Source organism: Achroia grisella, unplaced genomic scaffold, assembly GCF_030625045.1.
Source record: "Achroia grisella isolate CSIRO2021 unplaced genomic scaffold, CSIRO_AGI_Agris_v1 utg5396, whole genome shotgun sequence".
In the NCBI taxonomy this organism is placed as follows: domain Eukaryota; kingdom Metazoa; phylum Arthropoda; class Insecta; order Lepidoptera; family Pyralidae; genus Achroia; species Achroia grisella.
In genome coordinates this window covers 25303-97391 of record NW_026712924.1, presented here as the reverse complement: position 1 = coordinate 97391, position 72089 = coordinate 25303, and the positions used below count along the sequence as shown (strand labels likewise).

Genomic DNA, 72089 nt, shown 5'->3' with positions numbered 1-72089 from the left:
ATTTGATCTGATTGCTTTCAGATAGTCCAGACATAAAAATAGTTAAAATTAGAAATCAAATATTACGATGCCTAAGGATACTGAATATAAGGGAGATTCTAGTAGTATATTATTTTTACCTTTTATAAAAGATAATAGTATGAATGTATTGCAATTAGAAAAATCATATACAGATTCTAACTGGATGGAAAAAATACATACAGGAATATATTTAGATGAATACCAAATAAGGAATTTGAAGGTGATGTTACTAAAACATAATGAAGTATTCACAAAACGGTTAGGCAGAGCTAATTGTTATGAACACGATATTAAAATGATTAATCAGGTACCAGTTTTGAGGAGATCTTATCCAATTCCGTATGCATATAGAGAAAAGGTAGGAGAAAAATTGAGTGAAATGGAAGAGATGGGAATTATTTCTAGAGGAAATACGTCATACAGTAGTCCGCTTACTTTTACAATTAAACCTGATGGATCATTAAGAATATTGTTGGACGCCCGAGAAATAAATAAATTCATGGTTGCTGATTCTGAAGCCCCACCACAACCGTTAGATATACTAAATTCTTTTTATGGTGTAAAATTTATTAGTATTATTAATTTAAATAATGCGTATTTTCTTATATTAAAAATAGTAGAAAGTACACTGGTTTTACCTTTAATGGTAAGAGTTATGTGTACAATGTTCTTCCTCAAGGACTTAAAACCTCTGTAGGCAGTTTTAGTAGAGCTATGGATCTTATTTTAGGATCTGATGTCAGACAATTTTGTGTGAATTATTTGGATGATCTAGCTGTATTAACAAATGGTACATTAGAACTACATCTGAATCATATTAATATAGTATTAAATAAATTGAAAATTGCCGGTCTTACTTGTAATATTAATAAATGTAAATTCATATGTAAGGAAGTTAAAATGTTAGGACATATAATCACTACTAATGGAATTAAGACTGATCCTGAAAAGATACAGTCAATTCATAAATTCCCTGTTCCTAGAAAAATAAAACATCTTAGAGCGTTTTTAGGATTATGTAATTATTATAGACGATTTATATCAGATTATAGCAATGCTATTCAGCTTTTATGTAAGTTATTAAAAAAAAAAAAAATCAAAGATTTATATGAAATTCAGAAGCACAAACTACGTTTGAACAATTAAAAAATAAATTCATTGACACTTTTATACTGCACTATCCTGATGTGTCTAAACCTTATTATTTACAAACAGATAGTTCAGGAATAGGATTGGCAGGAGTATTATATCAAATAAATGAAAAGAATAACATGAAAGTATTAGCATTTTGCAGTAGAGCTTTAAAAGGAGCTGAATTACGATGGACAGTTACTGAACAAGAATTTTGGGCAGTTATATACTGTTTGAGAAAGTTTGAGACATATTTAAGAGGCGCTAAAGTAATCATTAAAACAGATCATAAAGCTTTATCATTTGTGCAAACTTGGAGATTATACAATAGTCGGATCATACGATGGATCTTGTATTTAGAACAATTTGATTATTCTGTTGAACATATTAAGGCAAAAGATAACGTAGTAGTAGACGTACTTTCTAGATTCCCGCCAGATGTAGAACTTATTCAGGAGGATAAAACCTTTTGTCCAGAAATTTATTATATGGGAGTAGGGAAAAATGAAGATTTACTAGATAAATTAAATAATATACAGAATATACAAGCTAAAGACACAGAAGTTGGAATAATTAGAAATAACTTATCGATAACAAGTCAGGGATGCAAACTCGGCAGAATAGCTCAGCGTTGTTTAATTCAAAATAATATTTTGTATGTAGATATAGGAACTGGACAAAGAGTAATATATTTGCCTGCAGAATTAAGAGAAATGGTAATTTTACAGATACATAAAGAAATGGGTCATCAAGGGTCTTATAAAATATTAAAATATTTAAAGACTAGATTTTATTGGTTAGGTATGAGTAAATTTGTTAAAGTTGTATTGCGAAAATGTCACACCTGTCAAATGGCTAAAAGTGACAATATTAAATACGTAGGAGAATGTAGGTCGATTATTACAGAAGAGGTAGGCGAATTGGTTATGACAGATTTATATGGACCATTACCAAGTAGTACATTCGGAGCTACATATATATTAGTTGTACAGGACTCATTCAGCAAGTACATTAAATTATACGATCTTTATCGTGCTACGTCTCGTGCGGTCATAACCAAATTTAGACAGTTTATAGGAAATTTTAAACCAAAAGCGGTTTTATCTGATAATGGAAGTCAATTTTGTAGTGGAGAATGGAATAAATTTCTAATAGATCATGGAATTAAATCAATACATACTACAGTTAGAAATCCTAGGCCTAATACCACTGAGAGGGTGAACAAGGAATTGGGGAGATTATTTAGAACATATTGTTGTAACAACCATAAGGGATGGAATAAGATCTTGAGGAAAATTGAGGATTTATACAACAATAGTTTTCATGAAAGTACTGGATTTACTCCGAATGAAATAGTTTATGGCATTAGTGCTACTGTGTCATTAGATAAGGTTCTACCTTACATTTCTAGAGAAACAGATATAAATATAATTAGAGAAGAGGCTATTTAAAAGAAAACAGTAAAAAACGACAAACGAAATTCAATAAGAACCATAAATTATTGATTCTACAAATAGGAGATTTAGTAAAGATTAGGAAATTGAATAAATCTGTTGCTCAAAGGAAGATTACAAAGAAATTTGAACTCTTGTATGAAGGCCCTTATGTTGTTGCAGCGATACCCTTTGCTAATGTGTATACATTAATGTATCCTGAAAGTAAAAGAATCAAGGGGAATTATAATACAATTCATTTAAGTAGATACTATAAATAATAAGCTAGTTGTTTAGTTTCTTTTTTTTTTTTTTTTATGATTTATTATTGTAATTCAATAATTTTATAATAAATATACGAATTAATGAAACATAAATGTTATGATGGGTTAAGGGAATGACTCAAACATAATTATTAAAATAAGCATTGAATGATACAACTATCATTCAGTTATTGATATCATTGATAATACACATTTGAATTTGGTTTTTAATTTTTTTTATAATGTTAATATAATAGTTATTAGGAAGAAAGTAATAATTATGGTTAGAGGGGAGTTGGGCGGTCATTCTCCATAAAAAAAAAAAATAATAGAAGTTATAGGCTGTATATGACATATTTTGGTAATAAAACAAATTGTCAATTTAGATAATAGTGGGTGAACCTGATATAATATTTCTGTAATTATCACTCTGGTGGAACTTCTTGATAATTAGGGGGTCGGCTGTGACGGTTCACCTATACCCATAAGTATATTATAAATATTTAGTTCAAAAATTGTATTAGATTTTAAAAACAATTCATTTTAGGACTTTAATTCACTAACTAAACATTGATTTAATTTCTATAAACTAGATTATTTAAAAAATAAAATAGAAAAATAAATAGAAACATCATATGGTTTAATAAATAAGATATATTAAATAATTTTACGTAAAAACAATACAAAAATAATATTAAATAAAAAATGTTTCAATCTTATTTCATAGAATTCATCAGCTCAAAACGATAGCTTTGATTTACGCACACTAATGTATATCATTATTAACACATACACATTGGTAAACAAAAATGTCTATAAATAGCCAATATGGGTGTTAGAAGGGATTAGTCGGGAGTGACCGTGAGGTGAGCAAGTGTTTAATTAATTATTTTATTAGTGGTTCCTGTCGAGCATCTCGGTAAGTGATTTAATTCTTTTACTTTAAATGAGGCAGTCTGAAATTTATTGAGAAGATAATATTTAGGATGTGTTGATCCAGATAAATTTATAATTGCAAATAATAGGATTATTAAACTCGGTTAGATGTATGTTAAGTCGACTTATGGCCATAATCTAAGCCTTGTTTAAATGTTAGATATTAAAGTTATAATAAGATTGAGAGCCTCTATGGTTTGGTGGCTTAATGTACGCTGTTTCCTGAAGTCGCGGGTTCGAGTTACATGCGTAGCGCATGTAAATTATTATGCAGACATACATGTGTATAATTTTGTTATTTTCTATTATTGAGTTATTGTGTGCATGTTAGTATTATAAAATCATTTTCTCTAGGTATTACATATGTTTATTTACTTTTTTATAATTTGTGTGATTTTATTATTTTTATATTATTGTTTTATTTTGTGCATGTTAGTATTATAAAATTATTTTCTTTAGGTTCTACATGTGTTTATTTCCTTTTCTATAAATTGTGTGTTTTACTATGTGCTTAAATCATATATAATTGTACATCATACAATGGGTAAAATATATATTAGAATAATTGAATCTTTACGTACGTTATAGTCTCTAGAAATTCGTGTATCGGTTTATATTTATTTATTTATTTCTTAGGCATATACGTTATACAGCGTTTGGTACTTTCTTGTTAGATGTTAAGGAATTTCCTCATGTTGAAATCTTCAACGTTTATAGGTAATTTAATATTTACAATAAGAATTCAGATAATAGCAAATTTACTTTAAATAAATAAAAGTAATCTAATGGAGTTATAATAGAACTTTGTTGCACTTGTGTAGCTATTAATAATTCAATTACTTGCCAACGGTAAATATTTCCCTTACTAAATTCATCTATTAATTATTTATTTCAAATATTTTATTACTCACACTGAATAACTAGCTTTGTAGTATTGTGTGTGTGTGATAGTAATGCAAGGTTGCTATTTCAAATAGAGGGATACTGCCTGGTTGGGATTTAGTACTTACCCATACTACAATTATATACATTCTACAAAAGGTGTCGCATGGGGGAGTTCGTGGTTACTGAAGGCTTCACTAGAAGGAGGAAAATATTTGTATCGATGATTGAACTATTGAAGTGACATTTTCCAAGAGTTTTTGATGATATATTATGATCCGTAAATCTCTATGGAGGCTTTAGTAAGGAAGTATAATTTCTGAATTAGTTGTGGAAGTTTTCATCAGGAGGAGAGAGAGGCTCAGATCGATGAATCTATGATGAAGTCACATGTTCCATCATTTGAGGAGAGATGGGTCAAAGCTCGCAATGAAGGTTTTAGACCACGATCCCTGTGGAGATTTCTACAACCAATAGGGACTTCAGTTTAGTTGATAACTATGTGGTTATCTAGGTCTCACACCCTGAACTTTACTATATGTGCGTTATATGTGTGGTGTATCAATATAGAGATATGTTGCTACCTTGGACATATGGTGTTATGTAGGTAAAGATTTAGGACACATATCACATTTATTATATAATACAAATTATTACACTGCACAAATATGTATATAATAGATGAATTAATCCGTAATCAATATTATCGATATTAATCAGCTGAAGCAATAGCAATGCTGTTCAATATGACTCCCTTATAGATATAGAGACGTATTATGCTTTCCGTAAATAGTGGAATTGCCTAATTATAATATATAGTTGTGAAAATTGTAGACATTGGGGGGATTTATTAGATGAGATCTGGGAGTTTACCAGAAGTAGTGAAGGTGAGTGTTAGTGCATTCTAAAAGGTACCTTAAAACCTACACCCGTGTCACAAGTCTCGGGCACCACTTGTGGTTCTCTCCCTGAACCATCAGTGGCCAGTATGAGGGCCTAAATCGTCATCATAATTAGTGGGTTTAATAAACGTATACATATAAAAGTATAATTACTAATTAAACCGGTATCTATTAATTCTTATTGGTTATTATTAGACTTCGGTTCTTTATTAATTAAGATATTTATTATTATTTTCTTTGTTCCAGTCAATTCAATAAAATAAGTTTATTTTAAGGTCCTTGGCCTTAATAACAAATACTAATTACTTTAGTGTATATGCTCAACTTAATCATATTAGGACTCTTAGTCCTTTAATTTATATATACATATTATATATATATGTTTATGTATACATAAATATAATCACTTCTATGGGCTTCGGTCCTCAATCTATATATATTTATGAGTATCCATTTATATGGCTAATCATTTCATCAATTATCTTAGGCTTTGGCCTTTACATCTAAGGACTCCGGTCCTGTATCACATCGACTGTCTACCTAGTGGATGTTCATACATCACAATAATCCATGTCATAGACTTTTGACATTATTATCTATATTATTCTGATTATTTCACTATGTGATTAATCAAATCTTACTGATATATATTTGGACGTGCAGTCCTTCTATAAACTAAACATTATCTTCTGGTTGGTTCATCATGTGGATCATTCAGATATCTCTATTTAGATTTGGGACTTATAGTCCTCGCTTATAATATCTCACTAATATAATGATTACTTTGCTATGTAAGTAATCTTATTTAAATATAAACAATCATAACAGAGTCTAGCTCTGATTAACGAATACACAATCCTTATTTCCTCGAGTATTCTTGGTATTAAGGAAATTTATAAATTATACATGCTATGATTGTAATATAGCAATTATCAACATTATATATTGGATTGACCAATATTGTGGTGTTGATGGCATCGGGCTATCATACCACTCTACTATTTATCGTACTGCAATTACGGGTGATCTCCAATGTCACATTATAGTGCTGAAAGGATACTGGGATCCATTAGTAAGTTCTGGCTTTTGAGTGACTTCCTAGTTTCTGTTACGACTCGTATCTTCAGTCTGATCTCCACTGTCACACTGGGGCGGGGTGTTCCCCATTAGGTGGGCTCTGTGACTGAGTGATGCTGGGATTTAGTTTTGAGGTCGGCAGTCTCTTTGACGGTCTCTCTATCGCCTCATGGAACTGAAGGGGTCAATATCCATAAGTAAGCTTCTGTGTCGTGAGTGATTCTGAATTCAGTTCGATTTGCCTTTGGCAACTATATCTTTATTTATTTACTTGAAGCATCACAAGCTTGGTGAAGCCACTTGTAATGTTGATTTAATAATATAAACTAAACTTGTTTTGGTGCTGAGAATACTCATCCCATCTCACCTTCAAATGGTGTATATCGCAATCCTATTTTGCATATCCCATATTCAAGGGGGAAGGAACAAGTTAGTTGGTGAGTCTTCCACTTGAGGCTTGGCGTGTGGATGGAGCCAGTCTCCTCTGCCCCTTTGGGGGCCCTCTTAATTATTAAAACCATAATGATTTCACTTTAAATTATTTACTGTATAATTATTATTCATAACATATACTTTGTATCATAATTTGTATTATCGAGATATGTATTTATCTCGTAGTTATTACTCCATCATATACCAATCAAAGAATCTATAGTTACTACACATACACAACAGGTCCTCCGATACTAGACGATCACATATTATTATTTATATGGCCAAATGATTGAGTGTTCTCGTTTCTGATCTATATATTTAAATAATTATTATATTATCCAATTAATTAGAAGAAGAGGTTAAAATATTATCCAAAAATTTTATTAGGGAAAGGGGCGATCGTTACAAACTCCAATGTTAGAAAAACTGAATAACTGTAAACTATTATTATTATTTGTTTCCTTATTCAATTATTAATTAGTATGAAATCCAATTGAGATCTATTAGGATCCTCAAGGTTTTTTTTTCGTGGGTAGGCTACAAAACATAACACATAGTGCTCCTAATAAATAAATAAATTATAATTAATAAGACAACATAATTAAACTTTTTTTTAATTATTTAACAGTTTAATATAAAATAATCATTGTGAACAATTAGAAATCCAGTGCACATGTGTTAAAACACTATTTTTTACTGCATTGTCCTGACAGTTAACACTGTATCACCAGAAATAAAATTATTTGAATACTGTTCGAAAACACACTAATATGGCAAACTATACTCAAATTTTGGAAACTCAACATGCACTTGAAGTCACATTAGAGAAGAAATTATGTGAGTTTGCAAAAAAAGTACATGCAGTCAAACACAACATCGGGAAGCTCCATATCAAGTCTTCCTGAAGAGTTCCAGGATTTTAAAACAGAAGTATCCACTGTCCTTAATCTTCTCCGGCAACAAATATCAGCCCTAGTTGGTGTCATGGACACAATTGAAATGCGACACCGAAGGAAGTATCTTCTTATTGGTGGTATCACAGAAGATATTAAGGCAGATGAATTGGTCACCTTCACATCAGAGCTTATACAGGATAAGTTACATTTGCCTGAAGTAACAGCTGATAAGATTGCAGTGTGCCATCGTTTGGGTAAACTGAATACAGAAAAACCACGTCCTATTTTAATTCGGTTCACTGACTTTTCAATTAAGGGGGTCTTCCTATGTGACGGCCTGTTTTTTAGGGATATTTTAGGATTTTTTTTCTACGACCAGTAAATATTTAGAGCTTCAAGTTTTTTATCATTTATTAACACATATTTGGACAGTATAAATATAAAATTTCAGCTAAAAATATTCAGTCAAACTAGAGTTACAGCGCTCTGAACACCCCCGCCTCGAAAAAAAGAGCTCCCACTTCCTCCACGATTCCGGCTGATCGGCTTATCTGAAAAAAAAAAAAAAAAAAAACGGCGTTTTAATTTGTAGGCTTAAAAGCACGGAATGACCTATAATCAAATGAATATAAAAAAAATTGGATTTTTGATAGACATTTGAAATAAAAGTTGCAAATTAGGCGTTTTTTTTTTTGTTTTTTGCTATAAAAAAAATCGAAGTTTTGAAAATTTTCGATTGATAATAGTTCATTCCATGCGTTTACATATATTGAGTGTGCCCTGTAAATTTCAAGTAATTCGGTCCAGCCGTTTCTGAGATACAATGGAGGAAAGTTTGAAAAACACAGTTTTGAGAAAAACGCGTTTAAAGTTTCAAGTCCGTTAAAAACTATTAAAATATCAACTTACTCTCAATCGGCGATGCCTGGTCCATAGAGTATTCCTTCCTCTTCCTCGTGAAACTCTTTTAAAGCAGATTGTTCAGCTCTTGAGTCAATCCTGGCTTGTTTAACGACATCACTTACGCGCCGCTCAGAGCGTAAGATTCGCTTTTCATCCCGTTTCTCAACATACGCTTGGGCTTCACGACCAACAGGGCATCCCATAATCGACATAACTTTTAAAATACCTTGAAAACCTTCATTAAAGATAATAACTGCTAAGTAGCTAGCAATTTCAACAACTTTGGGACCAGAATGAAGATGTTTAGGAGCGAAAGTCCAAATCAAAGAATTCAAAGATTCGTTATTGTTTTGTGTCTCTGCTCCTAAACAACGAATTAATAATTCGTCTTTCGATAAATCTTCGAAAACCGGTTTGATAGCTTCTTGGACTTGCGGAATTAGAGGTGGTTTATCGTGATGAAATTGGTCCAGTTCATTATTAGCTTCAGCCTTACGCCATTTACACCAACTGTCTTCGCCTTCTGGACAAAATTGATGCTGAGGGTTTTCATCAGAAGAACATTTGTGATAGTACGTTGCCCAAACTTCCTTTCTCATATCTTCAAGCGAATCTGGATGGCGTCGAATTGCTAATCCGTAGAATTTTGTAATTTCTTGGATAACTTTATCAGTAAGTTTACCTGCTCCTTTTCTGTTTAAGTCTGTAGAAACGTGTCTAAACTTGTATAAACAAATATATTAATAAAAGGGAGGCCAGGTATAAAGCCGACGGTACACAATAGGCCCGGTCTCTAACTGCCAACTCACCGCTCCGAACCGCTCTTTCTTTTACCTGCTGTATCTTTAAAACGACTTCGAATTTTCTAAAATCGCTTTACTACCGTATTCTAGACATGTTAAGGGAGCAATTTATGAAAAAAAAAAAAATCGATTTTTTCAACCCAGCACATAGGAAGACCCCCTTAATCTTCTCCGGCAACAAATATCAGCCCTAGTTGGTGTCATGGACACAATTGAAATGCGACACCGAAGGAAGTATCTTCTTATTGGTGGTATCACAGAAGATATTAAGGCAGATGAATTGGTCACCTTCACATCAGAGCTTATACAGGATAAGTTACATTTGCCTGAAGTAACAGCTGATAAGATTGCTGTGTGCCATCGTTTGGGTAAACTGAATACAGAAAAACCACGTCCTATTTTAATTCGGTTCACTGACTTTTCAATTAAGTCTAAGGTATGGAAACAGAAGACCAATTTCAAAGGAACGTCTCATACTGTGTCCGAATTCCTCACACGTCGAAAGCAGTCTCTATTTCTACAGGCACGCAAACACTTCGGGATGAGAAAGTGCTGGACCATGGATGGAAATATATTAGTACTGATGCCCGACGGTTCCAGACGGCGACTTCACAATGAGGAGGATCTGTCCAAGGCCATTGATTCCACAAAGATAGATCATCCGACTGAGATCGAGCCTTCTATTGTTGCCTCTCCAGAGACACGGAATAAGAAGTCCAGACGTGTCGCTAAAAAGAAGTGATTCATTTTGTATATTGTGTTTGTTAAACTCATATAGTTTATTTAGTCAGCCGGTAACCAATTCTCTGTATAACACTTTTAATGTGTGTATGGTGAGTTAATATCTAAATTTTATATATTGCCTTCAAATAATTTTAATATAACCCACACGAAAACATTTATTTCCGTAATGAACTGACTGACTGACTGACTGACATTCTATTACAAATTGTTGACAGTTTTGACATTATAAATAAAAGGTTTTATCTGTGTCACGTACACTGAGTACTAGTACTTTAGCCACTGCTCTTATTGTTATTTATAGTCTTAGTTTTATTTTATTTTGTCCATTTTACCATTGTAATAAGTCTTTTTTTTATTATTTCTGTTCACTCACTACTATCATGTAGTGTATTAATTTTAAATGTAACAGCTGGCAGGACATGCAGGAATACATAATTGTACTTTTTTTTTTTTTTAGATAATTCTATAGGTATATTTTTATATACATATATATTATATTTTTATATATTATATTGTTTCTATTTTATCTATTTACTCGTAATATGTCCAATGATGAATCGTTCTATTCTGCTCTTGACACCACTACATCTTCGGATTCGAATGAGTCTTACTATGAACCTCTAACTTTGTATAACACAATTCAGGACGAAATTGTAAGAACCTCGTCTTTTTTTAATGTATGTCATATAAATGCACAAAGCATCCCATCTCATCACACTGATCTTCTCGATGCTTTTCCTACCTCTTCCCCCTTCCATGCAATTTTGATATCGGAAACTTGGCTTAAACCTACACTCTCTTCTTATGCTTATTGTTTACCAGGCTTTGTTTTGATTCGAAATGACCGTCTTGGTAAGGGTGGAGGAGGCGTTGCAATTTATCTGCGTAGTGATTTCCCGTACTCAATTATATCCACATCGAACCCTAATTATAATGCAAATGCAGAGTATATTTTCTTAGAGGTTCTCGTCAAAGGCGTTAAAGTGGTTCTCGGAGTCGTTTACTGTCCCCCTACTGTCAACTATTTCTCTCAACTTGAATCTCTTTTAGAAACTGTGGCTTCGGATTACACACATCAGATAATTATGGGTGACTTCAATACTGACTTGTTAAAAAATACACCACTCACTCAAAAACTTTTACACATAATCGAGTCAGTAAATCTGCATATTCTACCTTCTGGAGCTACTCATCATAATCTGATTTCTTCCGACACATGGCTCGACTTAATGATATTATCTTCCGTGGAACATGTTATGAAACATGGTCAATTATCTGCCCCGGGCTTCTCAAAACATGATCTTATTTATCTTCAATACAAATTAAATCCACCAAAAAAGAAGCCCACTATAGTACATATGCGTAATTTCGCGGATATAGTTGTACAACAATTAGTAGATGATGCTTCCAAATTAAACTTTTCTCCTTTACTAGCTTCATCTTCAATTGATGATAAAGTCTCTTATCTTAATACTTCAATTTTAAAATTGTACAACCAGCATGCGCCCTTAAAAGCGGTTAAGGTAAAACGACCACCTGCACCATGGATTACACGTGGAGTACGTATGGCTATGACCAAGCGAGATCGATTGTTTCGTAAATATAAACGTGACCGGTGCGATAATAACTGGATTTTATACAAAACGGCGCGAAATAGGTGTAACCAGATTGTGCGGAGGGCGAAGGGTAAATACTTTATTAACAATCTATCTAACACTTCTTCGGCCAATATTTGGAAGTTTCTGCGTTCTCTTGGTTTTAGTAAATGTTCCAACCCTTCTAGTTTATCTTCCTTTTCTCCTAATGAATTAAATGAACATTTTTCATCAAATAACTTTTTTAACCCTTCCATAAAATTAAATACTATTTCTAAAATTGCTTCTTTGGCCCAACCTAACATAGATTCCTTCTCATTTACTCCAATTACTGAGGATGAGACCTATAAAATTATCATCAAATTTTACCTATTTTGACTCATATCATCAATTTCTCCTGTTCCTCTAGCACTTTTCCATGTACCTGGAGAAAAGCGTTTGTTCGTCCCTTACCTAAACTTCAAGTCCCAACCAAATTAACAGATTTCAGACCAATATCTATTTTACCATTCCTATCTAAAGTCATTGAGGCTGCCGCTCATAAACAAATCTCCTCTTTTATTTTAAATAACAACCTCCTCACATCCTTTCAGTCAGGTTTTCGTCCAGGACATAGTACCTCTACTGCTCTCCTTAAAGTTACTGAAGACATCCGCATGGGTATGGAGGATAAGAAGGTCACTATACTAGTGCTTATTGATTTTTCAAATGCATTCAATATGGTCGATCACGATATTCTTATTTCCATATTGCGATACCAAAAGTTGTCATCCTCAGTTTTGGATTGGTTTTCTACCTACCTTCGGGGCCGTCAACAGGCAGTCAAAGTTGATAGTGAGTTATCGGATTGGGCTGATTTGTTGGCCGGTGTACCCCAAGGCGGAATTTTGTCCCCTCTATTGTTTTCCATATTTATTGACCTTTTGTCCTTCAATCTTGGCTGTTCATTCCACTTTTATGCAGACGACCTGCAAATATATGAACAAATATGCGTTGACAGGTTAAATTTTGCTATCGCGAATATTAATAAAGATTTACAAAACATAAGTAATTGGTCTCATAACTTTGGAATCTCAGTTAATCCAACAAAATGTCAAGCAATTATTGTGGGGAGTTCAAATCAGATAGCCAAAATTGACTTAAGTACTGTTGCACCTGTCATATTCGAAAATTCAGTTATTCCATTTAGTCAAAGCGTTAAAGATCTCGGTCTTTACATAGATACTACACTTAGTTGGAGCTCACAGATTCTGCATATTAGTCGCACAGTTACATCATCTTTGCGTTTTCTAAACCGTTTTAGAAATTTTCTTCCTTTAAAAACTAAGATTACTCTTGTTCAGTCTCTCATTCTTCCTATAATTGATTATGCCGATGTGTGTTATCCTGATCTCAATGAAGATCTTCTCAATAAGTTAGACCGGCTCATGAATAAATCTATTCGCTTCATTTTCAACCTTCGTAAATATGATCACATCTCTTTGCACCGTTCTCAACTTAAATGGCTCCCTATACGTCAGCGTAGGCAAAAGCGGTTACTTTGCACTCTTTTCTCAATTCTTTTTGATCCTGCTTCCCCGGAATATTTGAAATGCAAATTTCAATATCTCCGGGACTCTCATGACCGCCAACTACGTTCTAAAGACTCTCTTTTACTTCAAACTCCTCTTCATAAAACTAATTTTGTATCTTATTCTTTTGGTCTACAATCTTCACGGCTCTGGAACTCACTCCCTGAACGCATACAAACTATCTCCTATAAGTATACTTTTAAAAAAAATATTCATGCTCATCTTCTAAGTTTATTGTCATAGAACAAGTAATGTATTCGTCATATTGAATGTATGTATATATATTACTTATTGTATGTATGTTGTGTATATATGTTATAATATTCGTGTGTATTCTATTCTTGTTTAGTTTTAGTTTAGTCTAATATTTGTATATATGTTATTTATATAATTAATGTTAAGCCACCATCAAGTATTTCTGCACTTCCTGAAGGTTGACTGGTAGAGAATGCCTATAGCATTAAGTCCGCCGTTTGTACCATAATTTACTGGTCAATAAAGTTTAAATAAATAAATAAATAATCATATGATATTGATTATTAATGTGTTGAAAAAGCACCTAGAGATTGATATCCAATTCCTCGAAGGTGTCATATTATACTGGAATTATATATTATATGTATGCTCGTATTGAATGTATTATATGTTTGAGCATTTGGTTCACTTCTTTGATGCTTCTGTTGAAATTCATTAGAATGGCCCTTAGCATACTATTATGATAAGCCATTGTTGACCAATAAAGGTAAAGGTCCTGTGCAGGTACCTGTAGCTATGTACATTTGTCATTTGAGACAATGTTTAGTAAGTGATTGTTGGAATTTATAAGCACCAAATTAATATGTGACATGTTAGAAAGTGACAGATTATAGGTAAGACTATTCTTACATGGTTCAGTTTTGTAAACTATGAAGTTGTCTTTTAACCTAAAGAAAGGCTTTTGGTAAAGCCAGAAATGGATGTTGTTGGGTCTTGATTGTACAAAAGACCTGTTGACTGTAGTTTAGTTTTATAATTTATGAAGTTGTCTTTTAACCTAAAGAAAAGCTTTTGGTAAAGCCAGAAATTAATGTTGTTGGCTCTTGATTGTATTATTGATTGTACAAGAAATCTGTTGAATTTTCTAAACAATACTTGAGCAACAACCTTGTCTTTAAATTTACTATTAGTGTTATGAATATGAATAAAAGTTTTTGGAAATAAGTTAATATTTGTGTACATACAGAATGTTTGGATATATATATTGAGTCGCAACAGTGAGAGTATTTGCCTTTTGATGAGTTATAACTCTCCATACAGTAAATTGCACAAAACATCATGATTTTATAATACTAATATGTACAACATAAGACAATTGTTATCACAATAATGAAAATAGACTATTGTAATATATTGCAATGTATTGCTATATTGTCCAATCTTGTGTATTGCTAATGAACTGAAGATTTGCTGCAAGGATCTGAGCTTAAGTTATCCATTGAGTTTTATTATTTAGTGTCATTTGTAGAATGACAGTACTAAGAAATTATAAAGTGGACAGATTCATTGTTAAATCTGTATTGGAATTGAAATGTGAACCAAGGAGGAAATCATAATTGTTTAAATTCAAATTGTATTATATATTTGTGAAGTACAGATAATAAAGAAAAAAAAAACAAATAAAATATATTATTGAATTTTAATATAAATAAATGTATACCAGAAGATGATAATAACTGATTTAAAGTATTCATGAGTAATAATGAACTCATCTTGAAGTTAGCACATGGATTGTGTCAAACAGTGTGGTCTAGAATTGTGAAACTTTATAATTCAGATATTATGGCAGGAAAATGGAAATAAATGAGTGCATAGCACTCTTTTGTTGTATATAGGTATGGACAGATTGGAGAGAATTAAGTGAATACATGTAAACTGTGATATGGTGAAATAGAGGCGAAAGGAAAAATTGGATAGTATTGTTAAATGGTTTATGTAACATACCTTTTATGTATTTGTATACTACAGGATTATAAAATATTTTATGATTTGACTAATGAAGTTTCTGTATATTAATTAGTTATTATTAAATAATCTCTGTGGGAGACAATGTTAAGATATTCAAAGTACATAAGCTTTAAAATTATTATAGATTAAAATTATGATACACAGACAGACAAGATTGTTAGGAAAGTAAAGAGATATAATGTGGTTATTAATAGGCTGCATACATATACAACCGTTATATATTTATAAGAATTCCTGATTGTTGGTGTTTTATGCTATGCCTTTTATAAGCATGTGGTTTGTTTTATTTAATATAACTTTGTTACCAAAGAGGATGAGACTGAAGTTAGTCGGTTTTATGAAGATAGCACTACTATACTGTGCCAAGCTTCCAATTATCACCTGTGAATCTACTGTGCTGTAGAGGACAGTGCATGGCGATTTCGGTATAGCTATGACAGGAATATATAATTAAAAAAAAAAAAAAAGAATAGGAAAAATCCTCAATATCTTGTGAACACAAGTTAATCACTGCAAATGTAACTTAGATTGAAAGTAAGATGTTGGTATCTGTTGGGATGAACAGTGATTCACAAGCACAGTATCAGTATAATTTATAGAAGAAGAAAAAATAAAATAATATAAATAGCAATGATTCAAAAGAAGATTGTATCATATGTACAGGTATAAATACATATCGTAGGACCTATTTAACATTTAAATGGTATTGTGATTGATTGGATTGTATAACGCCATATAATGAAATTAAAAATTGATAAGCCAAGAAACCAGTGATAATCAAATTATATATATTGTTAGGTGTAACTTCCTCTGGTGGCGCCACTGTCGTGCGGCGCGTCTATAAAAGGCTGCGAAACCCGGTGTGCGGCCTCAACAAGCGTGCCAAGAAGACCCAGGGCTCCCAGCCAGCCAAAACAAAGCGTGCCCATGACGGCACCGCTAAAACCGCCCCCGGTCCGAGTGCACGCAAGTCGCACCCCGAGACCAAAGCCCCGCCCCCGTCATCATCCAGGACAAAAGTGCCTGGAACACCGTATCCAATATGCTTAAAAACAAGCATATCAATTTCAGCCATGCTAAGGCTACCTCAATAGGGATCAAAGTATCAGTCCCATCATCTGACGACCATCGTCGTCTCACCACCTTCCTGCGGGAGAAAAACATAGGTTATCACACCTATGCTCTCGAGAAGAGAAAAAGCTCCGCGTTGTAATACGCGGTTTACCCAAGGAGCTCTCAACAGACTCCATCCTTGAGGACCTTCAGTCCCAGAATTACCCAGCGCACGAGGTACATCGTATGTACCAGTCGCGCTCACGCAACAAGGCCGCTATCGACCTTGTTCTAGTCGTATTAGACTTATCCCCAGAAGGCAAATCGATCTTTGATATAAAGAGCGTTTGCCAACTATCCTCGCTCTCCGTAGAGGCGCCTCGCAAGCGTACCTACCCCGGACAATGCCACCGTTGTCAGAACTACGGGCACTCTGCCCGTAATTGTTTCGCTCGCCCACGGTGCGTCAAGTGCCTAGGCGATCACGCCACCGCAGATTGCGGCCGTAGGCCCAACACCCCCACGCCCCCCAGTTGCACCCTCTGCCTCACAGAGGGTCACACCGCGAATTACCGCGGTTGTTCACGCGCCCCACGTCCCGCCAAAAAGAAGGCCACCCACACCCAGGGCAACCGTGCTCCGGCACGTGCCCCCGCCAAGGCTCAAACACAACCCGAGCCACTCGTACCCGCCCCTCTGCCTGCTAACAATGCCTGGATTAAACCCCCGGCAATTGTAAGCAAGGTAGCACCCAACCCGCCCGCCCAGAAAGCCCCGCCCGCCCAGTCGGCCCCGCCCGCCCAATCGGCCCCGCCCATGCCCATACACAAACCCGTCCCCAAAACACTGCCCGCGGCCCCCAAGGCCAACGGCAGCTCCCTCGCGCAGGACTTCGCATTGGTCGCTCGCTTAGCCAGCACCATCGACCCTAACGAGATTGCCCTTCTGGCCTCCAAGCTCCGCCTGTATAAGGAGTCGCCCCAAAATAGGCTCGCAGCCGTCTGCGAGCACATCGGCGTACTTACCGCCATCCTCAATTTTAACCTGTAATTATGGGTACTCGAGCTCAGAGAGAAAAGCCTCGGTCCGTTCGAATAGCGTTTTTTAACGCGTTCGGATTAAAAAAACAAAAGGAGGAAATCGCCTCCTTTCTCACTGACCACCAAGTCGATATTCTCCTCGTGCAGGAGACCCTACTGAAACGTTCAGTCCGCGATCCTAGAATCGCCAATTACAACTTAGTTAGGAACGACCGCACCGCCTGTAGAGGCGGCGGTACGCTCATATACTATAAACGGTCCCTACATTGTATACCGCTACAAACACCGCCTCTCACTCATATGGAGGCCTCCGTCTGTCTTCTCGGCATGACCGGTCACCGACCGCTCGCCGTGGCATCCGTATATCAGCCTCCCGGCAAACTACTGCTGGAAAGCGACCTACGCGCCCTCCTAGATATCAACAGCGCCACCATTCTGGCTGGCGATTTGAATTGTAAACACACCCGCTGGAACTGCCACGTGTCCACGACAAACGGCCACAAACTAGACAGACTAGCCGACTCGCTCGAATTCGAGATAATCGCCCCGCTCCGCCCTACTCATTATCCCCATAACGTGAACCACCGACCCGACATACTGGACATGGCACTGCTGAGGAACGTAACCCTACGGGTGAGCTCCCCAGAAGTCCATGCCGAGCTTAACTCGGACCATCGACCGGTAACCCTCCTTCTGGGCCCTCCGCCCGACACGCCACTACCAACCAAAACAATAACAGACTGGCAACGACTCGAGAAATCTCTCGAATCGACCGACACACCGATACTAAACCGTATTCCCGACGTCATAGAGTCCACCGAGGACACTCTCATTGCGATCGACTCGCTTACTAACCACCTGCAGTCGGCAGTCAAGGACTGCTCCAGGGAGGTACCGGCGACGGACGACCGTCGCTGGCAGCTCCCCGATGACGTAAGGAGGTTAATAAGCGATAAGAACGCAGCCACTAGAGCATACGATCGCTACCCCTCCGAACCGAACCGGGTGCGCCTGCGAGCCTTACAGCGTAGCGTTAAGGAGCGCATCGCGCAGATCCGGGACGGCCGGTGGGGCAAGCTCCTAGAAGAGATAACGCCATGCCACACCGCGTACTGGCGCATAGCGAAATCTCTCAAAACCGACCAACAGACAAACGACATGCCCCCGCTAGTCCGACCCGACAACACTATAGCCTTCTTCGACGAAGACAAGGCTGAGTGTCTAGCGTCCAACTTAGAAGCCCAATGCTCCCCCAGCACGCTCCCAGTCGAGGCAGGTCATCTCGAGAAGATAGACACCGAAGTCGAACGCATCGCGTCCACCCCGCCCACCGAATCCCTCTCACCAGTCACGCTTGATGAGGTCAAAACGCTAGTTAAACAACTACCTATCAAAAAATCACCCGGCTCAGACGGCATATCGAATAGATTAGTCAAAAGTCTGCCATCCCAACTTTTGTTATTACTCGTCGCTATTTTTAACGCGGCGCTGTCCAACGCTATATTTCCAGACAGCTGGAAAGAAGCCGTGGTCATTGGCATCCCCAAGCCCGGTAAAAATAAATCCGACCCGTCCAGTTATCGTCCTATCAGCCTCCTCAAGGCTATAGGCAAGCTGTACGAGCGAATCCTCCTCGCCCGCCTAAAGGAGTTTATATACTCCAAAGGCCTGCTCATCAATGAGCAGTTTGGCTTCCGAGCCAAACACTCATGCGTCCATCAAGTGCACCGCATCACGGAGCACATTCACAAAAACACTCTGTACTTCGCCACCAAGTCCCCCAAAGGCGGTACAGGCGTCCTATTTTTCGATGTGGCTAAGGCTTTCGATAAAGTCTGGCACAACGGCTTGATTTACAAGCTTCATCAGTTAGGTGTCCCCGACAGGCTAGTACTCATTGTACGAGATTTCCTGTCGAATCGCTCTTATCGCTACCGTATAAACGGAGCGTTATCCGACCCGCACCCCATACGAGCCGGCGTCCCTCAGGGCGCCGTCCTCTCTCCGATGCTCTACTCGTTGTACACCAACGACATCCCCAAATTCTCCGACTTAAAAGTCGAAATATCGCTGTTTGCCGATGACACGGCTCTCTTTACATCCGCCAAGTCCCGTGCGACAATAGCCAGACGGCTTCAGAAAGCCGTAACGATACTGGGCGAATGGTTCCGTCGGTGGCGCATAGAAGTCAATCCCGAAAAAAGTGCAGCAGTGTACTTTAGCAGGGAATTCGACTCTATGAATCACCCGATCGAACTATTCGGCCAAAACATCCCGTGGGTTTCGAAAACGAAATATCTCGGCGTCACCCTAGATAGGAAACTAACGTTTCGTCCTCACATCAAGCGTGTCCGCGACCGAGCCGCCTTTATACTAGGGCGACTCTATCCTTTTATTAACAAGCACAGTAAAATGTCGCTTCGCAACAAGCTGACATTATACAAGGCTTGCATCCGTCCCATCATGACCTACGCTAGTCCCGTATTCGCCCACATACCCTACTGCTTAATCAACAGACTGCAGGTCATTCAGAATAGGTTTCTGCGTCGAGCCACCGGTGCGCCGTGGTTCGTTCGCAGCGTAGATCTCCACCGCGATCTTAATCTGCCCTCCATCAAGCAGTTTATGAAGGAAGCGTCTCGACGCTACTTCGACTCTGCCCAATCCCACCCTAATCCGCTTATAGTCAGTGCGGTCGACTACGCACCGAGGAGTAATATCCGACATACGCGACAACGTCGCCCGAGGCACGTTCTCATTGACCCCGACGACCCCATAACGGCAGGTAACCTCCCCACGGGCCCACCCGTTCCACCCCAACCACACTTTTACACACACACACGACACCGTCCTCGCCGGCGAAGACGACGACCTCAAACACACAATATCGCGCATTCAACCGGGCGCCTGCGCGCGCCCGGGCGCTCCACACCGGCGCCCCCGGGCGCCCCTCCGATCGATCCCCCGTCCAATTCAAACGGGGATTGAAATTACGACGGCCTGAGCCGAGGTTCGAACCCCTAGTGGTGCCCTCAGACTAAAGTCGTATCCGTCGGGCAGGAGTTGGCCTTCAGCCGCTCCATAAGTCCTTCCGCGGGTTTGGAGTGCCATCTGCACTCGCCCCATAACGTCCGGTGAAGCTGTAAAGGCCAGCTGCGGCCAACAGCATTAGAGTAGTCCGAAAAAAAAAAAAAAAAAAGTGTGCGGCCTCTTTTGGTCGACAGACGTGCTCTCGAACGAATCTCCGTATCATACCGTATTTGCTTTATAAATTCTTGTACTGATTTTGTTAAAATTAATTATACGATTTGTTATAAGTTTCTTTTATTTAATTAAATTTAGAGGTTATACCTAACATCAGAAGTGGGATTCGAGGCCATTTTGGTCGCGAATAACAATTTTGATTAAGGATTGATTACATGTCGAGTAGAAAACGCCCATCGTTACGAGAGCACGCGTCTCCGTTCCCCACCTCTCAAATATAGGTGAACTAGGAGCGTTAATGGACGTAAGTCTCAACAACTGGTGTCGCTGGAACAACGTGCGGTCGCTCAGCGAAACAGGGGTTCGCATATAGCTACTGACGTAGATGCTGAAGACGTGCCTGCGCCGGCCCCGCTGCGCTGTCGTCGCCCGCGCAGACAGTCGGCGCGCCAGCCAGACCCGCCAACGAGCGCACCTGGTGCGGTGGCGCGATCGGTTGCTACCTCAACAGACATTACGAAACGTCTTATCGACGCTTAATGTCATGAATCTGGTGAGATCTTTCCATTTTTATATTTCATACTTTTAAGTATGCGCAACATTGACGAATAGTTGCGATGAAGTAGATCGTGGTCATTCAGTGAACCGACAGACGGTGTCAGTTTTGTCGTTAAAAGGTGAAGCAAGCGCGTAGTAACGTGAGTGGGCTAGTGATGATCATACTTGGTCATATATGATAGCAGACTACCTAGTAGTAGATTCTCAAATACGGTGCTATAGTTGCAATATAGTCGGGTAGTATAGAAGTAAATTTAGTTCTTTTGAAAAATAACCTACGGACAAAATCGTATATGCATTTTATAAGAAGATAGGTCATACTGAATACGTTTACTTTACGAAGAAATAATCTGAATTAGGCTAACGCAAGTTTTCGCCGTGACTTGGACTAGTGATAATGCACATCGCGACGAAATTATCGCGCCGTAATATGCGGGTACCCACAGATGTATAGTACGATAGTGGTTCAACAACTTCTTTTAAATCAAATGATCGTTTTGTGTTGTAAGGTGCACATATTATGCTGTTTAGACGAAACGGATATGCGGTCTGATTATACCCACAAATGTTTAGTACGATAGTGGTTCAACAACTTCTTTTAAATCAAATGATCGTTTTCGTGTTGTAAGATGCACATATTATGCTGTTTAGACGAAACGGATGTGCGGTCTGATTATACCCACAAATGTTTAGTACGATAGTAGTTCAACTTCTTTTAAATCAAATGATCGTTTTCGTGTTGTAAGGTGCACATATTATGCTGTTTAGATGAAACGGATATGCGGTCTGATTATACCCACAAATGTTTAGTACGATAGTGGTTCAACTTCTTTTAAATCAAAAGATCGTTTTCGTGTTGTAAGATGCACATATTATGCTGTTTAGACGAAACGGATATGCGGTTTGATTATTTTCTTACTTTATCTGCGAAATTCATAACATCTCACAAGAAGTAACTTAGTACCTTGTGATTATCTTAAAGACGCCAGTACTCATTGGTAATGATATTTTTAATATTGAAAAGACATTGCGTATACGAAATAACGATTTTTAGCGTATTTTTAGAAACCGCTCTTTTGAAAATGATATAGCGCGTAGTGAATCGATAGCGCGACTTCAATTGATAAATACACCGTTTCGTGGTGATGAAAAAGAAAATTTGTAGTCTTAATGAATAAACATTCTGAATACTTTTTAGTGGCTCAGTCACAGCTATGGTCAATACCGTATAGAGATACACATTAGACTACTTGTTAACGAAGTAGCATTATGTAGGTACGACGGTTAATTACCAAATCGACCTTATAAATTATTTTACGGTTATAACTTAAGCATGCGTGTGAAAATCCAGATTTACAATTAATTTCCGCTAAGTGTAATTACCTCGCTCCTGAGGTTGTGTATCTTAGGAGACTGGAACTATTTGTAAGAGTCAGGTCAGGCCGAGCGTATACAAATAGAAATGATGGATTCTTCGTTCAAACAAATTTACTATTAGGTATTGGTTACTATAGGTATTGGTTGGCATAACATCTTGCGCGAGGCCAAGGACAAGATAGATCTCCGCCCCCTCGGAATATACGGCTTGCGGCTTCGATCCGCGATTACTGGGGGGCGGATTCTGGAAGTCTCCGGCACTGACAACGCCGAGAAGGCCGACGCACTGGCGTCCAAACTCCGGGCCCTAATCCCGGAGGATGTGGCCAAGGTCTCCAGGCCCTCAAAAACCGCGGAAATGCGGGTCATGGGCCTGGATGACTCACTGACGCCGGAGGATGTCGCCGCCGCCGTTGCGCGTGAGGGTGAGTGTGAGGCCGAGGTCGTAAGGGTCGGGCCAATAAGAAGGGGCAGGCCCAATTCCCTGGGGTCCTGCTGGGTCCGTGGCCCTATGGCGGCCATCAAAAAGGTCACCAAGGAGGGGCATATCCGGCTAGGCTGGCTTTCCGCAAAGGTGGAGCTGCTGCGGCAAAGACCGCTGCGGTGCTACCGGTGCCTGCAGGGCGGGCACCCTAGGAGCCAATGCACGCAGGAGGAGGACCGCAGCGGCCTTTGTTACCGATGCGGAGAGGCGGGCCACAAAGTCGCAGCGTGCGCCGCAGCCCCCAGATGTGTATGTGCGTCCCAGGGGCGGCCGGCGGACCATTGGGTGGGGAGCAAGAAGTGCACCCCGCCCAAAAGGAAGGGAGGAAAACGGCCCGCCTCACAGGCCCCAGGCCGTAGGAGTGGTGCAGAGGAGGGCATGGACACCTCCCCTCCCAGCGATCAAGGAGGCAGGGGCGGCCCAAGCCGCTCCTAGATCGCTACCGGGCCGGGGTGACGACCGCGGGGGCGGTCCCACCCCACCACACTAGGCCCGAAGAAGTCGCGCGCATGTCCCCGCGCGCCTTCCCCAGGGAAGACGGGGGAAGTGGTGGGTTCCACAGGGAACCCGCAGAGATGGGGCCCGCTGTAGAGTGGGCCACATCTCTGCGGGTTCCCTGTCGGAGTCGCGGTTGAATGTTATCGATCCCGCGACTCCGGCATATGGCGTTGGGTGAGGGACAACTTGGAGTTTTTAGTGAGTAGGAGTCTCACAGTACCCGCGGGCTTCCCCCGGGGCCGGCGGGTCTCCATGAGGGATTTTCTCCAAGTTAAAAAAAAAAAAAGGTATTGGTTGGCATAATGATAGTGATGAATTATACTATGCGACAAAAATAGACTATACATTGTTGACAAAATTGACTAAACGAGTAATGTTGTCTACCATTTCGCAAATCTATGATCCGTTAGGATTATTGTCCCCTGCCGTTATTATATCAAAAATATTATTGCAAAAATTGTGGCTTAGTAAGTTGGATTGGGATACTCCGGTATCACCTGAAATAGTCGTAACATGGAACAATTTTCTAGCTACATTTAATCATTTAAACGATTTAAAAATTCCTCGTCATGTAATAGGAGATGATCCGCAGCATGTGGAACTGCACGTTTTTACGGATGCGTCACAGAGTGCGTATGGAGCGTGTGCCTATATCCGCACTTACAGTGACAATTCGGATGTCACTGTAAAATTATTGTGTGCAAAAAGCAAGGTTGCACCATTGAAGTCGATTACCATACCAAGGTTAGAGCTCTGTGGCGCACTAGTAGGTGCAAAACTTTACAAAAAGGTGATCGAATCTTTACGGCTAACTTTCAACCGGGTCTTCTTCTGGACCGACTCTACTATTGTCATCAGTTGGGTCCAGATGTCTCCGCATTTACTGAAACCGTTCGTACAAAATCGGGTCACAGAAATAAACGAACTTACGAATGACTCTATCTGGTTCCATGTTGCTAGTGGAGACAATCCAGCTGACCTATTATCGAGAGGGCTAAATCTCGACATGTTGGCTAGTTGTGATCTGTGGTGGACCGGTCCGCCTTATCTACGAAATCATCGTTTCAACATTCAGGATCATGTAAAAAGTTTCGGTAACGATAAACCTTACATAAACGTTTTACCAGAGTTAAGGTCTCAAGACGCATCTAATTTTATTTGTGTTCGTTCAGAAGTTTTTATTCAATTTGAAAATTATTCATCTTTCAACAAGTTAAGACGTACTTGGGCATATGTATTACGTTTTCTGAACAACACACGTAACCGTATCCACCGCAGTGATAAGTCAATTGATCAACTTGATTGTCTATCCGTAGACGAATTGAATGCGTCGGAACTCATTTTAGCTAAATTCGCCCAGATGCAATCGTTTCCAGAATTATACGAACGATTGTTAAGTAATTTACCAATTAAATCCAACGGCAAGAAGATGAATTGTATATCCGGTTTGAATGTATTCTTAGATGCTCAAAACATAATACGCGTTGGTGGTAGACTAGGTAACGCAACTACTTTCGATTATGACAAGAAACATCCTATACTTTTGTGTAACAAACACCATTTTTCAATGTTATTGGTTAGATATAATCATAAACGTTTATTACATGCAGGTCCACAACTTCTTTTGGCTCACATTCGAGAAAAATGGTGGTTATTATGTGCCAGAAATCTTACTAGGAAAATAGTGCGTGAGTGTATTATTTGTACGCGAATGAAAGGTAAAACTTTAACCCCAATTATGGGAAACTTGCCGTCCGAACGATTGGATTCTGGATTTCCTTTTATACGAACGGGTGTTGATTATGCTGGGCCAATTATGATGTTAAATCGAAAGGGCAGAGGTGCTCGTTTGACAAAATGTTATGTAGCTCTTTTCGTTTGTTTTGTTACTCGGGCAGTTCATCTAGAACTTGTCACCAGTATATCTACTGAAGATTATATTTTGACTCTTAAACGCTTTATTAGTAGACGAGGTAAACCTAATTGTATTTATTCCGATAATGGTAAAAATTTCGTAGGAGCAGCAAAGGAATTTTCTTCCTTTTTTGTTAATAAAGGTAAACAGTTATTGGAATTTGCCGCAAATGAAGGTATACAGTTTCAGTTTATCCCCCTTATTCCTCCCACTTTGGAGGTCTTCGGGAAAGCGGCGTAAGATCATGTAAACATCATCTCAGACGTATTGTGGGTAATGCTAAGTTAACATACGAGGAACTTAGCACAATTTTAACACAAGTCGAATCCGTGCTCAATTCCCGTCCAATGTCACCGTTATCCTCAAATCCTACAGATTTAAACCCTCTCACGCCTGGCCATTTCCTTATTGGCCGACCATTAACTGCTCCGCCAGTCGAGAGTTTACTGGACGTCTCTACCTCAAGACTATCTCGCTACCATTACATTGAGCAGCTACGTCAACAATTCTGGCAGCGCTGGTCCCGAGAATATGTGTCCGAACTTCAACAAAGGACTAAGTGGAAGACGCAACAGAAGGACATTAAACTGGACGCTTTAGTCATTTTAAAGGACGACAATTTACCGCCTCTTAAATGGAGATTGGGACGAATCAAACAAGTATATCCCGGTGCTGACGGTGTCTCCCGGGTGGCAGATATCTACACAGCAGCTGGGGTAACAAGAAGAGCATTTTCTAAGATATGCCCTTTACCACTGCAGCCAGAAGAGTAACATATTAAATGTACAATTGTTGGAAGTCGGAGCTTCCAAGGCCGGGGTATGTCTACGCCTGCTTCCGGAAACATAAAAAAAAAAAACCTATGTCTACTCTGTATTGTGTTCATATCTGTAACAAAATTTAATCTGTAACAAAACTTAATCTGTAAATTACTACGCATATCTTTTTCCAATAAAATACATGTAAAAATATAAAAAAGGGATTTTGAAGCCTCTGTTACTGAATAAACTTGATACCTATATCTATCAGAACTGCAAAGTCCATTCATATTTTTAAACGACAAGTAAAAGATTTCCTCCTCAATATTTAAATTGCAGTTAGTATGGCATTTTAATTTATATTTAGTTTATTCTATTTAACTTTAAAATTATGTATGTAGTTTATGTAAGTGTATCTAGTTTAATATATGAATATTATTGTGTACATAAATTTTAATTCATATAATATTTATTATTATTTTTCTTTATTATCATTATATATTTGTTACCTTTTAGTTTTCTCCTGTTCATGTCATTTTACCTACCTGTTCGATGTTTCAATCCGTTTCCCTAAGGTTGCCTTGAAAAGATTGCTTTTAGCAATAAGGCCGCCTTATTGTAACGATACATGTGTCTTTTGTTATATTGTTTGTGCTTCTTCTTTACTGTACGTTGCAAATAAAGTATATTCTATCTATCTATCTATCTATCAATTAGCACTAATTCAATTAAATACTCAAAAAGAAAAATATTGAATACATAACCAACTGGTTAAACAATTAATAAGAGGAAATCAGTCATAGTGATTAGAGCAGACCAGTCCCTACAAGCAGCACCCGTTCACGAGTATGACGGATGAGCCAGCCATCACTGCGCTCGACCATATTTTAGGGAGCCCAATGACCCGGCCCACCACGCCGCCACAAGTCTGGACATTTTAGTGAGCATGACTACTCAAAACACTAGACCACGTCAAAGCTACTCACAATTGCCATCTGATAGTTATAGTATTCACATTTTACATAAGAATGCATGCGGCAATTAATACAAAAACCGCTACGCTTTCATATTTCTAAAATCAATCAATTAAATCAAGAAAGCAATGAGAAAATAAAATTATAACGTTGTATGCTAATAAACTAATTATTTACTTGATATGTTGTCATCTATGAATTCGTCTATCCTGTAATAGGCTTTCTTACATAAAAATTGTTTAATATAAGATTTGAATTGCCTCTCTGTCAGATTTAATGCAGATTCTGGCAGTTTATTATAAAATCTTATGCAATTACAATAGAATGAATTACTGATTTTGTGCAGACGGCATTTAGGTAAAATAAGCTTATTTATATTGCGTAAGTTTCTACTTGTACAGTCTTTGAGTTTTTTAAAACTCTCTAAGTTCTTCCGTGTATACATAATATTTTCATAAATGTATTGTGAAGTAACGGTGAGGATATTTGAGTCTTTAAAGTTTTTATTTGAGTCTTTTACCATAAATAGAACGTATAGCTCTCTTTTGTAAAACAAATATAGTATTTATATCGGCTGCTTTACCCCACAGCAGTATGCCATAAGACATTATGCTATGGAAATAACTAAAATATACAAGTTTAGCCGTCGCCACGTCTGTTAATTGCCTAATTCTTCTAATTGCATATGCAGCAGAACTGAGTCTACTGGCCAATTTTGAAATATGGGGCCCCCATTGTAATTTCGAGTCTACTGTTATACCTAAAAAAACTGTATCATTAACAAAATTTACTATTTCGTCATTAAGCAATAACTGTGTATTTATTAGTCTTACATTAGGAAGTGTAAATTATTATTTGGTTATTACATGTAAACCAATTTAATATTGCAGACATAGCACAATTTACATCGTCTAATTGATTTCTTTGACGTCCAATTTTAAACACTAGCGAAGTATCATCCGCAAACAGCACTATATCTGCAATTTTCTCTACCATAAAGGGAAGGTCATTTATGTAGATTAAAAAGAGAAAGGGGCCTAAGATTAACCCTTGTGGAACGCCCATCTTAATATTAGCTCCCTTAGATTTTACACCGTCAATATCTCCAGTTTGGACCCTATCCTCTAAATAAGTTCTCATTAGTTTTAGATCATTATCTCGTATACCATAATGTTCGAGCTTGTACAAAAGCGTTTTATGATCCACACAATCAAATGCCTTTGATAGGTCACAAAAAACTCCGAGTGCATCCTGTGACTTCTCCCAAGATTCGAAAATATGTGTCATTAGCGCAACACCTGCGTCAGTGGTGGTAGACTTGCCGGCGGTGAAACCATATTGCTGACTGTGAAGCAGTCCGTTAACCCTGAAGTGTTGTAACATTTGATTTAACATTATCTTTTCAAACACCTTACTTAGAAGTGGCAAAATAGATATAGGTCTATAGTTCCCTGGCTCAAATTTACCTCCTGATTTAAATAGTGGGATTAATTTCCTAAATTTCATTAAATGTGGAAAAACGCTATTATCAATACATTTATTAAAAATAGTGGCTAGATATGGAGCAACAATATCTATGAAAGAACTAACTACTTTTACAGACATGCCCCAAAGGTTTTCCGTATTTTTTAAATTTAGCTCTTTGAATATTTTTATGATATGAAAGTGGCTAACATGTGAAAATTTTAATCTTAAAGAACAACAACCGATATTAGTCTCTAGTAATTTTTTTGCTCGAGATTGAGATGAGTCCAGAGAAGATGTAATATCAATCGGAATATTAGCAAAAAAATCTTCAAAAATATTAACTACATCTTTTGTTGTTGTTATTAATTTATTATCATAATTTAATGTAAATTGAATTGAATTATTGAATTATTTAATTGAATTATTTATTCAGATGAATGTGGTAAGGGTCTGGGCCGTTCATTATCAGAAAGTCTATCTCAACATGTCATAAATAACTGTCTTCCTGGTGCTTCATTGCCTAATATTTTAAATAAGGTGGTTAATGGTATGTATGATAAGTTAACCACATTAGTCATTGCTCTAGGCAACTGTTTATATGTAAAAAAAAGTCATGTCATTAAACTTGTAAACTCTTTGCTTAATATTGCTGATCTTCGCATAGGTAAAATAATTTTATGTGCATTTCCTTACTTTCATTCTGTGACTATTGAACAAAATAAGTTCATATATTATATTAATAATTTAATTTCTAATATGACATGTCGTCATAATGCAGTACAGATGTTCTATGTTTAACTGAACATTGGCTCAAAGTGAGCAATATGATGTTGATGGTGAGTAAAAGAACGTAGTGATATTGGCAATCTTTCCGTTGAGTATTGTATTGAAATTTCCTGTGTGGAACTAGAAAATTATATAGTTATGTGTGTATATAGCCCTCCAAATAGTGATTATAATTTATTTGAAGAGGTAATGGAGGATATTTTCAAAAAAAGAGTATTTAATATTAACAAAAAAATTATAGTGTGTGGTGATTTCAATGTTGACATTTTATCACATAACACCACAAAAACGAAATTAATGAGTTTATTTCAATGTCTTCCACGAACCCACTCGTATCACAGCCACGTCTGCTACTTGTTTGGATAACATATTTAGCAACAGTGAGTATTTATTTCATATTTCATATTGCTTTATTCACAAATGTAACAAATCTCGTTACACAACAGCATGTCAATAGTAATTACATTTTTAAGATAATTATGTCACAATTACAATTTTAAATATTCAAAATAATAAATTAAATAACATATAACAGTAATAAAAGTCACTTAATGGAAAATGTCATAATTGTACATTGAAATTCAGATATTCCGTCACATTGTAAAAAGGATGTTGCTCGAAATATGATTTTATTTTGTTCTTAAATTCTGTTGATGTTAATTGCATTGTTTTATTTGATAGTTTATTGTACATTTTTATTTTTAAGTAAATACCTTGTTTTATTGTTTTTGCAAGTCGTAATCTTGGTAATTCTAATTTATGTCCATTTCGTGTCATGTAATTATGGTTATCCGCCTTTTTACGCAGTGTTTTGCTCTTTTCGTTTATGTCTAACAACGAATACTATATGAACAATGATGTAACTGTCATTATACGTTGTTCAATGAAATACGGTATCACAGAGGTGCGTCTATGGATTCCGCATATAATTCTTATAGCTCTTTTTTGTTGCCTCAGGACTTTTGCTATGAGACTTGCATTACCCCAGACTGTAATACCATATGACAATGAAGACTGAAAATATGCGAAGTACATAGTTTTCAGTACTTTTTTTGATAACACTTGCTTCGGTTTACTCAAAGCATAATTGGCTGATGCTAATTTATTACATAATCTTTCGATATGTGATGCATGACTTACTGTACTATCTATAGTGTATCCTAAAAATGTGGTACTTTGACTATATGTGTTGTCAGAATAGACAGAATTTTGCTTCTTACGTCTGGTGGAGTATTACATTAAAATACTTTTAGCGGCATTTAATACAATACCATTTGATTGAAACCAATCATGCAGCGTTTCTACGGTGTTAGTCATCATTCTATCTAGTTCCGTTTTATTTGTATTTCTTATTCCTACATACGTATCATCTGCAAATAAAGTTACAAATGTCTCTTCTGGTAAATTAGCTGGCAGATCGTTTACATATATATGTAAACGAAAAAGAAAAAGAATAGGTCCAAGGATGGAACCTTGAGGAATACCAATACTAATGTTCTGCATTTCTGATACTGTATTGTCATTTAACGATACTATCTGTTTTCTGTTACTTAAATATGATTTCATTATTTTAATAGCATTATGTCTAAGTCCATAGTAATCTAATTTATCAAATAATATGTCATGTCTCAAATAGTCAAAGGCTTTAGTGAGGTCACAAAAAATGCTACCGCATTTCATAGATTTATCAAAAGATTCCAGTATAAATTCCATGGTGTTAGTAATTGCTATATCTGTCGACCATATTGTTTGTCTGAAGAGTGAAGAGATTATTTTCCTCAAAATACTGCACCATATGTTTCTTTAATATTGTTTCCATAATTTTAGAAAGTACAGGCAAAATACATATTGGACGATAATTTGTAGGTTCTTCAGCGTCACCTTTTTTGGAGGAGTGAGGACGCCACCGTCACGTAAACATTAGCTCTCCGTACTATTGGTTCCAAAAAATTTAAAAAGTGTGTAAATCCTGTCGAAAATTGATTAAATATATAAATATCATTGTGACTATTAGGATATATATGTTATACAGAAGAAAAAGTGTTAAATAATAATAAAAAGTGATAAAGTGAATTAACTATGATATGGGATATATAACAATTACAAGACAGAATTTCAATATAAATAATTATCAGTGTAGAAAAAACCTGTATTCGTGTTAATTGCAAGTAAAGGACAATCAATAAATTGATTAAATAACAATAAAATTTGGTATGTGCATCTTTAATGTTTGGTGAGGGTGCAAACAAAATAATTCAAAACGCATAACGAACATTAAGAATCCAGTGAAACTATACATCGCTAATTTCAAAGGTTTTTATGAATACAAAATTGGCCTAGTAGCTATACTTACAATTTTTAGTATACTGGTCAAAAATTGATTGCAAGATTAAATCCTACTAGTACAGCATTTTTTGTGTTTATCCTGTTACGGAATAATATTTAGAAACAGTGTAGACTAAAGTGTGTGAATAAAAAGACTACAATATTTAAATTCATACGTGCACAGTACACATTGGTGTTGAGACAATGGATACGAAATCCGATCCGAAAAGTTTCCAAAAGCGGCCGTAAGATGGCAGTAGCAACATGCAAATGTAAAATTGATATAAAAGAGACTATAGTATGTTCTTCTTGTAAAAATAGATACGAATATAACTGCGCAGGTGTCTCAGAAAAGCGATTCTTTATAATGGATATGAGAAGCGAAAAAATTGGAAGTGTCTATTATGTATACAAAAACAGAAAATTTGTAAAAATGCATTCTCAATCGATCAATCTAACGTAACATTAAGAAAAAAAAACAAATAATACAGTAAATACTAAAGACATAAAACCCGAAGAAACTGTATCTCAAATGTCTATCACATCCATACATAGTATAGATACACTCATGTCTCAAAATTTGGATTCACATATACTTACCGATACTGATAACTTAAACGACTTATTTTTATCCCCCGAAAAGTTATCAAAAAGTTTAGAATGTACTGTTGGTAGCAAATTAACAACACTAGAATTCAAGGAAGAAATTAGTCAACTTACATCTAATCTTCAGAGCACGCAAAATGAATTAGAAAACATAATAATAGAAAATAGCGAACTCAAATGACTAACTAACTAACTAGTATCAAAATTAACAAAAGAAATAGATATTTTAAAAAACCTATGTCATTCACCATTAAATAAAAGCATTACTAACTCAAATAAAAAAAATAAGTACAACATTTTTTACGATGCACAAACGCACCAACGAAGACCCCTCCAGATAATAATTTCAGCACACCCAAAGCCAATTTTAAAGAATGTATGAATCTCGAAAATAAGATAACAAGACTCGAACAAGAACTATCGCGATCTAATGAGTGTATTAAGGATCTAAATAAACAAATTAGAATACTTGAGTTGAAGTTGCATAAGCCTGACAATAGAATTAATAATAATAAGACAACGTTTTCACTCGAAAATACATCACTTCGAAACAAACAAAATACCAACTCTAAATATATATACACTTACAGTACACAACAATGCTCTGGATTAGCTTCAGCTTTAATACATTCTCGACAAAATACAGTATATCAAAAATATGAAGTATCAGGCTATACAAAGTAGTACTTTCGAAGTATTAAATAGTTGCCGCGATGTAAAGGTACATAAAGACAACAAGATAGTAATATGTATTGGAGAAAATGATACAAATCCTAGACATACTTTGAAGGAACTTGAAATGATACTAAACAAATTAAACTGTTCTGTCTTAGTACTAAATGTTTTAAAAAACAAGTCAATGAATATAAATATGCTAAATAATAGTATCCAAAAAATATGTGACAAGTATATTAACTGTTATTTTACAAAATGCTGTTCCAAAGATTTAACTGTCATCTGTAAATCCATTAATTATACTATTGACTGTATTGATTATGACCGAATTTATTGTAATCACAAAGAATTAAAGAAACTTATAACATTGAATAGAGTAAGTGCCAAGTCAAAAATTCAAACGTGGAAGAAAGGAACAATCCCCTATTATTTTGCCCGTAAAACTGAAGAAAACGATGATTCATGTTCTGATATTCATTCAAAAAAACTGAAACACAAAAAGGGAACAATTCCTTACTACTTCCCAGTAGTAAATCCGACAACATTTTTTCGAGACTAAACATGAAACAGAGATATATATAAATATACTTCATCAAAATATTGCTAGTTTTTTTTCTAAAAGAGAATTATTAGAAATAACGTTACACGACCTACAAGATACGTGCAATGAACCGGATATAATATGTTTAACACAAACATTTTTAAAAAAGGGAAACGATAATTATCTAAAACTTCATAACTACAATATGGTTACTAATTTCTGTAGAGATAGGCAAAGAGGTGGGACTTGTATTCTGGTTAAAGAATTGCCATTTATAAAAAAGCATTCAGTACAAAAAATCTTCGAATGCTGCGGTATGGAAATCTTACCAAATAAAATTATTGTAATCTATCTTTACAGGACACCTTTATCTAACCCCTGTACATTTTTAAATAAACTTGATTGCTTACTACATCAAATATCAAAAAAATATAACGGGAAGCTAAAAATTGTTGTGGTAGGAGACTTTAATATAAATACATTAAAACATGGAACAGCATCAAATTACCTAAAAGATCTAGCTCAAAATTACAATCTGAAACTTCATATTAATTAGCCCACTAGCAAAGATTCCTGTATAGATCATATACTAAGTAATATAGAAAGTGCAACTGCAAAAGTGTTACCACTTATCTGACCACGAAACTGCCCAATTGTTAAGCTTTCCGGTCCGGATCAAGCCTCTGAAACCTGCATCTTATTACATTTATAAAAGAGACTATAGAGAAGAAAATATTCTAAAATTTCTTGAGTGTCTGAAAAACCTTTCCTGGTCTGATATTTACGTAGAGTCCAACTTAAATGTAGCGTTTCATAGGTTTCATGAATCGATAAGGGAATTTTATAAATTGTGTTTCCCAAAATTAAAAATTAAAATTAATACATTTAATAAGCTAAAGATCAACTGATCTGAGGATTAGTAAAGGCATAAGGCTTAGCAGTAGGGCAAAAAGATCACTGAGATATAAATATTACAAAGATAAGACATTAGAAAATAAAACTAAGTATAAAGCATACTCCAATGTATTAAAAAAACGTATATATAATCTCAAAAGAAACGCAAACATTAAATTCATTAACAGGAGTAAAAATAAATGCAAACCATCTTGGACTATTATAACAAATGAAATCCACAACATGACATGTGATAGTAATATTTAAGGACGTGTGTGTACACGCTCCTTTAGGGTTAGAATTTGGGAGCTTCATTGATAGACTCGACGGACAGAATAGAAGTGTGTTTTTATTGTAACAATATATGGACCTTATATACAATTTGACATGTGTCACTTTTAAGCGCAGCTGCAGGTAACAACGGCTCGAAGGTCGCGCAGCTGCATTTCTAATGTTACACATGCCGTGCGATAAGGATTCTAGGAAGTGGATGGTGACATGTGTAGAAACTGTGTTGCTACAAATATAAATGTTTTAAAGACTAGTAATAAAGTATTGACAAAACCTACAGACATAGCCACAGCTTTCAACAACCATTTTATTTTCTAACCTTATTTTTCTTATATAAATTCTTAAATATCTATATAAATTCTTCTTGTTCTGTTCTTGTGTTGAATCTGCATTCCAAATAAGTGGTAGAATTAAAATTTGACTATTCAAAAGTGCTTGTAATGAGTTTATTTGAATAAAGACTATTTCTATTCTATTCTATTCTGTCGGGCTACCAATTTTCTCATCAATATCTGAAACAGATAAAATTCGAACAGCAGGTTTTCCGTCATTTTTCCTGACAAAAATACCGCCATTACGAGACTAACAATAACGAAAACCATTTTCTCGTGTTCGTAGTCTTGCCTCACGAAATAAGTGTCGGTTGTGTTTGGTTAGTCTTTCATTAAAGTATATTTTAGTAGGATTTCCATTTGTAATATTTTCTGACGTCAAATTTTTACGAGATTTTCCAGCTCTTATTAGTTCGTCCCTTTTAGATTTCCGTAACAGCTTCACAACGATTGGACGAGAAAATTTTGATACATCTGTTGCGTTCTTTGCTTTTTTGGTACCCACACGAATTACATCATCGATGTCAATATCTTCCAGTTTTAGCCCTATTTTCTGTGCAGTGGTCAATACTAAATGATGAATATTTTTGTTTTCCGTCTCCTCTGTGCCGACTATTTCCACTTCATTCTTTACATTGTCTTGCTTTCGTAACGCGAGATGTTGTTCTAAATTACTAACCGTTAGTTTAAGGCTGTGAATTTCTAGTTCCGCGTTCTGTAGTTTATTTTCTATTTCTGTAGTTTTATTATCTGACAGTTCAGCCAATATAGAAGATACTTGGTTTTTTATTTCGATATTTTGCCGTTTGACCTCCGTCATTTCCTGTCTGAGCTGACGCAGTTCTGTTATAAGTAATGACTCCTTATTTGTTTCAGTCTCTTCAATTGTGTTTCTGACTTTTTGTTTTGTCACTTGCGACTTGCCACCCCGCGGTGTTTACGTTATTGCAGTTTTTACTGTTAGTGGAAACTGTGGTTTGAGTTGAACGCACTGGAGTTAGCGTGTTGTCGGTTTTTGGCCGCACGCAAACACAAGAAAAACATTGCCATTCGTCCTTGTATGATTTTGACAATCCGTGATACTGTTCTACAGAAATATTTATACAGCTTAAATCATATACCTTTTTACACCTAGAACAGCACAAAACGTAGTTTTTATCTAAAATTTTGTTATTGTAGCCAGCGCAGGTATTATTAATTTTATTTATTTCTCTGTACTTCGTTGAGTTAGACAAGTGAACTTTGTACCTTTCCAACGGTATGCGGCCGGGCCGTAGCAGCAGCGGCAGTGGCGGCAGCGGCGATCATCAGACATATTATAAATAAATAAAAATATAAATTATCCTATATAATTAAATAAATAAGTTTAATAAAAAGAACAAGCAGAATTTATTGCTGCATGTCCCGCCGGTCAACAATAGTAGGAAATGTTGTTTATAATAAAACAAATCAAAGCGCAGTAAAAAGATAAGAAAAAAAAAACAAAAAACAAATAAAGAAAAAAAAACAAATAATTGCACATTATGGCAAAATCACAGGAAACCAAATCGAATACATTTTGACTGACAATGTGATGACATAAATATGTCACATTATAGTAACTGTCAGGTGTCAGTCAGTCCGTGTTTTAAAGTGATAACCTGTGCAATTGTGTCCAACTCTGAATTCTTTAAAATTGAAGATTCAAATTATAAACAAATTTGAGGGTAATACTTAGTGCGCAATAAATAGGGAATACATATGAGAAATTAAAATGGGATCTAGAACAATAATGTCATACAATGAAGACTCATTTCTTCCTGACTGCTCGCTTTGTCTTCTTGCCACGAGCCTCTGGAGAAGCATTCGATGACTGCCTACAATCGGTTTCAGCTGCGACTGCGACACCATAGCCATCCTTCAGATCTTCCATGCTCTCTGCAAGCCTGGCTAGATCCTCTTCACCACGAAGTCGATGTCTCGAGCCATCAGGCGTTAAAACATTTATATTGCCATCAAATGTCCAACACTTTCTCATACCGAACCGTTCTCTCGCTTGAAGAAAGAGAGATTGCCGCCTGCGAGTGAGGAATTCGGATAAAGAATATGGAGTTCCCCTAAAACCCGTCTTCTTCTTCCATATTACAGACTTAAGGGTGGCCTCCGCAAACCGAACCAGTGTGGGCCGTAGCTTCCCCTGACTTTGCTTGCCCAGTCTATGACACACAGTCAGCTTGTCAGCAGTTACTTGTGGCAAATCTAGCTGATTCCTTATGAGTTGAGATGCAAAGCCTACCAAATTATCATCTTTAACATCTTCAGAGATGCCGCCAATTAGTAGGTACTTCCTACGGTGTCTCATCTCCATGACATATACAATAGCATCAACAGAGACCAGTGGGCTAATTATGTAACACGATATAAAATTGTTTCTGTTGAAGTTGTGATGCAATATGAAATCATTTCAATTTAAAAAATGCGATCAAGTAAGGTCGAATGACCGCAACATAAATCATTTCTATCGATAAAACACTACTATGAAGTTGCAGCGGAATATTGTTAATCCGACCAATTTAAAAAGTCAGTACATTAGATAGCTTATACCTTTAGAGGGATACATTTTAATTTATTGGGTTGTTACACTAGTTGGTTGATTTGAAACAATTTTTATTGCGTTCAAAAATTACAAAATATACTGCAGCGTTCACTTGTTCTTTTATTTTAATTTTATTAATAGACATTTAATAAAATAAAGAAAGTCTATTCTATTCTAATGAAAAAATAAGGTTAATAATTTTGAATATAAAAGCATATTTTATACAAACTATTTATAATCATTAATAATATTAATCTAACCTACAAATTAAATTTTCTTTTCTGCTATAGATAGGTAAGTACGTAGGTATCCATATAAATTTAAAATGATATGGGCACATCTTTTTAAATTTGTACATAATTGTAAAAACTTTAAACAAATAAATTTATTTACTTTAAACAAATCACAGAGCATCATAAACGTTGTATTCCGTTCACAGAGCACCGTATTCATTGAAATAGTTTTTTAATTATATTAATATCATAATCAACCCTAATTTTATATTAAACATTTACTCTAGTTAATACAACATTCTATGTGATTTGGGACGAAAATAAAATATCGAATTGGCAACACTGATGTCGTGTTGTGAGTCGTGACAATTTTCCCATTTTAATAAATTTAAAACCTTTTCACGACTTTCTACGTAATATTTAATATAATAAAAATATATGTAATACTGAAAATTACCAAAACAAGATAAATAATAACCATAAGATAAATAGTAACCAAAAGAAACACCTTCTAAATTGTTTCTCATAATGTAAAAACCGTTTCAATTCCACGCTGTCATTTCGGCAAAATAGCGATTACGTGACGTTGCAACGAGGTTACTAAATCGACATTCGATAGAAATATTTTTTATCGATATGTAAAGTTGCGTTTACGTTGCAATGCTAGTTGACAGCGTCAAATGGCGTCTATATGATCGCATTATTGACAGATGACGTCATTTTCACTACGTTACATACGAAAATCGTTGCGAACGAAGTTACATAATTAGCCCACAGATATTTGTTGGCGAATGAGGCTAAAGATACTCAAGGTTTCCCGTTTGAACAATTGAAACTCATCTGAGATACCAGCCACTGTTTTGTTGTAATCGGGCGTCGTCTGGTTGAGCCTTTGCTCAAATTCAAGCATCCTCTTTGATAAGTTGGCTTCAAAACTTTGTTGGTTTTCTAGGATTTGTGTGTAGTTATCCATAATAAAAGTGATATTGGATTTCTAGTGTTTTAGAACTTGTTGTTTAACCGACAGGACAAAGCAGTGAAAGATTTAAAAGTTAACACATGCACATATTAATGTTTATTTGTTTAATGGCACTATGGTATGTAAAACTATAATTTACAATTAAATATTTTGAAATATAATGTATAATTTTATTTTATTTCAATATTAATAGAGAGCACAATGTGTCACTGACTCTAACTACCCGCCGAAAAAAAAAAAAGATTATCAAAAGTATTTTTATAAAATACAAGTTAACAAAATAGACACGTCTGTTTAGAATCGCTGCCCACAGCGCACTCATATGATTAAACACACTAGTCAATCTTTCAAAAATTGTTCTTTTTTATACTTATCAGATAACTATACAAACATGACAAGGATATGTTATAAAATAAACTTCACTATAGACTGTAATGACTACGATAAACAATTCTTAACTCATAAAAAAAAAACCATCGTCCGGTAATTGTACAAAGGAAATTACTTAAAAAAGGCAAACAGATTAAAAATAGAAAAACCTCTCAAAAACCAGTAACCACATCACAGAAATTAACTGCAGGTTTACCAATAAAGGGAACCATTTCTTATATTTTTCTATTTCACCAAAACAATCATCAGCATCATCTACCCATGGCGCGATTGAAGAACGTAATGAAAAAAACCTTTCACTTGAACTACCAGTTTTTTTTCGATAACAAGAATAATTATAATACCTCTATGATAAACCTGTTACATCACAATATATGTGGCTTGATTAATAAATGTAGTTATTTGGAATTGAGCTTGAATGAATTAAGACAGAATAAGATGCATATAGACATAATTTGTCTTTCAGAAACATTTCAAAACAAAAAAGGAAAGCAGTAAAATGCATTCCTTTTTTACCTTCAAGTAATTAGGTATTATAAATTAGGTACATTTGTGTTCAATATTCAGATTTACATTGAAATTTATAAATTATTTATAGGTTATTTTATTTAGTTAGTAACGTAGATAGTAGTTTTTTTCCTAAAATAAATATTGTATGGTATAAAATATGGTAGGTCACGGTGATGGCAAACGAAGACTTTTAAGACAATTGGATTTATTTTCGACACATAAATTTTATAATGTTAATTAGAGATATGACGTGCGGTGTCGATCGCATCTAGGTGCAGACTGCGTGGCGTCCGTTGCGCCGGTTATAAGTTTTTTTTGAAAACGACTACGACACCGCACGCAGAGACAATAACATAGACAAACATCATTTTAATTATTTTGTTTTTTTAAGGCACAGAACGCGTCGCTTACACACCCCACCCCAGTGTTGAGCCTGGCTCAGCACTCATTATCCATCGAAATACGAACGACACGCGTCACCGGCCGTTTCAAAATGCCAGTCTTAGTTTTCAATTCTACGACCCTAACTCGACCATCCCTTCCTGGAAACACCTGCTGAACCACAGCTTTCAGCCAGAGATTACGAGGTGCATCAGGATCGACAATAAGTACAAAATCACCTACCTGTATCGGTGTCTGGTCGTACTGCCATTTACGCCTAGGTATTAGGTCAGGAAGCACTTCTCTGACCCACCGCTTCCAAAACATGTCAGCGAGCCTCTGCGCCTTACGCCACTGTTTACGTAGGTACAAATCAGAGTCATTAAATACACCAACAGTTGGCAAATTTGATGACGAACCCAACATAAAATGATTAGGAGTTAGAGACTCACTACTACCTACTTCTACCGATACATGTGACAAGGGTCGACTGTTGACAATATTCTCAACTTCCGTCAGGAGCGTGTTGAGTACTTCTTCACGTGGTGCACGTTCTTTTAAAATTACCCTAAGTGAAGTCTTGACACTCCTAATAAGTCGCTCCCATGCCCCACCCCAGTGGGGACTGGCAGGCGGGATGAAGGTCCATTCCACTCCATTATTAGCTGCTTCATTTGTTAGCCTATCAAAATCTACCTCATTTATAGACTTCTTCAGCTCAGCATCAGCGCCTCTCAAGTTTGTACCATTATCAGAGTACAGCATACGAGGCCAACCCCGTCTTGCTGCCATTCGACGAAGAGCCATAATGAGGGAGTCAGAGGTAAGTGATGACACCAGTTCTAAGTGGATTCCACGGACGGTCAAACAAGTAAATAAAACTCCATACCTTTTCTCTCTATGTCTCCCCACAGTGACCTCCATGGGTCCAAACAAATCCAGACCACAGTGTGTGAAAGGACGCTGATGATGAGCCAGTCGTGCTTCAGGCAGCTCTCCCATTCTCGGTACCTGTGGTTTTGCTCTTTTTATTCTACAAAACATACATTTATATGCTACATGTTTTACGGTTGGACGTATTCTAATAATCCAATATTTCTGTTTCAGGTTGTTTACAACGGTTTCCTGGTTCCCGTGGGCTGTCTTCACATGGTTGTATCTAACAATTAATTGAGATACCTGACTACGCCCGTCCAAGATGATAGGTCTCTTCATTTCAGGTTCAACATCCGGTGCAGCATCTATGCGGCCGCCGACACGGAGAATCCCGTACTCATCCAGAAATGGAGATAACGTAAGTAACTTACTACCCTTTGACAAACAGTTACCATTTTTAATTGCAGCTATTTCATCACCGAATGACTGTTCTTGTGTATATTTTAGCAGCAATCGCTCAGCCCTCTTCATGACTGTGCAAACAGTCTCAATCTGCTTTCTACACTTGTATATAAATTTTAGAATACATGCCGTAGCCCTCACCAGTCGTAACCAGCATGAAAATCTTCCTGGGTCAGGTACAGGTAAGTTACAATCTTCATGTTGTATTATCATTACTCGTTCTAAACTCATTTCATTTATCTTATCGATTATATTCACCGGCCACGATGACTCATCGCTGTATAAGAATGACGGACCTCTAAACCATTCATTTTTAAAAAGAGAATTGTCGTAATTTTCTCTCGTAGCGAGATCAGCAACATTTAATTTTGTAGGTACATACCTCCACTCCTCAGGGCGGCTTAGCTCGTCTATTTCACCCAGCCGGTTTGCTATGTACGTTTTATAGCTACGTGTATTATTACATATCCAGTGTAGCACGGTACTAGAGTCGCACCAAAAATAACGCCTTACTGGATTTATTTTGTGTTCTCTGATTATTGTATCTGCCAACCTCGCAGCCAATAAAGCAGCTTGCAATTCCAAACGCGGCACGGTAGTATGACTCACGGGCGCGACACGGCACTTGCTAGCTATGAATGACATACATATATCTTTATTTACGTACCATCGCCAGTATGCGACTGCGCACATTGCTTTAGTCGACGCATCGCAACACAAGTGTAACTCTAAATTACTATATTCACTTCCAGCCAAAACCTGTTTCGTAGCGCCTGTCACTACGTCATTGCAGCGGGATGTCGTAGCGCAGCTATTAGCTACGCCAGTTTCGTAGCCGATAGCCCGTTCGGTTACGCTTGTAGATGTAAGAGAGGTGAGAGAGGTTATGTTTACCTGAACTGATGTGCTACGTTTTATCGCTGACTCGCTCCCACTCGTCGCTGCTTGATACCACCTCGGCAGACGGATATTTTTTATTTCACTCGTTAGTACATTGACCCACTGACACCATTTTTTATGTATGTCATCTGTTACTAAGTCGTCCCAGCTGATTCCAGCGCGCCAGGTATCTTGCAACATTATTTTACCTTGTATAGTAAATGGCGATAAGAATCCAAATACATCGAATATTGACATTATGACTCTGAGCATAACTCTTTTTGTTGGTCTATTCTTACCATTAATTATGTCATGTGGTATGCGCTTGAGAGACACATCGAACCCCAACTCGTCTTCGCGCGGGTACCATATCAATCCGAGCGTACGTTCACCTTCGCATTCTTGATCTATTTTGAACTTTACGGCCGTAGTACCTAAGGACTCCTTTGGAATACTATCCAATACGGCTGGACTGTTGCTAGTCCAATTACAAATATGAAAACCACCTGATTTGTGAATTTTACTAATATTACGTACCATTGTTATGGCGGCGGCCTCGTCTGGCAAACTGTCTATGTAGTCATCCATATAATGTTGATTACATATCGCTGCTACGGCGTTTGGCATCGATGACTCATACCTTAGTGCGTTTTTATTCTTAATAAATTGAGCTATGAACGGTGAACATTTCGCGCCAAATATTAATGACGTCATCACGTACGTTTTTTCATGTTCTGCAGGACTGCTTCTCCACAGAAATCTGAGTGCGTTCTGGTCTTCTTCTCTTACCTTTATCCTTAAAAACATATCTTTTATATCGCCGGTCACCGCTACTCTGTTCTCCCTAAATCTTACCATAATGCCGAACAGAGATGTAAGTAGGTCCGGCCCCTTCAGTAGATAGTCATTTAATGACAAACCATTTGTGCTAGCTGCGGCATCGAAGACCAGACGTAGTTTTTTTTTATTTGGGTTGTCTACCCCAAAATGTGGTAAGTACCATGTCCGTGGCGAGACACTGCAATCTTCCAACTCTCTGGCATAATCATTTTGTAATAAATGATTAACACGTTCGACATACCTGTTACCATATTCCGTATTTAACATAATTTTCTTTTCTATACCTTTTAATCTGCGTACAGCGTTAGGGAAGCTATTTGGCATCCTGCAGCTTTCATCTTTCCATGGTAGCCCAACCTCCCACCTGCCGTTGATGAGTGTAGCAGTTTGCTCCATCACTGTCAGGGCACGGATATCATCAGCATTCTCCCGTGGCTTACCTGACACTCCCATGGACTCGATGGTGAATGACCGTCGCACCTCGTCATAGATGTCTCGTAACATGCGCTCGCTCTCGTCGACTGGTAAGCTGTGTAACTCAGAGATAAGGAGGGTCGAGTGGGACGATTGTTTATGTTCCGGTATACCTAAACAACCATGTATACACCAACCTAAGGGAGTGCGTGTAGCGACGGGTTCATTCTTATTACCTAAACTAGTTTGCAAAGGAATTAACAAATGATAATTATCCTGCCCTAATAGTATTTCAGGTTTCAATTTTTTTATACACAATTCATTTTTAATTTTACGCAAATTTTTATACAAGTTGTAATTAACAGTAGATAAATCTTGTATAGGCAAATCTAAATTATTTATGGTACGAGCTTTTACAGTATACACATCATTATTATCATATGAATTTACAGAGAAAATATCAAAGGTTACAACAGTAGTGTTACATAAATTTACAGAATTATTCCATGCACCACACATACGTAATGTGTCGCTGGGGCCGCTCAGTCCCGCGCGGTTAGCGAGATCGGTAGCTATGAGCGACACAGTTGAACCGTCATCAAGTAAGGCGGTGGTATTAATAACACCGTATGGTCCACGAATTTTTACCGGCACTACTTTTAATAACACTTGTTGATTATTTACGTTAATATGGGTCACAGTTTCACTCACGGGTGGACATTCGTTCACTTGTTCGGCGGTGACGTTGCTTAGTCCTGCACCCGGTGGGTACGGGGTAGTGCAGAAGCCGGTGGTGCGCTCCGCCGCAGCCATCTTTATCGCAGGCGGGCGCCGGACATGTTTCGCGCTCATGACTTGACAATAAACACTTGTAACAAAGATTGTTACGCTTAATGTATCGCCATCTATCTTTTCTTAGCGCTTTTTTAAACTGCGTACATTTTGTTAAATCGTGTCTTGAAACACGACAGTATTGACACTTATCATTCAGTACTAAAACAGAATGTGATCTGCTACTTATATTATTATCATAATTTTTATATTTATCGCTGCGTGCATTTATTAAGCATAAGTTAGATGTTGTGGAAATCTTTACTGCTTCTTGAGTTAGAAATTCGGATAATAATTCTAATCTAGATTTCTTTCTTTCTAGTAACAGTGTGTAACTATAATCTGACCACTTAGATACAAGAACAGTTGGCATCTTAGATAATAATAATGTAAATGCATCTATACCTTGTAAATATTCCTGGCGGCCGACGGCTCGTGTTGCTTCCACGAAATTCTGCACTTTCACAGCAAAGTACACTATGTCCTTTTGATATTCTTGTGACACTGGATGTAACTTTTTTAATTCTTGTATCAAGCGTGATATAATTATATCTGGATTACCGAACCTTAGTTCCAGTGTCGCCATTAATTTATCAGGAGTTACGGCGCTGATGAGTAAAGCTGATACCGCTTCCTTTGCGGCTCCACGTAGACATTTCCGTAAACGCCATAAATTTTCCTTCGGATTGAAGTTGCAGACTTCAGTCGATTCTTCATAGGCCTGTTTAAATTGCAGCCATTCCATGGGGTCCCCTGAGTAGTATGGCAAATCCTTCGGCGTGCTCAATCGAGACAATAGTTTAGCATTCGAGTTGCTATTCGCAGAGGCGGCGGCCATGTTCTTTAGAGCGCTTGCTAGCATCTGAACTGTAGTACCATTAGTGCCAGAATCTATTGCTGGCGGACACGTGTCACCCTGTTGAAAACCATGATCGTGGGCAAACTGTGTGTTTTCCAATTCTTGCTGGCTGTGCTCGACCCACCTCTCCACATTACTATTAATGTTGGTGCGATTATCCTCTAGGTCTGGACTGTATTCTGCTTCTAAATCAGCTAGGTCTGCTTCCAATTGTTTGTCAATTAATTCCATTTGAATTTTAGCTTTCTTCTGTGCAGCATCGAGTTCTAACTGCTTTTTACGTGCCAGTACAGATGAATACGAAGACTTCGTGGACTTTGCACGCTTCGTTGTAACGGGCGTCGACGGTTGGCATTCTTCTTTACAAGTACCCGCTTTTGAATTTGTGCTCATAACGGTCACCGTCTTCTCTTCTGTAGGCTTCATATTGTGGCGTATCTTGATACTGTTCAGAACCAGGATGCTGCTCCGTCTGCATGCAGTCCTTATTGCGTGCAGTACTTCGGGTGCCTACCATTTTGTGCGCTGGTGGTGTGCGGTACATAAATCCGGCCGAATGACCAAATGTATGGTATAAAATATGGTAGGTCACGGTGATGGCAAACGAAGACTTTTAAGACAATTGGATTTATTTTCGACACATAAATTTTATAATGTTAATTAGAGATATGACGTGCGGTGTCGATCGCATCTAGGTGCAGACTGCGTGGCGTCCGTTGCGCCGGTTATAAGTTTTTTTTTTTAAAACGACTACGACCGCACGCAGAGACAATAACATAGACAAACATCATTTTAATTATTTTGTTTTTAAGGCACAGAACGCGTCGCTTACAAATATTTTAAGTTAGATTTTTCGTTCTTTAAATGCACACTATACATATAAATAAAATCGAGGTGTCTGTTTGTAATCCTTACTAATATTAAAAATGCGAAAGTAACTCTGTCTGTCTGTCTCGCTTTCACGGAAAAACTACTGAACAGATTAAATGAAATTTGGTACACAGATAGTTTAGACCCCTAGAAAGGACATGGCTACTTTTTAATGCGAAAAAAGAGTATAGATTGTATGGAAGAATCGTCATTTTTGAAGCTAGACGCTTGAAATTTATATTTGGGGCTGTTAATTAACTATAAATAAATATGACATTTAAAGTTTGTAAAAAAATACCCTTAAGGGGGTAAAATAAAATAGGGGATGAAAGTTTTTATGAAAATTCGTAGTTTTTGAAGCTAGCAGTTTGAAACTTATATTTGAGGCTGTAATTAACAGCCTCAAAAATAAGTTTTGAGGCGATGGACACACAGTGCCCGTCTGTCCGTCCGGCGTAGGTCTTCACTCCCTTCACCCTCTCTCTTGCCTTGCGTCCGCTTTCGGACGGTCGGCGGAGCGGGGCGGGTCGGGCACGCGTGGCCGGCGCCCCCGTTATTCGGGTGTCCCGGGCTCGCGCGGTCGGCCTGGAGGGGAAGGTTTTTGTGTGAATGGGTGTGTGAATGCATGCGTATGTGTGGCCCCCTTTATCGGGGCAGCGGGCGCAGTAACATTTAACGCTGCTGTGCCCGCCCAGAGGATACAATCCAGGGGAATCCTCGCGACCCGGGATATGTATGTTTGTGTGGGGCCGCCGATGATAACACAATTAACATCGGCGGCCAGACCGCCGACGGCTGAATGTGGTCGCTGTTGGCGTGTCAGTGTAGTGTGGCCCTGACCCGTGTCGGGGCACCGGGCGAGACGGTGCCGTCGCTCCGTCGGCGCCGCCTGCGCCCGGCGCGGAGGCGATACGCGGCCGCGACTGCGGTGCGCAGCGCAACGCAGCGGCGATCGCGGTCCTCGAGGAGAGGGCGGAGGGTGTACTTTCCACCCGAAGCCCCAAGTTGGACACTCGGAGTGGAGGATGTAGGGGCATCCGAAGCTCCAAGGAGGCGAGTGATCCGTGGAGTGTGGGCGTGGAGTGGTCCCCACGCTCACCTTCGGCAGCTCCTTCACTGGAGACCCGTGGTCGAATGCTAATGCCAACCCGCACGAAGGCGTCTTTCGTGGTTTGTGGAGGAACACCGAGGGGTTTTGGTGGGTCGGATTCGTCCAGTCCCACAGTATTCGTCCGCCCCCTTCATAAAGGCGGACGTTTCGGTACTGAAACCTTTCCCCTCGTAAAAAAAAAAGGTTGTATGGATGTATCGTCATCTATACATATAAATAGAATTGAATACTGAAATAATCGTTTTTTACTACATGCATATGAATATAAATACGATACATACACCAAAATAACATTTTTTTAAATTGTTGTCTGTCTGTCTGATTGTTCCGGCTAATCTCTGAAATAGCTGGGCCGATTTCGACGGGATATTTTTATTTTTATTTATTTATATAACTTTAATGCACACAGTACAAAAGTAACAGTACATTTGGCGGACTTAACACCATGCGGTATTTTCTACCAGTCAACCCGTATGGTTGACTGGTAGAAAATACCGCATGTAGTACAGATAAAAATTGTTGGCGGTGCAAAAATAATCATAACAAAAAAAAAAATAAAAATCAAGGCACAAAAAATGATATAATAATATTTATACTATTACATTTACAATAATACATAAATATAAACATATATATACATTTACATACATACATATACAAATAAGGAATATATAATATGATATACAAATACATACTCATACACAATACCTAAACACTATATGAATACATACCAAACAATCTGACAGTTAACCCACAGAGAATAAAAAGAAAAATATAAGGTAAAGAGAAACGAGAGAAAAAAAAAAATAATAAAAAAAAAAAACAAACTTACGAATTTAGATAGTAGTCCCACAGTTTACGTTTAAAAGAAAATCTACTCGTGGCGGTCTTGATATTAAGAGGTAAGTCATTCCAAAGTTTAATAGCCTGAACTGCGAAGGAATAGTGGACAAAACCAGATAGATGAGCTGGGATATGAAGTAAGAAATTTCGAGTTGAGCGAATATTGGTGTTGTCCCCATGGAAATGAAATTTACTATTAATATAATAAGGAGAATTTGGATCGTATAGTACAGAATAGAGAGTACATAACATACGTACATTTCTACGGTAACGGATAGGTAGCCATTTAAGCTGTGAACGAAAAGAAGAAATATGATCAAACTTGCGGAGATTAAAAATGAAGCGGATAGATTTTTTTATGCGTGTGGTGTCGCTGTAAGAATAGCACCACCACCTCTCTTCCCGTGGGTGTCGTAAAAGGCGACTAAGGGATTCATCGACCAGTGGACGGGCAGCAGCGTCCTACTGAGTACCTACCATCATACTGCGATCGCCAACCCGCATGCCAAGCGTGGCGATTATGGCAATATCCCCCCAAATGAATTTACACCCAAGGCCCCGGCCCCCAGTCCCCGGCGGCCCCGCTAGTCTTGATCATGGTAGCGGTCATGGAAACGGCGGGGCAGGGGGTGCGAAGAATCTCCGGGTAAGACCAGGCTACCACAAACGACGACCACTGGCCCTGGCAACATACAACGTTCAAACACTGCGGACCGACGAAAAGTTAATTGAACTGGAGGAAGAGTTGAGCAGATTGCACTGGCATGTCGTGGGATTATCTGAAGTCCGAAGAAAGGGGGAGGACTCGATAGTCCTGAAATCGGCAATCTGCTTTACTTCCGGGAGGGCGATCAACTGTCCCAAGGCGGTGTCGGGTTCCTCGTCCACAAGTCCCTTGTGAATAATGTTATCAAGGTCGAGAGCGTGTCGACTAGGGTAGCGTACCTGATACTCAGAATTACCAAACGGTATTCATTGAAGGTCATCCAAGTGTACGCTCCAACTTCGACGCACTCCGACGATGAGGTTGAGGCTATGTATGAGGATATCTCCAGAGCCATACATAGTACAAAGACTCATTATAGCGTTATCATGGGGGACTTTAACGCAAAATTGGGTAAACGAAGCGGTGATGAGCTGAGAGTGGGGCAATTTGGTATCGGTGATCGGAACTTCCGAGGTCAAATGCTGGCCGACTTCATGGAGAAGGAGAACCTCTTTATGATGAACTCCTTCTTCAGGAAGCCGGAACACCGGAAATGGACGTGGATTAGTCCCGATGGTGCCACAAAAAACGAGATAGATTTCATCTTGTCAACGAGAAGACAGATTTTCAATGATGTCTCTGTGATCAATGCCGTCAAAATTGGAAGTGATCACCGGATTGTAAGAGGCACATTGAATCTGAATCTGAAACTCGAACGATCCCGACTGATGAAATCTATGCTCCGCCCTACACCTATACAGATCCAAAACCCCGAAAGCTTTCAGCTAGAATTGCAAAACCGTTTCGAAAGCCTTGGTGACTGCGTTGACGTGGACGATTACAACAACAGGTTCGTGGAAACTGTCCGTGCGGCTGGGTCTAAGCACTTCAAAACCCGCCGCGCAGAAAGAACCGGAAAAATATCTATCTCTACCCTCAAATTGATGGATGAAAGGCGAAGTATGGTCCTGCAGTCTCCGACTGACGCTTCTCAGTATCGGCAACTTAGCAGGCAGATCTCTAAGTCCTTGACTCGTGACTTACGCCACTTTAACACAAATTGTGTAAAGGAGGCTATTGAGAGAAACAAGGGCTCAAAAGTCTTTAACAGGGATCTGGCTGCCGGACAGAGCCAGCTGACGCGACTTAAGACGGATGACGGCAGGATCGTTTCGTCTAAACCCGAACTTTTGAGGGAAATTGAGAAGTTCTATGGACAGTTATACACGACAACACGGGCACCTGTTAACAACATGGCGAAAGACCCTAGAGCCAAATTAACCCGACACTATACCGAAGATATCCCGGACGTCAGCCTGTACGAGAGTGGTATGGCTCTTAAACAACTTAAAAACAACAAGGCGCCGGGCGATGATGGAGTTACTGCTGAGCTTCTGAGGGCTGGAGGTAGACCTGTTCTACGAATCCTCCAGAAGCTATTCAACTCCGTCATCCTCGAGGGCAAAACGCCTCAAGCATGGCAAAGGGGTGTGGTGGTTCTGTTCTTCAAGAAGGGAGACAAATCGCTTCTGAAGAATTTCAGACCCGTAACACTGCTGAGCCATGTTTATAAGTTGTTTTCGAGAGTCATCACGAATCGTCTCGCGCGCAGGTTTGACGACTTCCAGCCTCCCGAACAAGCCGGGTTCCGAAAAGGCTTCAGTACCATAGACCACATTCATACGCTGCGGCAGGTAATTCAGAAGACCGAAGAATACAACCTGCCACTTTGCTTGGCGTTTGTGGACTATGAAAAAGCCTTTGATTCGATCGAGACGTGGGCTGTGCTACAGTCTCTCCAGCGGTGCCAAATTGACTATCGATATATCGAAGCGTTGAAATGTTTGTATGAAAACGCCACTATGTCAGTTCGCCTCCACGACCGGAATTCGAAGCCTATCCAACTGCAGCGAGGTGTCAGACAAGGCGATGTCATATCGCCAAAGCTGTTTACCGCTGCGTTGGAAGATGTCTTCAAGCTTCTGGACTGGAGCGGGCTGGGCATCAACATTAACGGCGAGTACATCAATCACCTTCGATTTGCCGACGATATCGTGGTCATGGCTGAGACCCTGGAAGACCTTAGCAAAATGCTCGAAGACCTCAGTAGAGTCTCACAAGGAGTAGGTCTTAAAATGAACATGGACAAGACGAAAATTATGTCAAACGTCCATGTCGTACCTGCTCCCGTAAAAATCGGAGATTCTACACTCGAAATTGTCGATCACTACGTATACTTAGGGCAAACTATCCAGCTAGGTAGATCCAATTTCGAGAAAGAGGTCAATCGTCGAATCCAACTCGGATGGGCAGCGTTCGGGAAGCTCCGATATATCTTTTCGTCCAAATTTCCGCAGTGTCTCAAGACGAAGGTTTACGACCAATGTGTGTTGCCAGTGATGACTTACGGAACAGAGACGTGGTCGCTAACTATGGGCCCCATCAACAAGCTCAGAGTCACTCAGAGGGCAATGGAGAGGGCTATGCTCGGAGTTTCTCTGCGTGATCGAATCAGAAATGAGGAGATCCGCAGAAGAACCAGAGTGACCGACATAGCCCGAAGAATTGCGACTTTGAAGTGGCAATGGGCAGGGCACATAGCTCGTAGGACAGATGGCCGTTGGGGCAGTAAAGTCCTCGAGTGGCGACCACGGACCGGAAGACGCAGCGTGGGAAGGCCTCCAGCAAGGTGGACCGACGATCTGGTCAAGATCGCGGGAAGGCATTGGATGCGAGCAGCGCAGGACCGATCGTCGTGGAGATCTTTGGGGGAGGCCTATGTCCAGCAGTGGACGTCTTCCGGGCTGCGATGATGATGATGATGAGAGTTATTGAGAAGACGATCCAATTTGTTTAAAAGGTCAACATTCATGTCAGAACAGCACACATCAGCATAATCAATAGTGGGAAGGACTAAGGATTGGACAAGGAGAATTTTTGTGCCAATCGGCAGGAAGTTTTTAAACCTATATAAGTTACGCAGCGTCAGCGCAACTTTACGACTAATCTCACTAACACAGTCGTTCCAACCGAGAGAACTGTCCATCAGCAAACCAAGATTTTTTACCGATGAACTGTAAGGAATAGGTTGGTTGTTGAAGAGAACTGGAGGTAAAGTGCCATAATGAATTTTGCCAAGTTGTTGTTTGCTACCAAAGATTATCGCCTGGCACTTGGTAGGATTAGCCGATACTCCAAACGGGTTGGACCATGTGAGTATATGATCGAGATCACTGTTCAGTTGGTCGATGGCCTCATAAAGCTCAGAAGCCAAAGCTTGACAGTAAACCTGAAGATCGTCTGCATACAAATGATAAGAGCATTTAAGATTAGTAGTGATAAAATCAATAAAGATGGAGAAAAGTAAGGGAGACAAAATACCGCCTTGAGGGACGCCAGCGACAAGCTCACACCAATCCGACAAAGACTGATTAACACGAACTGCCTGCTGACGGCCGCGAAGATAAGATGTAAGCCATCTAATAACTGAAGATGAAATCCCAAGATGTAAAAGGATGGCGAGTAAGATATCGTGATCTACGGTGTTGAATGCGTTGGAAAAATCAACTAAAACGAGAACCGTTAGTTTGGATTTTTCCATTCCCTTCCTCACATCCTCAGTAATTTTAAGCAGGGCAGTAGTAGTGCTGTGTCCAGGGTGAAAACCAGATTGAAAAGGGCTTAACAGTTTGTTTTTATAAACAAACTCAGATAACTGTCTGTGGACTACAGCTTCTAGTATTTTAGATAGGAAGGGTAGGATAGAAATGGGTCTAAAGTCCTTAGGAAGTTCTGGGGATGATGCTTTAGGAAGAGGAAGTACAAATGCATTTAACCATGATTCAGGAATCTCAGAGGAAAACATGGAAAAGTTGATGATGTGAGTAATGATAGGTAGTAGATGTTCGAGTAAGAGAATAACCATAATTCTACTCACATCATCAATACCGATACAGTTGGATTTAATAGAGGAAATTATCTTGTAGACTTCATCATCAGTTACCGGAGAAAATATAAATTTATCAAGAGTTCGTTTAGGCCATGAAGTTATCTCGGATAAGGTGATTGATTTCTGAAAATCACTGATCGTAGAAACTGTGGAAAAATGCCTGTTCAAATCATTTAATAATAATAATAATAATATATTTATTTTTCTCCACAAAATCATACATAATATAGAGTGCAAAAATACATGCAAAAACACAGATTTGTAGAGAACTGGTGCCTGTACTAGGTATCCGAAGAACCTGTATCACGGGTCACCAGGTCCCCCACTAGATCTTACATGCTAAAGTTTATATGTAGGTACATGAGATGAAGGATACGGCTACTATTTAATGATACAGAGAATATTATGTAAAGAAAGAACAATTAAATCTAGTGGTACGTTAATAATGTAAAAGTATCCAACAGGGAAAGAACACTTATATGCTTGGGTATGGCCCTACGCTATAAGTCTTTAAGTGTTGATAAATTACCTCTAGACACAGTATCCAATTTACAATTTGTTTGGCTTTCGGTAGTTTATGTTATGGGGTGAATTAATTTTTCTGTTTCTTCGTATGTGAGGTTTTGTAACCATTTAGAGATCAATTTTTTGCAAGTATACTTGTTGAGAGCAAATATAGACAATTGAGTATTTACTTGTTTATAAAGGAAAGGACCAAGATAACAAAAGAACCTCTCAATGAATCGGGTATTGAAGGAAGTTATTGGAAGTATAAGTCTGTTATTACGTGTAGATGTTTGAATGTCATAAGTTAATAGTGTATGTTGTTTAATTATTGAAAGAAGGATAAAAAGTTGTCTAACTGTGAGAACCTGGCAGCATTTATACAGCTCGGTTGTAGGATATCTATAGGGTTTAAAAGTACATACTTTCAGTATAGCTCTTTGAGCTCTTTCTACGACAATCATATGAGATTTAGCCGCGGCGCCCCATGACGTAATGCCGTAGGTTAGTATAGATTGACATAATGCCATGTATGTCATTTTAAGTATTCTATCATTAGCAATATACCTTAGGTGTTTAAAAACATATAATAATTTTCTAATTCGGTTACTTAACAAAATTATATGGGGCTGGAATGATAGGTGGGTGTCAATTGTAATTCCTAAATATTTGGTTGTATTGATCATTTGCAAGTTTGGACAATTACAAGTAGATTTTGCACAATTTTGAGACAAATAAGTATGCATATATAGTTTAAAGTTGTTTGGGTCTGGGCGTTTGTAATTTTTAATAGTGAAAATCATATAGTTTGTTTTTTTAATATTTAGAGTTAATGTGTTTGATGTTAACCAGGCACTCACTGTATCTAAGCCCTTCTGAGCTGAATCATATGTTTCAGTCCAGGTGATACCAGTAAAAATAAGTGCGGTATCATCAGCAAATGAAACTACTTTACAGTTTTTGAGTGATAGCTTACACAGCTCATTTATATAGACCAAAAAGAGACTAGGTCCTATAATACTGCCCTGGGGTATTCCGAAAATAACCTTTTCATCAGAGCTTGTATATTCACCTATATTCACCCGTTGAAAGCGATCAGTCATATAATCACGTAATAAATTTAACTGAGCACCTCTAACACCGATATTTTCTAATTTGGTAGTCAAAAGAGGAATAGAGACTGTGTCGAATGCTTTAGCGAGATCGAGATAAATGACTATGCATTTTAAGTTAGAGTCAAGAGATTTTGCAACATGATTTACTAGTGTATCGACAGCCTGCGATGTTGATTTACCCGGACGGAATCCAAACTGGCATTCGGACAGGAGGTCGTTGTACTCGATATATTTCACAAGCCGTTTAGTGATAATACGCTCAAGAATTTTAGAAAGTGCAGTTAATATGGAAATAGGCCGAAAGTTATCAACAAGATTATTAACTCCTGTTTTATATATGGGTTTAACCAAAGCTATTTTGTAGGCTTTTGGAAATATGCCCTTTTGTATACAAAGGTTGCTAATATGAACAATTGAAGGTATTAGTTGTTTTTTAAATGTTTTCAAAAATTTGGAGGAAATGCCATCCCAGCCAGCAGCCGTATCGCTTTTTAAGGAATCAATAATACAGTTGATTTCACTTTCGTGTGTTTCAGTGAGAACGAAAGAATTGACGGTAGTAGAACAAGTTGAAACATCAGATGGTGTATGATTAGTAGTAATTTTCTCTGCCAAAGTTTTACCTATGTTTGCGAAGAAAGTATTTACTGCATTTACTGACTCTGTTGGTGTTTCTTTAATTGCTAATAGAGATTCAGAGTGGCTTTTTGGTTTATTCATATTTGTTGCATTTCGAATGGCACTCCAAAGCTTTTTGGAGTTGGAGCCCGCTTTATTTAGTTCCTCTTGATCATATGTACGTTTAACTTTTTTAATTAAATTACACAAGTAATTTCTGTATCTTTTATAGGTTACTTGGAGAGTTTCATTGTTTGGATTTGTTTTGAGTTTGTAATGCATATTATCACGAATACGCATACAACGCAACAATCCGGGGGTAATCCAAGGCTTGAGAGCTCTTTCGTTTAGATACATGTATTAATTTTGAGTTTGAAAGAATACATCTGTTTAATTGATTAACAAAGAAATTGGTAGCTACATTAGGATCAGATGAACCAAGAATGAGCGAGAAGTCCATCTTGTCCATATCAGAGGCAAGGTTTTTATGATCCAAAAGGAGAACCTTCTTTTTGGTATTGCATATGTAAGATTTTTGTGTGTATAAGGCGAGTATTACTGACTGATGATCGGTAATTACTGTATTCATCACTATCGTTTTAGCTTTAAAAGTTGACTTCATAATAAAGTGATCTAAGCATGCGTCATTACGAGTGCCAAGCGTATGAGTAGGAAGAAGTCCATGATACGCAAGCAGATCTAGGTATTTATTTGTATGGCTGTTGTTATCCGTACACGCAATATTTATGTTTATATCGCCTACAATTATTATATTTTTACAAGGAGAATATTTGGAAATAATCATATCCAATGAGCTAAGAAAACTTGTTATGTTCTTGAATGACGGTGAACGATATACTGCTATTATAACAAAGTTTTGGTTAATTTTTATTATTACGCTATTTGAGTCGATTAGGATATTATGTGTGTCTACTAGAATATTTGAGAGAGTCTGATTGACGTAAATAACTACTCCATCATTTTGATGACAGTTATTATCGCTAGAAAAGTAAGAGTAGCCTTCTAATTGAGGGATGTGAGGGGTGCGTGGTAGCCAGCACTCTGTAAGGACAATTATATCAAGTTTAATTTTGACTCTAGTTAGTAGCATGAGAAGTTGAGGAAAGTTAGCAGTAATACTGCGTATATTTTGATTCAAAATAGTCAAGTTGTTTAGTGAGTTAGATAATTCATCAGCGGTGGCTTCGGGAGTGCAAATCTTAGCCGTAGATGTAGCAACGTTATCAAGGTCAGTTAGAATATCTAGATTATTGAATTTTGTAACTATTAATTAAAGGATGAAATTTCAAGGGACAATAGGTATTGATGTGAGTTTTTGAGAATATATGCACTGTAAGTATAAACAAGTAATAGTGGTAATAATGATGTTTAGTTTGAAGTAAATTATTAGTTTTGTGTTGACATGTTTGGTTATGTAAATTCTTATTGATAAATTTAGAATTGGTCACAGAAAATGTTGACAGGAATAATTGCATTTCAAGTAAAATGATGGATACAATCAGGAGTAATACAGAAAATTTAAAATTAAATATATAAATGAAACAGTAGAATCTTAGTCATTGAGTTAATGCCTTAATATCGTTTTCAGAATTAATAATTAATTGTGAGGCCCCTTCAGACTTGCGAACATAAATCCTTCCATAGCGGGTCCAGCAGAATTTGTAGTTTTTTGTCTGAGCTGCTGTTCTTGCTAGGTAGAATAGTCTCTTTGTTTTTGATGAGAGACTTTCTGATATATATATTGGTTGTGATGGACCACTTATATGTAGATTTGTAGAAGAAAATTTATTGGACTTGTTCTCCTTATTGTAGTTTTTAATTGAATGAATGAGATTGTTTCTTAGTATGCTACTATTTAGTTCGGCAATTATAGGTTTGCTGCCGCTAGCCGTAGCATTTACTCTATAAACATCCTTTATATCTGAAGTCTGTAAGCTAATGTTAAGCGCTGACCCAGTGACCTTCACCAAATTTAAGAGGTCTTCCTTAGTTTCGTTCCTTTGCTGAGGTACATTTCTCATCTCTATGCTAGATGATTTTAGATTACGTTCCATGTTTTCAAGTTTGTTTTCCAGTAAGGAGATGAGGTTGATATTTCGTTTGCGTTCCTCTTCCAATAACGTCACTCGATCTAGCAATCCGTCATATTTAGATGACATAAAGTCTAAGGACTGCCGTATGTCGGCGTTTTGTTCCTTAATTTCGGTCATTGCATTTATTAAGGTATTAAATTTAATATCCTGATCCGTTTTCCAGGTTGTAAACATTTCCATAAAATAGTCTTTAATTTCAGTAGACTCACTGACGCGGTGTCGTTTAAGACCCCTTGATATAATGTGTGAAACAGAGCTGCCTTGTGGCGTGTCAGGATCAATTTCCTGGGATAGTGATGGGATATTCGGTGCTGACACTGATGTTGGTGTCTGTGGTGGAGTACGTTTTAACATCTTGTAGATAGCCGTAACAACGAATTTGTAAGTTTGCACAGTCGACCAGTGCAATTTATTTACTCAAAAATTTGTTTATTAAAAAGAGTTTCTGTTAAACAAAGCAATCCAGTGTTGCGCCGCCCTTTAAACTTACTTTTAACGCCCTTTAAACCTACGTGGTGCTCATTCCGGGCGATTTGGTTTTCTGCTATGGGCCGGATAGGAGCCACCGATGTCCTTTCCTGGCTTCGTATTAACGGAGTGGAAGATAAATCCGAAATAGAGTCGGGATTCCAGGAATAACTGCCGGTAATGCTCTCATCAGTTTTATTCCTTTCCTTCTTCTGAGTATATTCCTTCCTTATCCAGCCTGGGAGCATAGACAATATAAGTAACTTTACCTAAAAACTTTTTTATTGTTCCCTCGATCCAACAATATATGTTATTTGAGATGAATTGTTTTATACACACTTTATACTCCGGTCTAGACTTCCCCCTGTACTGCTTAGCCTGTAAGCACTGATTTTGTGCGACGATTTTAGAAAGGTCTGTCGATGAAGGAGTGACGTTAATAAGATTTAGTAAATCTAATCTAGAACGCATACAATTCCCATAAATAATTTCCGCCGGTGATTTTGCTGTTGTACCATTTCTGGAGTTTCTATAGTCAAATAAAAATTTATAAATTTCCTGACTAAGTGAATTTTTATTTACGTTACTTAATATGATAGTCTTCAATCCTTTTTTCATTATTTTCACAAAACTTTCAGCCTGACCATTGCTCGAGGGGTGATAAGGCGGTGTTAAAACATGATCGATTCCATTAATAGAACAAAATTATGAAAATTCATTAGAGGTGAATGATGTTCCGTTATCAGTGACCAAAGTATGTGGTACTCCTACACGAGACATCCAATCGTACAACTTATCGATTACCGCTTTAGAACCGAAAGACGACCCCATAATAAAACAGTCGACCCACTTATCGATTATGCATCCATTATAGAGTATGCATCCACCACTATCAAAAACATTTTGTTATTAAATGGTCCCAAGAAATCTAGATGGACCCTACGAAAAGGTCGCGGCGGGTGCGGCCAGGGAGCGAGCGGAGCGCGCGGCGGCGCGGGCCGCAGCTGCGTGCACACGCCGCAAGCACCCGCCAGCCGCTCCAGCGCCGCGTCTACACCCGGTACCCAAAACCGTCTCCTAGCCTCCGCTTTCATTTTGACTATTCCAAAATTAGAACTATGTAGTTCATTGCATAATTTGTCACGTAATGCCGTCGGAATAACAACCCTATGGCCACGCTTTACACACCCATTTTCCACGGATAACTGTAAACAACAATTAAAATATGGTTGTAACATAATATTATTTATTGTTCTTGGCCAACCACTCATTACGTATTCTTTGACCGCGCTAAGCAGCGGATCGTTACTTGTGACCGTACGCATGGTCTCGAGTGTGACTGGCAGACTGCCCTGTACGACAAAATTTACGTAGGCTGCGCGTTCCTCGCAGTACCGCCCCTCCGCACTTGCCTCCTCCCGCGCAATGCAATCTTGCGTCGGACCGCTTTCTAATGCACGTGATAAATAGTCAGCTATGTTATCGCTACTTCGGACGTATTCGATTTTATAATTATGTGCCGATAAGAACATTACATACCGCTGCAATCTGTTAGCTGACACTTCCGGTATGCCGCGGTGAGGTCCAAAAATACTTAACAATGGTTTGTGATCAGTACGTAAAATAAAAGGGATAGAACGGCCATACAAATATTGGTGAAATCGCCTAACTCCGAATATTATAGAAGTCGCTTCTTTTTGAATTTGTGAATATTTTTTTTTCAGCTGAAGTTAATGTCCGCGAGGCGTAGTATATGGGTTTTTCTTGTCCATTTTCGTTTATTTGTGACAAAATAGCTCCAAGACCAGAGGGTGATGCATCGGTAGTTAATATTATTGTAGCTTTTGGATCAAAATGAGTCAACACTACGTCTGAGGCTAATATTTTTTTTTTATTTTTACGAACGCCTCCTCATGAATAGACATCCATTCCCACTTAATATTTTTATGCAATAAATTATACAACGGACTTAATATCGCTGACGCTTCAGGTACAAAATTACGATAGTAATTAGCGAGATCCAAAAAGGATTGTAATTGCGCAACATTAGTAGGGTTCTTTGCTTTCAGGATCGCCTGAACTTTTTCAGGTGATTTTTTTATTCCATGTTTATTTATGATGTGGCCTAGATAATTTAATTCGTCTCTGAAAAACTAGCACTTATTTTTTTGAAGTACTAAACCTGCCTCTTCCAGACGACTTAGTACAACTTTTAGTCTATCCATATGTTGTTTCTAATCAACCCCTGTAACTAAAAGGTCATCTAAGTTATGACCCCCTCCAGCCCCGCTAAGATAGATTCTATAGCGCGCTGAAATATAGATGGCGCGCTAGTGAGATCTAACACTAATCTAGTATATTTAAACAAGCCGCGTTGCGTATTTGTGCAGGTAAGGTTCTGGGAGTCCTCACACAGGACCAGCTGATTATATGCCATGGAAAAATCAAGTTTAGAGAACTTTTCCCCTCCATGTAGTTTAGAAAACAGTTCTTCAGTACTAGGTAAGGGGTAATGCTCAACAATTAACTGTTTATTTATTGTAACTGAGTAATCGGCACACAGCCTAACGCCGCCGTCTTTTTTTAGAACCGGTGCTATGGGTCCCGCGTACTCAGAGTGCTCTACTGGCTTTAAAATCCCTAAATGAACAAGACGATCCAACTCTTTATCTACCTTAGGCTTTAATGCAAAAGCAACCGACCTGGGTTTAAAAAATATAGGTTTACATTCGGGTTTAACATGTAATTTAATTTTATATTTATTAAAATTTTATATATTCAATTTCGGGAATATTATATAAAAAAGTAAAGGAGACAATATACCGCCTTGCGGAACGCCAGCTACAAGCTCGCACCACTCAGACAAATATTGGTTCATACGAACTGCCTGCTGACGACCACGAAGATAAGAGGCAAACCATTTAACTGATGATGAAATCCCAAGATGTGCAAGGATGGCGAGTAAGATGTCGTGATCAACGGTGTTAAATGCATTGGAAAAATCGATTAAGACGAGGACAGTTAATTTAGATTGTTCCATGCCCTCCCTCACGTCCTCAGTGATTTTCAGTAAGGCAATAGTAGTGCTGTGTCCAGGACGAAAACCTGACTGGTAAGGACTTAATAAATTGCTTTTCAAAACAAAGGCAGATCTGTGGACAATAGTTTCTAAAATTTTTGATAGGAAGGGCAGGATTGAAATTGGTCTAAAATCCTTGGGAAGTTGTGGGGATGACACTTTAGGAAGGGGAAGTACAAATGCTTTGAGCCAGGGTGTTGGAAACTCGGAGGAAAGCAAAGAAGAATTGATGATGTGAGTAATGATAGGTAGCAAATGTTCAAGTAAGAGAATAATCATTATCCTATTCACATCATCAAAACCAATGCAATTGGATTTTATTGAGGAGATTATCTTGTAGACTTCATCATCAGCAACTGGTACAAATAAAAATTCATCAATAGGACGTTTAGGCCATGAAGTTATTTCAGCTAGAGAAGTAGATTTCAGAGAATCGCTCAATATGGGAACGGTGGAAAAATGCCTGTTTAAGTCATTTAACGAAATAGACGAGGAAAAATCCTCAGATTGTTTGCACAATCCAAGTGATTTGAGAAACTTCCAGGTATTGGCCGAAGAGGTATTTAGTATGTTCGAGTGGATGTGACGGCGTTTAGCAGCTCTTACCATATAGTTGCAGTGGTTGCGCGCAATTTTGAATGCCCTCCAGTTCTCTTCACAACGTTCCCTTTTATAGATTCTAAACGCACGGTTATGCTTTCTTAAAGCCATGCGCACTCCCGCAGTTATCCAGGGAGTTGGCTGTCTTTTAATTCTGACAAAGTGAGCCGGAGCATGCCTGTCAAAGATTTGGAGAACAGACTGGTTAAAAACGGACATCTTATCGTTTATTGACGAGGCGGACAGTACACATGACCAATCAAAATCAGTTACATCTTTCCCTAAAGTTGACGTATCAATTTTGGCAAAACTACGCAGACGAACGACGGAAGGCTTAGGCTTGAACGTTTTTATATTAAATGAGACGTAAAGGAGATCGTGTCTGGAGAATCCAGGTGCTGGAAATTGACCATGGTTTAATATGTAATCAGGTATCATGAGAGTCATTGTTAACGTGGGTAGCATTAAGGGGCTCGCGGAAGGAGGCGGCGGAAAGGGAGCGGAAGCGGACTCGTCCCGCTTCCCTCTGCCGCAGAAGAGCCGTCGGAGCTGGGGTAGAAATGCACATGCGAATCCCCTGGCTCCGACATAGGCGCTCGTAGGTACACCGTGTGGTTTATGGTGAGTACAAGTCTCACACACCACCCCGCGCTCCCTCCGGTGGGGTGACGGTCTTTTGAAGATTTTCCACACGTAAAAAAAAAAAAAAAGGTTAGCATTAAGGGGTAACACCGAAAGGCCCACCGACTCCACAATATCGCGCAGCTTACGAGATCTGTAAGTCTCTTTGAGCAAGTCAGTGTTGAAGTCACCCATGATAACATGATGTGCATGCACCGCCATAATATTCGCGGAAATAGACTCAACGTCATGGAAGTAGTCAGTAGAAGGAGGACAATATATAACACCGAGAACAATCTTACTTCCCTTAATATCAACCGCCACGAACAAATATTCAGCACCACCTGCCGCAGTTGAGGTAGCTAACGTTTTATAGCTTTAGCTTTAGTATTTAGCTACCCCACCACCCCGCCTGTCCACACGATCATTTCATATTAAGAAGTACCCTGGTAAACTAACGGTAGTAGACAGCAGAGAGGGTTTTAACCAGGTCTCTGAAACCAAGATTGCGTCTACAGTATTCACACTAAAAGTATTCATTAATTCACTATGATGTTGAGGTAAACTTTGAGCATTAATGTGACAAATGTTTAGGTTGCGGTGTGTTTTTAATAATTCGTTACTAAGATTAGAAGAAAGAGATACATCTAATAAGGACATATCAAGAGACATAAATGAATCATTAGAGCTATGGGCCGAAAAAAAGGATTCATTGTCAGACATTGTAGTATCAAATATGTAAATAAATAAGTAATATATTTATTTATTTTATTTTATTTATTTATTAAAGGAAAACCAAGGCTATTCAAGTACATCTTAAATAAAATCAATATATATGTCATAGTAAGCCACTGACAGGCTTTCACTAGTAACAATAGACTAATTCTTAAAAAATTTACATCACTACGTATAAAGGCATTAAAAAGTTAACAGAGAATATGAAATTAATTAACAAGAGTACAGTAACAAATAGTAAATTTATAGAAATATATACATATACATGATTTTCAATAATAATTAATTGTTATTTAAAGAAGGGCTCACTTAGTTGGTGTCTCGTTGATTTAATATTATTACAAAATATATCTATATTAACTGTTTTAGATAGTTTATTAAAATTGTTGCTAGCTCGCCAGAGAAATGAATTCTGCTTATAGTTCGATGACACTAGGGGAACAGATAGGAGAGGATTGTGCCTTGTTGATACTCGTGGTACATTAATGGATAATTTACCCAGGAGATTCGGGCAGTCGACAGCACCAGAGGCTATTCTCATGAGATATGTAATATCCGCGATTTCCCTACGCTTCTCAAGAGGCAGAAGGTGGTGTTTTTTACAAAACTCAAGATACCTAGATGAATCATACGGATCTCGTAATCTGTAGGCTAAAAAACGAATAAATTTCTTTTGGATATTTTCGAGACGTAGTATGTAGGTTTTGTATCTAGGATTCCAAATCTGCGAAGCGTATTCCAATTTACTTCTAACCAACGTGCAGTATAATATTTTTAAGGTTTTGGCTTGCTGAAAAAGACTTGAGTTACGCATAAGAAAACCGAGTGCTTGTGTAGCTTTCGTAACAATGTTATCAATGTGGTTGTCGAAGACTCATTTTGAATCATGTGTCCTTCATTGATATTTTTTTTTCTGAAGCTCCTTACCCCGTAGTGTGTACCGCGTTTCAATAAATTTAAATTTCCGAGTGTATGTGACCATAAAACATTCATTTGGGTTAAGATCTAAATTGTTCAAATTGCAATAATTGTTGAGGCGCTCGAGATCTGACTGAAGGCGATACATATCACTTGGTGACGATATTGTCATAAATACTTTCATATCATCTGCAAAGCACAGTAATTGGGAGCAATGAAAACAGTTGCCGATATCAATAACAAAAATAGCAAATAATAACGGCCCGAGCAGGGAACCTTGAGGGACCCTGCTAGGTGTGAGTATCCAACTGGATATGTACTCGTAATTATCTACTACAACGGCTTGAGAGCGATAATATACGTAATATACGATGTCATCCATCGAAAGAGATCACCTCGGATACCGATAAGTTGGAGCTTATGCAGCAGAATATAGTGGTCTATACGATCAAAGCATTTGATATAGTCGGTATACATATATAACATCAACCTGGTGCCCACCATCCATAGCATCTGTAAGATATTCGTTTAAAAGCACTAGATTGGAAACTGTGGATCGCCCCTTTAAGAAACCATGTTGAAAGATGTTTAATGACATTTTTATTGCAGAATATAGTTGGACATACACTATTTTTTCGAACACTTTCGAGATGTGGCACAACTTAGAAATGGGTCTGTAGTTCGCGATATCAGTTTTGGAGCCCTTTTTGTGTACAGGTGTGATAGATGATGTGAGTAGGATTATGGTTACTCTCTCACTTAAACACTTGCTTCCTATCATTACTCACATCATTAACTTTTCTTTAATTTCTTCCGAGTTTCCTGCAGCATGGCTAAATGCTTTCGTTCTACCACTACCTAAAGTATCATCCCCACAACTTCTTAAGGACTTTAGACCTATATCAATCCTGCCTTTCCTCTCTAAAATACTAGAAGCTGTGGTCCACAGACAGTTATCTGATTTTGTTTTTAAAAACAACTTAGTAAGCCCCTACCAGTCTGGTTTTCGCCCTGGACACAGCACCACTACTGCTCTTCTGAAAATTACTGAGGATATGAGGGAAGGCATGGAACGATCTAAATTAACAGTTCTCGTTTTAGTCGATTTCTCTAATGCATTTAATACCGTTGACCATGATGTCTTACTCGCTATCCTTTCACGTCTTGGGATTTCATCGTCAGTTGTTAAATGGTTTAGCTCCTATCTTCGTGGACGTCAGCAGGCAGTTCGTGCCAATCAGGCATTATCGGATTGGTGCGATCTTGTTACTGGTGTTCCTCAAGGCGGCATTTTGTCTCCATTACTTTTCTCTATCTTTATAGATTTTATTACTAAAGTTCTTAAATGCTCTTACCATTTGTACGCAGATGATCTCCAGATCTACTCCCAGGCTGTTGCGTCGGAGCTCAGTGATACCATCGGCCAATTGAATATTGATCTTGATCATATACTCAATTGGTCCAAAAAGTTTGGTGTTGCTGTTAATCCCTCCAACTGTCAGGCAATAGTCCTCGGAAGCAGTAAACAACTAAATAAAATTAATTTCAACACTTTACCTCCTGTTCTATTTAATAAACAACCAATTGCGTATAGTTCTCAAGTAAAAAATCTCGGTTTAATTATAGACAGTACTCTAAGTTGGAACAACTATGTTAGTGACGTTAGTCGTAAAGTCACAATTACACTGCGTAACTTATATAGATTGAAAAACTTTCTCCCTATAAGTACTAAAACTCTCCAGTAGTGGCAACACTGGCCAAAGTAGTAATTGTGATGTCGTGTTTATTTAATAAATAAAATAGATTTATAGAGTATTAATGCCAATAAGTGATGATCAACAGTGATACTTGCAGTGAATTAACATTTGAAGATAAAGAATTCAGCTAAAATTGGACTGTAAGGCGTTTTTGCTGCAATAGTAGCAGCAACATAACCGTGCTTCTTTGTCCACAATCTACGCATTTTCACTAAGTGTGTTGCATCGAAGTCTTTGTGTGTACTAACTGGAATATTTTTGGATTGCACAGTGCGTGCTGGAATAGTGATATTGCATAATTTATCTATATAACCTACAAAAGTGGCAATTAGTAATGAATCTCATTATTGATTGATATACATAGCGCCATCTAGCTAAAATTTGAATTACCACTGCAACGCTTAGCATCGCATGCGCATAACATCAACATTTGCTTCCTGAATAAGTTACGCGCATTGTTGGCTAGAGGGCGTTATAAACATAAAAACACATATTTGTCTTGTAAATACAAGATATATATAATATAATAAACCAACTTTAAAAACTAATTATGCAAAGAACACCGCCGCCAACACCTCCTATCTCAGCGTCACATAGCTCTTCAGTACCTAATCTAAAAGACATGTCTGACTGTAGCCGTGTTAGTGATGTTAGTCAGGATTACATAAACATCCAAAGATACAAACGTCCAAGAACTGATGACACAGAGGGAAACCAATTTATTATATTTCAAGAGTCTATTATGACGATGTTGAATGACTGGAAGGCCGATCAGGATCGGAAGTTCAACGATTGGAAGGCTGACCAGGATCGCAAATTGGATAAACTAACTGATAATATTACACAGGTTATGTCACAAAATGTCAAAATTCAGGAGTCCTATCATGAAATAGAAAAATCAATCGATTACTTGTCAAAAAAATATGATGATGTTGAGTCTAGAATGTCCACATATGAGCACCAGAAAAAGGAGGACTGTGCAGTTGTTAGGTCACTGGAAAAGCAATGTAATAACCTGCAACACAGAATTGATGATATACAGAATGAATTAAACTCGAAAGAACAGTGGGCTAGGTACAAAAATATCGAATTGAAGGGTATACCACAGGGCAAAGATGAAAATCTTCACGACATTCTGTGCAATATCGGGAAGAAAATAAATTATCCTATATCGAACAACCAGCTCGACTTTGTAACTAGAGTACAGACCAGAGAGCAAAATCAACCTAAACCAATTATTGCTTGTTTTACTAATAAATATGTGAAGGAAAACTTCATAGCTGCTGCAAGATTGTTTATAAAGACTAGTCCACTATTACCAACATCACTGGGACTACATGGAACGCATAGAATATTTATTAATGATCACCTCACCAACACCAACAAAAACCTGTTATCCTCTGCCAAGAAAGTAGCTAAAGAGCGGGGGTTTCAATTTGTATGGGTCAAAAATTGCAAGCTGTATGTTCGCAAAAATATTACATCTCCCGTGATACAAATAACCACGGAAAAAGACATATCAAAAATAGTTTAATATGTAAATACAGTGTGATTATCCTAAACTTTATATTGTTGATTATGTTGTTGTTATCTGTTTTGTTTTATAGAGTATATTGTATGTGTAGGCTGGTACTTATGTGTGGTGGTATGATTGCCCAAAATTCATTTTTCAATAATTTTAATTACTGTACGTGCTGGGGGAACACTGGTCGTATATTTGTAAAGGTTAAGGTCATAAATACTAAATTGAGTTGCAAAAAATATTATATAAACATCAAAATTTGGAACTTGTATGATTCTCTCTCGTTGATGGTATTTATGGAGCGGTCTCCACATTGTGGGATTGTTTCTTCGTTGAGACTTTATAATTATAATCAGCGTATTAAAGTAAAAACATTACACATTGCGATATATTTAAAATTACATTATAAAAATGGCTTCTCTTAACCTATACTATCAAAACGTCCGTGGTTTGCGTTCAAAAACTGATGAACTGTACAGAATGGTTAGTCTCAATGAGTATGACGTCATAGCATTGACTGAAACCTGGCTCCTTGACAGTATATCTGATGCGGAACTTTTTGATGACCGCTACTTGGTTTGGAGGCGTGATCGAGACTATTTCCGCACGGGACAGAGTATGGGTGGTGGGGTTCTATTAGCAGTTAAACGAAATCTCACTGTTACTAATAGAATTAATTGGATTAGTTCAGCTGAAGATTTGTGGGTTACCATTACTTTACGTAATAAGCGCCCATCGGGCTCATGTAATATACATATCTGTACTGTTTATCTGATAAGTGAAGAGCAAGGCAACAGCTACAAAATGCAGTTGGACAACTTTATGGAGGGACTGAGTCGGTTGGTCTTATCACATGCCCTTGACAAATTCATGGTTTTAGGTGATTTCAATCTCCCAAATACAATTAGATGGGCAGAAAATGATGAACTTGATTTAAAACCTATATCAACATCTAATCAAGATCATTTAGTAAATTTTATTGATATTCTAACCATGTGCAATCTCACCCAATATAATAACAACTTTATAGTTGTGTTGTGTTGCATTATGATTATACAAAATGATCGATTGCTCGACCTGGTATTGTCCAATGACAGAGCGGTTGTACAGGCATGTGACACTCCACTTATTAAGGAAGATAGACACCATAAGTCCTTAAGCATACAAGTTAATTTCACTCAAATTCACATGCTTGTACAAGAACGTAGAACTAAGTACATGTATAATAGGGCTAGTTATGATCTTATATCAACTGCACTTGAGAGCGTTGACTGGGACGGCACTCTGTATAGTATTCCATTTCAAGATGCTGTGGATCTGTTTTATAGTCATCTTTATGAATCTCGTGATAAATTTGTGCCTCAAAAACCATTACATCTAGGACCTACCCGCCATGGTACAACAACGCACTTAAAAAAATCCTAAAAGAGAAATTTAAATTTCATAAAAAATATCGTACATATGGTAATTTATCTGACTATAACTCTTTTGCACTTTTACGTCGACGGGCTATACAAATTGAAAGAGACTGTTTCAACTCATACATGAGAAGAATAGAAGAGGGTATAACAAAGGATCCCAAGTGTTTCTGGTCCTACCTAAAAAGTAAAAATAATTCTGGAACCTACCCCAACATAATATCGTATAAGAATGTTACAGCTAGTACTGGCCAGAGTGTAAGCGATTTGTTTTCTAAATATTTCCAGTCAACGTTTAATAGTATGACTCCCTCAGGCAACGTGGATGTGATGGACTCGACCATACCCCAAAGCATCTCTAATATCTCATCGATTATCATAGACCCAAAAAAAGTGTTGAAGTTGTTGAAGTCTCTTGATTCCTCCAAATCAGGTGGGCCTGACCATATACCTCCAAATATCATTATCAATTGTGCAGAGAGCCTTGTAAAACCACTTTGTATTCTGTATAATCGTTCCCTCTCCGAGGGTATAGTTCCAATAGTGTGGAAAGCTGCTTTCGTTACGCCCATTTTTAAAAAGGAGATAACAGTGATATCGAGTGTTATAGACCTATCTCAAAACTGTGTTTATTTGCTAAGATACTCGAGAAAATAGTCTATGGCCAGGTATATGACACATTGAAAAGCTCTTTTGGTGAGGAACAACACGGCTTCCTACGTGGCCGCTCAACGGTATCGAATCTCTCAGTCGCTAATGATTTTATAACTTCGGGTATGGAACAGCGAGTTCAGGTCGATGTGATATATACTGACTACAGTAAATGTTTTGATCGCATCGACCATTCATTACTTCTGAATAAGCTAACCTGTGCAGGAATACATGGGGACTTACATAGGTGGTTCAAGTCGTACATTGACAATCGCAGTCAGGCAGTGGTTCTGAGTGGATTTACATCGACCTGGGCACCAATTCCCTCCGGAGTACCGCAGGGTTCCATTTTAGGGCCATTGCTTTTTACTATATTTATCTCCGATATCAATAAATGTTTTCAAAATTCAAAAATAATTCTATTTGCTGACGATATGAAAATTCTAAAAGTAATTCGCAGTAGTCAAGATATAAAAGATCTACAATCAGACCTTGTTAACTTCGAGTCTTATTGCAATAGTAACAAATTAGATCTCAACGTATCGAAATGTTTTTACATGTCATTTACTCGATGTCATAAAACATTAAACATGGGCTATACTTTAAAAAATCAGAATCTAGCACAAATATCGGAATTTAGAGACCTCGGTGTAATTCACGACATCAAGCTCTTATTTGATAAACATGTAAATTATATTGTTAGCAGGGCCTCTAAGGCTCTTGGGTTTATCATTCGTAGATCAATAAACTTTAGCAACATTAAAACCTTAAAAGTATTGTATTGCGCATATGTTCGAAGTCACTTAGAGTACGCATCCCAAATATGGAACCCGCACTACGAGGTTTATAAATCCCGTATAGAAGCCATCCAGAAAAGATTTCTTGCGTACTTGGATTTTAAATGTAAACGACGCTCTGTAGATTACTATGATAGATGTAGAAAGTATCACTTTCTACCCCTGTATATGAGACGCAATATTAACGATGTCTGTTATCTTATGGATATAGCGAACGGAAGAATTGATTGCTCGGAGCTGCTATCAAAAATAAACTTAAGAACTAATACCCTAAGACTTAGACAAAGAGCCATATTAAGTGTCCCTACAGTCAGGACCAGATACAGAGAGAACACTTTCGTTTTACGAGCATGTAAATCTTTTAACCATGTACCACATGATATTGACCTGTTTTGTTCCAGCACAGCCTCAGTTAGGAAACTCATATGTAACCAATTCTTTAACGGTACATAGCCGTACTTTATTTGTGTATTCTGTGGATACATCGCTACTTGTGGGTGTGTTGATCTATTTACTTGTACTGTATAACTACAACTGAAACACTGTCACGTGATTACTTCAATATGTTAAATTTGGCTAATGAAAAATTTAATCTGGTAATACTATTGGCGAAGATTATTAATTGGCATAGGACAATTCTATATGACAAGTAACATGTAAAATTACACCGTTAATCTTCCTAAATAAATAAATAAATAAATAAATTGTCCAATCATTAGTTCTCCCCACTCTTGATTATGCTGATGTGTGCTGTTCTGACATGAACGTAGACCTTTTAAACAAATTGGATCGGCTTCTCAACAATTCTATCCGCTTCATTTTTAACTTGCGCAAATTCGATCATATCTCTTCTTTTCGTTCACAGCTTAAATGGCTACCTATCCGTTATCGTAGAAATGTTCGTATGCTATGTACTCTCTATTTTTTTCTATATGATTCTAATTCTCCTGATTACATTAGCAATCAATTTCATTTCCATGGGGACAACAACATTCGCTCTATTCGCACGACCAGAAAATGTTTACTTCATATACCGGCTCATTTGTCCGGTTTCATCCACTATTCTTTCGCCGTTCAGGCTATCAAACTTTGGAACGACTTACCCCTTGATATCAAGACCGCCACGAGTAAGTTTTCTTTAAAGCGTAAATTGCGGGAATACTATTCCAGCATATAACTTTTCTATTATGTAGAATAGTTTTCCATTTTATCTTTTTGCGTGACTCATTGTTATTTGTACATCTTTTCTATGTTATAGTTGCTGAATTTTTTTTTTTTTTTTCTTTGTTATGTTCTATCTGCTGTTGCTATTTCATTGTCAGACTATTAAGTATGTTATATGTATGTATAAGTTATATGATGTGTATATGGTATATTTAGGTATGTATTTTATTCATATTTATCTATAGCTTTATATATATTGTATGTATTTGTATATGTATGTTTACATGTACTTACGTTTAGTAAATATATATTATTTATGACATAGGCATTATTTTTCTTATTGATTTCATTTGCACCGCCTACAGTTTCTCTGCACAACCTGTGGTTGACTGGTAGAAAATGCCGTAAGGCGTTAAGTCCGCCATATGTACTTTTACCTTGGTATTTTGTGCATTGAAGTTATATAAATAAATAAATAAATAAATAAATGCTGATTTCCATATTGATGGCACTTTGCTTTCAACTAGTGAACGTTTGAACAAAAGAGCGATAGGGATGGATATACTTATGCAGCAAGAGACAAGAAAGTGGGCTGATATGTCATCTGGTCCTGGGGATTTGTTGATATCTAGTTTAGATAGAAGTTTTTCGACTTTGTCATTATCAATATAGATGGACATAATATCAGATGTGGTCGTTGAGTCAGATAGCAATAATTCATTAGAGGAAGTGAGAAGTTGCGGACTAAGAAAGTTAGATTGGAAGTAAGAAGAGAAAGCATTACATATATTTTCACCTGTTTGTACTGTGACATCACCGTATTTCATGCTATTGGGGATGGACTGGGAAGAGGTACATGATTTTATATATGACCAGAAGTATTTAGAATTGCATCGAATTGAATTTTCTACAGAATTTAAATATTT

The 72089-nt window shown here is 37.7% G+C and overlaps 5 protein-coding genes and 2 pseudogenes across 5 annotated transcripts; 2 read left to right on the top strand and 5 right to left on the bottom strand.

The window, feature by feature from the left end:
* The first annotated feature begins 24183 nt into the window (after positions 1 to 24183).
* On the top strand, positions 24184 to 26498 carry LOC131847551 (uncharacterized). Its single transcript, XM_059197130.1, has 2 exons — positions 24184 to 25377; positions 26109 to 26498. The coding sequence occupies exons 1-2, from the start codon at positions 24184 to 24186 to the stop codon at positions 26496 to 26498; spliced, it is 1584 nt and encodes a 527-aa protein (XP_059053113.1).
* A 9126-nt stretch (positions 26499 to 35624) lies between these two features.
* LOC131847550 (uncharacterized) lies at positions 35625 to 36194 on the bottom strand. The gene has a single exon (XM_059197129.1). It carries the CDS (start codon positions 36192 to 36194, stop codon positions 35625 to 35627), a length of 570 nt encoding a protein of 189 aa, XP_059053112.1.
* A 4305-nt stretch (positions 36195 to 40499) lies between these two features.
* LOC131847549 (uncharacterized) lies at positions 40500 to 43664 on the bottom strand. The gene has a single exon (XM_059197128.1). It carries the CDS (start codon positions 43515 to 43517, stop codon positions 40500 to 40502), a length of 3018 nt encoding a protein of 1005 aa, XP_059053111.1. The 5' UTR covers positions 43518 to 43664.
* An 18-nt stretch (positions 43665 to 43682) lies between these two features.
* LOC131847548 (uncharacterized) lies at positions 43683 to 46009 on the bottom strand (annotated as a pseudogene).
* A 10887-nt stretch (positions 46010 to 56896) lies between these two features.
* Positions 56897 to 57787, bottom strand: LOC131847547 (uncharacterized). The gene has a single exon (XM_059197127.1). The coding sequence runs from the start codon at positions 57785 to 57787 to the stop codon at positions 56897 to 56899; it is 891 nt and encodes a 296-aa protein (XP_059053110.1).
* A 309-nt stretch (positions 57788 to 58096) lies between these two features.
* On the bottom strand, positions 58097 to 60662 carry LOC131847546 (uncharacterized protein K02A2.6-like; annotated as a pseudogene).
* A 5499-nt stretch (positions 60663 to 66161) lies between these two features.
* Positions 66162 to 67145, top strand: LOC131847545 (uncharacterized). The gene has a single exon (XM_059197125.1). It carries the CDS (start codon positions 66162 to 66164, stop codon positions 67143 to 67145), a length of 984 nt encoding a protein of 327 aa, XP_059053108.1.
* Positions 67146 to 72089: the final 4944 nt, after the last annotated feature.

Coding starts and splice junctions, on each gene's coding strand:
- LOC131847551 (XM_059197130.1), top strand. CDS start 24,184: ATGTTGTCTACCATTTCGCAAATCTATGATCCGTTAGGATTATTGTCC. Junction 25,378..26,108: donor GTAACAAACACCATTTTTCA/ATGTTATTGGTT, acceptor ACAGATTTAAAC/CCTCTCACGCCTGGCCATTT.
- LOC131847550 (XM_059197129.1), bottom strand. CDS start 36,194: ATGACGGAGGTCAAACGGCAAAATATCGAAATAAAAAACCAAGTATCT.
- LOC131847549 (XM_059197128.1), bottom strand. CDS start 43,517: ATGGTAAGATTTAGGGAGAACAGAGTAGCGGTGACCGGCGATATAAAA.
- LOC131847547 (XM_059197127.1), bottom strand. CDS start 57,787: ATGTTAAAACGTACTCCACCACAGACACCAACATCAGTGTCAGCACCG.
- LOC131847545 (XM_059197125.1), top strand. CDS start 66,162: ATGCAAAGAACACCGCCGCCAACACCTCCTATCTCAGCGTCACATAGC.